At 48.3% G+C, this 72,089-nt stretch overlaps 1 protein-coding gene across 1 annotated transcript; it reads left to right on the top strand.

The window, feature by feature from the left end:
* The first annotated feature begins 21,467 nt into the window (after positions 1 to 21,467).
* LOC135571161 (receptor expression-enhancing protein 3) lies at positions 21,468 to 66,146 on the top strand. The gene is made up of 6 exons (XM_065016951.1): positions 21,468 to 22,025; positions 48,338 to 48,410; positions 52,024 to 52,100; positions 60,188 to 60,308; positions 60,670 to 60,783; positions 66,141 to 66,146. The coding sequence occupies exons 1-6, from the start codon at positions 21,994 to 21,996 to the stop codon at positions 66,144 to 66,146; spliced, it is 423 nt and encodes a 140-aa protein (XP_064873023.1). The 5' UTR covers positions 21,468 to 21,993.
* The last annotated feature ends 5,943 nt before the right edge of the window (positions 66,147 to 72,089 follow it).

Raw genomic sequence — 72,089 nt, 5'->3', positions numbered from 1 at the left:
CCTTATGGCTCTGAGGCTGTCTTATGGCTCTGAGGCTGTCTTATGGCTCTGAGGCTGCCTTATGGCTCTCCCCCTGAGGCTGCCTTGTGGCTCTGAGGCTGCCTTATGGCTCTGAGGCTGCCTTATGGCTCTGAGGCTGCCTTATGGCCCTGAGGCTGCCTTATGGCTCTCCCCCTGAGGCTGCCTTACGGCTCTCCCCCTGAGGCTGCCTTATGGCCCTGAGGCTGCCTTATGGCTCTGAGGCTGCCTTATGGCTCTGAGGCTGCCTTATGGCTCTGAGGCTGCCGAGGCTGCCTTATGGCTCTGAGGCTGCCTTATGGCTGTCCCCCTGAGGCTGCCTTATGGCTGTCCCCCTGAGGCTGCCTTATGGCTCTCCCCCTGAGGCTGCCTTATGGCTGTCCCCCTGAGGCTGCCTTATGGCTCTGAGGCTGCCTTATGGCTCTCCCCCTGAGGCTGCCTTATGGCTCTCCCCCTGAGGCTGCCTTATGGCTCTCCCCCTGAGGCTGCCTTATGGCTTTGAGGCTGCCTTATGGCTGTCCCCCTGAGGCTGCCTTATGGCCCTGAGGCTGCCTTATGGCTCCCCCCCTGAGGCTGCCTTATGGCCCTGAGGTTGCCTTATGGCCCTGAGGCTGCCTTATGGCTCTGAGGCTGCCTTATGGCTCTGAGGCTGCCTTATGGCTCTGAGGCTGCCGAGGCTGCCTTACGGCTCTGAGGCTGCCTTATGGCTGTCCCCCTGAGGCTGCCTTATGGCTGTCCCCCTGAGGCTGCCTTATGGCTGTCCCCCTGAGGCTGCCTTATGGCTCTGAGGCTGCCTTATGGCTCTCCCCCTGAGGCTGCCTTATGGCTGTCCCCCTGAGGCTGCCTTATGGCTCTGAGGCTGCCTTATGGCTCTCCCCCTGAGGCTGCCTTATGGCTCTCCCCCTGAGGCTGCCTTATGGCTCTCCCCCTGAGGCTGCCTTATGGCTCTGAGGCTGCCTTATGGCTGTCCCCCTGAGGCTGCCTTATGGCCCTGAGGCTGCCTTATGGCTCTGAGGCTGCCTTATGGCTCTCCCCCTGAGGCTGCCTTATGGCTCTGAGGCTGCCTTATGGCTCTCCCCCTGAGGCTGCCTTATGGCTCTGAGGCTGCCTTATGGCTCTCCCCTGAGGCTGCCTTATGGCTCTCCCCCCTGAGGCTACCTTATGGCTCTCCCCTGAGGCTGCCTTATGGCTCTCCCCCTGAGGCTCTCCCCCTGAGGCTGTCCCCCTGAGGCTGTCTTATGGCTCTGAGGCTGCCTTATGGCTCTCCCCCTGAGGCTGCCTTATGGCTCTGAGGCTGCCTTATGGCTCTGAGGCTGCCTTATGGCCCTGAGGCTGCCTTATGGCTCCCCCTTGCCTTATGGCCCTGAGGTTGCCTTATGGCCCTGAGGCTGCCTTATGGCTCTGAGGCTGCCTTATGGCTCTGAGGCTGCCTTATGGCTCTGAGGCTGCCGAGGCTGCCTTATGGCTCTGAGGCTGCCTTATGGCTGTCCCCCTGAGGCTGCCTTATGGCTGTCCCCCTGAGGCTGCCTTATGGCTGTCCCCCTGAGGCTGCCTTATGGCTCTGAGGCTGCCTTATGGCTCTCCCCCTGAGGCTGCCTTATGGCTGTCCCCCTGAGGCTGCCTTATGGCTCTGAGGCTGCCTTATGGCTCTCCCCCTGAGGCTGCCTTATGGCTCTCCCCCTGAGGCTGCCTTATGGCTCTCCCCCTGAGGCTGCCTTATGGCTCTGAGGCTGCCTTATGGCTGTCCCCCTGAGGCTGCCTTATGGCCCTGAGGCTGCCTTATGGCTCTGAGGCTGCCTTATGGCTCTCCCCCTGAGGCTGCCTTATGGCTCTGAGGCTGCCTTATGGCTCTCCCCCTGAGGCTGCCTTATGGCTCTCCCCCTGAGGCTGTCTTATGGCTCTCCCCCTGAGGCTGTCTTATGGCTCTCCCCCTGAGGCTGCCTTATGGCTCTCCCCCTGAGGCTGCCTTATGGCTCTCCCCCTGAGGCTGCCTTATGGCTCTCCCCCTGAGGCTGCCTTATGGCTCTGAGGCTGCCTTATGGCCCTGAGGCTGCCTTATGGCCCTGAGGCTGCCTTATGGCTCTGAGGCTGCCTTATGGCCCTGAGGCAGCCTTATGGCTCTCCCCCTGAGGCTGCCTTATGGCTCTGAGGCTGCCTTATGGCTCTGAGGCTGCCTTATGGCTCTCCCCCTGAGGCTGCCTTATGGCTCTGAGGCTGCCTTATGGCTCTCCCCCTGAGGCTGCCTTATGGCTCTGAGGCTGCCTTATGGCTCTGAGGCTGCCTTATGGCTCTGAGGCTGCCTTATGGCCCTGAGGCTGCCTTATGGCTCCCCCCCTGAGGCTGCCTTATGGCCCTGAGGTTGCCTTATGGCCCTGAGGCTGCCTTATGGCTCTGAGGCTGCCTTATGGCTCTGAGGCTGCCTTATGGCTCTGAGGCTGCCGAGGCTGCCTTATGGCTCTGAGGCTGCCTTATGGCTGTCCCCCTGAGGCTGCCTTATGGCTGTCCCCCTGAGGCTGCCTTATGGCTGTCCCCCTGAGGCTGCCTTATGGCTCTGAGGCTGCCTTATGGCTCTCCCCCTGAGGCTGCCTTATGGCTGTCCCCCTGAGGCTGCCTTATGGCTCTGAGGCTGCCTTATGGCTCTCCCCCTGAGGCTGCCTTATGGCTCTCCCCCTGAGGCTGCCTTATGGCTCTCCCCCTGAGGCTGCCTTATGGCTCTGAGGCTGCCTTATGGCTGTCCCCCTGAGGCTGCCTTATGGCCCTGAGGCTGCCTTATGGCTCTGAGGCTGCCTTATGGCTCTGAGGCTGCCTTATGGCTCTGAGGCTGCCTTATGGCTCTCCCCTGAGGCTGCCTTATGGCTCTCCCCCTGAGGCTGCCTTATGGCTCTCCCCCTGAGGCTGCCTTATGGCTCTCCCCCTGAGGCTGCCTTATGGCTCTGAGGCTGCCTTATGGCTCTGAGGCTGCCTTATGGCTCTGAGGCTGCCTTATGGCCCTGAGGCTGCCTTATGGCTCTGAGGCTGCCTTATGGCCCTGAGGCTGCCTTATGGCTCTCCCCTGAGGCTGCCTTATGGCTCTGAGGCTGCCTTATGGCTCTGAGGCTGCCTTATGGCTCCCCCCTGAGGCTGCCTTATGGCTCTGAGGCTGCCTTATGGCTCTCCCCTGAGGCTGCCTTATGGCTCTGAGGCTGCCTTATGGCTCTCCCCCTGAGGCTGCCTTATGGCTCTGAGGCTGCCTTATGGCTCTCCCCCTGAGGCTGCCTTATGGCTCTCCCCTGAGGCTGTCTTATGGCTCTGAGGCTGTCTTATGGCTCTCCCCCTGAGGCTGCCTTATGGCTCTCCCCCTGAGGCTGCCTTATGGCTCTCCCCCTGAGGCTGCCTTATGGCTCTCCCCCTGAGGCTGCCTTATGGCTCTGAGGCTGCCTTATGGCCCTGAGGCTGCCTTATGGCCCTGAGGCTGCCTTATGGCTCTGAGGCTGCCTTATGGCCCTGAGGCAGCCTTATGGCTCTCCCCCTGAGGCTGCCTTATGGCTCTGAGGCTGCCTTATGGCTCTGAGGCTGCCTTATGGCTCTCCCCCTGAGGCTGCCTTATGGCTCTGAGGCTGCCTTATGGCTCTCCCCCTGAGGCTGCCTTATGGCTCTGAGGCTGCCTTATGGCTCTGAGGCTGCCTTATGGCTCTGAGGCTGCCTTATGGCCCTGAGGCTGCCTTATGGCTCCCCCCCTGAGGCTGCCTTATGGCCCTGAGGTTGCCTTATGGCCCTGAGGCTGCCTTATGGCTCTGAGGCTGCCTTATGGCTCTGAGGCTGCCTTATGGCTGTCCCCCTGAGGCTGCCTTATGGCTCTGAGGCTGCCTTATGGCTCTCCCCCTGAGGCTGCCTTATGGCTGTCCCCCTGAGGCTGCCTTATGGCTCTGAGGCTGCCTTGGCTCTCCCCCCTGAGGCTGCCTTATGGCTCTCCCCTGAGGCTGCCTTATGGCTCTCCCCTGAGGCTGCCTTATGGCTCTGAGGCTGCCTTATGGCTGTCCCCCTGAGGCTGCCTTATGGCCCTGAGGCTGCCTTATGGCTCTGAGGCTGCCTTATGGCTCTCCCCCTGAGGCTGCCTTATGGCTCTGAGGCTGCCTTATGGCTCTCCCCCTGAGGCTGCCTTATGGCTCTCCCCCTGAGGCTGCCTTATGGCTCTCCCCCTGAGGCTGCCTTATGGCTCTCCCCCTGAGGCTGCCTTATGGCTCTGAGGCTGCCTTATGGCTCTGAGGCTGCCTTATGGCTCTGAGGCTGCCTTATGGCTCTGAGGCTGCCTTATGGCCCTGAGGCTGCCTTATGGCTCTGAGGCTGCCTTATGGCCCTGAGGCAGCCTTATGGCTCTCCCCCTGAGGCTGCCTTATGGCTCTGAGGCTGCCTTATGGCTCTGAGGCTGCCTTATGGCTCTCCCCCTGAGGCTGCCTTATGGCTCTGAGGCTGCCTTATGGCTCTCCCCCTGAGGCTGCCTTATGGCTCTGAGGCTGCCTTATGGCTCTCCCCCTGAGGCTGCCTTATGGCTCTGAGGCTGCCTTATGGCTCTCCCCCTGAGGCTGCCTTATGGCTCTCCCCCTGAGGCTGTCTTATGGCTCTCCCCCTGAGGTTGTCTTATGGCTCTCCCCCTGAGGCTGCCTTATGGCTCTCCCCCTGAGGCTGCCTTATGGCTCTCCCCCTGAGGCTGCCTTATGGCTCTCCCCCTGAGGCTGCCTTATGGCTCTGAGGCTGCCTTATGGCCCTGAGGCTGCCTTATGGCCCTGAGGCTGCCTTATGGCTCTGAGGCTGCCTTATGGCCCTGAGGCAGCCTTATGGCTCTCCCCCTGAGGCTGCCTTATGGCTCTGAGTCTGCCTTATGGCTCTGAGGCTGCGTTATGGCTCTCCCCCTGAGGCTGCCTTATGGCTCTGAGGCTGCCTTATGGCTCTCCCCCTGAGGCTGCCTTATGGCTCTGAGGCTGCCTTATGGCTCTGAGGCTGCCTTATGGCTCTGAGGCTGCCTTATGGCCCTGAGGCTGCCTTATGGCTCCCCCCCTGAGGCTGCCTTATGGCCCTGAGGTTGCCTTATGGCCCTGAGGCTGCCTTATGGCTCTGAGGCTGCCTTATGGCTCTGAGGCTGCCTTATGGCTCTGAGGCTGCCGAGGCTGCCTTATGGCTCTGAGGCTGCCTTATGGCTGTCCCCCTGAGGCTGCCTTATGGCTGTCCCCCTGAGGCTGCCTTATGGCTGTCCCCCTGAGGCTGCCTTATGGCTCTGAGGCTGCCTTATGGCTCTCCCCCTGAGGCTGCCTTATGGCTGTCCCCCTGAGGCTGCCTTATGGCTCTGAGGCTGCCTTATGGCTCTCCCCCTGAGGCTGCCTTATGGCTCTCCCCTGAGGCTGCCTTATGGCTCTGAGGCTGCCTTATGGCTCTGAGGCTGCCTTATGGCTGTCCCCCTGAGGCTGCCTTATGGCCCTGAGGCTGCCTTATGGCTCTGAGGCTGCCTTATGGCTCTCCCCCTGAGGCTGCCTTATGGCTCTGAGGCTGCCTTATGGCTCTCCCCCTGAGGCTGCCTTATGGCTCTCCCCCTGAGGCTGCCTTATGGCTCTCCCCCTGAGGCTGCCTTATGGCTCTGAGGCTGCCTTATGGCTCTGAGGCTGCCTTATGGCTCTGAGGCTGCCTTATGGCCCTGAGGCTGCCTTATGGCTCTGAGGCTGCCTTATGGCCCTGAGGCAGCCTTATGGCTCTCCCCCTGAGGCTGCCTTATGGCTCTGAGGCTGCCTTATGGCTCTGAGGCTGCCTTATGGCTCTCCCCCTGAGGCTGCCTTATGGCTCTGAGGCTGCCTTATGGCTCTCCCCCTGAGGCTGCCTTATGGCTCTGAGGCTGCCTTATGGCTCTGAGGCTGCCTTATGGCCCTGAGGCTGCCTTATGGCTTTCCCCTTGAGGCTGCCTTATGGCTCTGAGGCTGCCTTATGGCTCTGAGGCTGCCTTATGGCTCTGAGGCTGTCTTATGGCTCTGAGGCTGTCTTATGGCTCTGAGGCTGCCTTATGGCTCTCCCCCTGAGGCTGCCTTGTGGCTCTGAGGCTGCCTTATGGCTCTGAGGCTGCCTTATGGCTCTGAGGCTGCCTTATGGCCCTGAGGCTGCCTTATGGCTCTCCCCCTGAGGCTGCCTTACGGCTCTCCCCCTGAGGCTGCCTTATGGCCCTGAGGCTGCCTTATGGCTCTGAGGCTGCCTTATGGCTCTGAGGCTGCCTTATGGCTCTGAGGCTGCCGAGGCTGCCTTATGGCTCTGAGGCTGCCTTATGGCTGTCCCCCTGAGGCTGCCTTATGGCTGTCCCCCTGAGGCTGCCTTATGGCTGTCCCCCTGAGGCTGCCTTATGGCTCTGAGGCTGCCTTATGGCTCTCCCCCTGAGGCTGCCTTATGGCTGTCCCCCTGAGGCTGCCTTATGGCCCTGAGGCTGCCTTATGGCTCTCCCCCTGAGGCTGCCTTATGGCTCTCCCCCTGAGGCTGCCTTATGGCTCTCCCCCTGAGGCTGCCTTATGGCTCTGAGGCTGCCTTATGGCTGTCCCCCTGAGGCTGCCTTATGGCCCTGAGGCTGCCTTATGGCTCCCCCCCTGAGGCTGCCTTATGGCCCTGAGGTTGCCTTATGGCCCTGAGGCTGCCTTATGGCTCTGAGGCTGCCTTATGGCTCTGAGGCTGCCTTATGGCTCTGAGGCTGCCGAGGCTGCCTTACGGCTCTGAGGCTGCCTTATGGCTGTCCCCCTGCGGCTGCCTTATGGCTGTCCCCCTGAGGCTGCCTTATGGCTGTCCCCCTGAGGCTGCCTTATGGCTCTGAGGCTGCCTTATGGCTCTCCCCCTGAGGCTGCCTTATGGCTGTCCCCCTGAGGCTGCCTTATGGCTCTGAGGCTGCCTTATGGCTCTCCCCCTGAGGCTGCCTTATGGCTCTCCCCCTGAGGCTGCCTTATGGCTCTCCCCCTGAGGCTGCCTTATGGCTCTGAGGCTGCCTTATGGCTGTCCCCTGAGGCTGCCTTATGGCCCTGAGGCTGCCTTATGGCTCTGAGGCTGCCTTATGGCTCTCCCCCTGAGGCTGCCTTATGGCTCTGAGGCTGCCTTATGGCTCTCCCCCTGAGGCTGCCTTATGGCTCTGAGGCTGCCTTATGGCTCTCCCCCTGAGGCTGCCTTACGGCTCTCCCCCTGAGGCTGCCTTATGGCTCTCCCCTGAGGCTGCCTTATGGCTCTCCCCTGAGGCTCTCCCCCTGAGGCTGTCCCCCTGAGGCTGTCTTATGGCTCTGAGGCTGCCTTATGGCTCTCCCCCTGAGGCTGCCTTATGGCTCTGAGGCTGCCTTATGGCTCTGAGGCTGCCTTATGGCTCTGAGGCTGCCTTATGGCCCTGAGGCTGCCTTATGGCTCCCCCCCTGAGGCTGCCTTATGGCCCTGAGGTTGCCTTATGGCCCTGAGGCTGCCTTATGGCTCTGAGGCTGCCTTATGGCTCTGAGGCTGCCGAGGCTGCCTTATGGCTCTGAGGCTGCCTTATGGCTGTCCCCCTGAGGCTGCCTTATGGCTGTCCCCCTGAGGCTGCCTTATGGCTCTGAGGCTGCCTTATGGCTCTCCCCCTGAGGCTGCCTTATGGCTGTCCCCCTGAGGCTGCCTTATGGCTCTGAGGCTGCCTTATGGCTCTCCCCTGAGGCTGCCTTATGGCTCTCCCCTGAGGCTGCCTTATGGCTCTCCCCTGAGGCTGCCTTATGGCTCTGAGGCTGCCTTATGGCTGTCCCCCTGAGGCTGCCTTATGGCCCTGAGGCTGCCTTATGGCTCTGAGGCTGCCTTATGGCTCTCCCCCTGAGGCTGCCTTATGGCTCTGAGGCTGCCGTATGGCTCTCCCCCTGAGGCTGCCTTATGGCTCTGAGGCTGCCTTATGGCTCTCCCCTGAGGCTGCCTTACGGCTCTCCCCTGAGGCTGCCTTATGGCTCTCCCCCTGAGGCTGCCTTATGGCTCTCCCCCTGAGGCTCTCCCCCTGAGGCTGTCCCCCTGAGGCTGTCTTATGGCTCTGAGGCTGCCTTATGGCTCTCCCCCTGAGGCTGCCTTATGGCTCTGAGGCTGCCTTATGGCTCTGAGGCTGCCTTATGGCTCTGAGGCTGCCTTATGGCCCTGAGGCTGCCTTATGGCTCCCCCCCTGAGGCTGCCTTATGGCCCTGAGGTTGCCTTATGGCCCTGAGGCTGCCTTATGGCTCTGAGGCTGCCTTATGGCTCTGAGGCTGCCTTATGGCTCTGAGGCTGCCGAGGCTGCCTTATGGCTCTGAGGCTGCCTTATGGCTGTCCCCCTGAGGCTGCCTTATGGCTGTCCCCCTGAGGCTGCCTTATGGCTGTCCCCCTGAGGCTGCCTTATGGCTCTGAGGCTGCCTTATGGCTCTCCCCCTGAGGCTGCCTTATGGCTGTCCCCCTGAGGCTGCCTTATGGCTCTGAGGCTGCCTTATGGCTCTCCCCCTGAGGCTGCCTTATGGCTCTCCCCCTGAGGCTGCCTTATGGCTCTCCCCTGAGGCTGCCTTATGGCTCTGAGGCTGCCTTATGGCTGTCCCCCTGAGGCTGCCTTATGGCCCTGAGGCTGCCTTATGGCTCTGAGGCTGCCTTATGGCTCTCCCCCTGAGGCTGCCTTATGGCTCTGAGGCTGCCTTATGGCTCTCCCCCTGAGGCTGCCTTATGGCTCTCCCCCTGAGGCTGTCTTATGGCTCTCCCCCTGAGGCTGTCTTATGGCTCTCCCCCTGAGGCTGCCTTATGGCTCTCCCCTGAGGCTGCCTTATGGCTCTCCCCTGAGGCTGCCTTATGGCTCTCCCCCTGAGGCTGCCTTATGGCTCTGAGGCTGCCTTATGGCTCTGAGGCTGCCTTATGGCTCTGAGGCTGCCTTATGGCCCTGAGGCTGCCTTATGGCCCTGAGGCTGCCTTATGGCTCTGAGGCTGCCTTATGGCCCTGAGGCAGCCTTATGGCTCTCCCCCTGAGGCTGCCTTATGGCTCTGAGGCTGCCTTATGGCTCTGAGGCTGCCTTATGGCTCTCCCCCTGAGGCTGCCTTATGGCTCTGAGGCTGCCTTATGGCTCTCCCCCTGAGGCTGCCTTATGGCTCTGAGGCTGCCTTATGGCTCTGAGGCTGCCTTATGGCTCTGAGGCTGCCTTATGGCCCTGAGGCTGCCTTATGGCTCTCCCCCTGAGGCTGCCTTATGGCTCTGAGGCTGCCTTATGGCTCTGAGGCTGCCTTATGGCTCTCCCCCTGAGGCTGCCTTGTGGCTCTGAGGCTGCCTTATGGCTCTGAGGCTGCCTTATGGCCCTGAGGCTGCCTTATGGCTCTCCCCCTGAGGCTGCCTTACGGCTCTCCCCCTGAGGCTGCCTTATGGCCCTGAGGCTGCCTTATGGCTCTGAGGCTGCCTTATGGCTCTGAGGCTGCCTTATGGCTCTGAGGCTGCCGAGGCTGCCTTATGGCTCTGAGGCTGCCTTATGGCTGTCCCCCTGAGGCTGCCTTATGGCTGTCCCCCTGAGGCTGCCTTATGGCTGTCCCCCTGAGGCTGCCTTATGGCTCTGAGGCTGCCTTATGGCTCTCCCCCTGAGGCTGCCTTATGGCTGTCCCCCTGAGGCTGCCTTATGGCTCTGAGGCTGCCTTATGGCTCTCCCCCTGAGGCTGCCTTACGGCTCTCCCCCTGAGGCTGCCTTATGGCTCTCCCACTGAGGCTGCCTTATGGCTCTCCCCCTGAGGCTCTCCCCCTGAGGCTGTCCCCCTGAGGCTGCCTTATGGCTCTCCCCCTGAGGCTGCCTTATGGCTCTCCCCCTGAGGCTGCTTTATGGCTCTCCCCCTGAGGCTGCCTTATGGCTCTCCCCCTGAGGCTGCCTTATGGCTCTCCCCCTGAGGCTGCCTTATGGCTCTCCCCCTGAGGCTGCCTTATGGCTCTCCCCCTGAGGCTGCCTTATGGCTCTCCCCCTGAGGCTGCCTTATGGCTCTCCCCCTGAGGCTCTCCCCCTGAGGCTGTCCCCCTGAGGCTGCCTTGTGGCTCTCCCCCTGAGGCTGCCTTATGGCTCTCCCCCTGAGGCTGCCTTATGGCTCTCCCCCTGAGGCTGCCTTATGGCTGTGCTGCCTTGTGGCTGTGCTGCCTTACGGCTCTCCCCCTGAGGCTGCCTTGTGGCTGTGCTGCCTTGTGGCTGTGCTGCCTTGTGGCTGTGCTGCCTTATGGCTCTCCCCCTGAGGCTGCCTTATGGCTGTGCTGCCTTGTAGCTGTGCTGCCTTACGGCTCTCCCCCTGAGGCTGCCTAATGTCTGTGCTGCCTTGTGGCTGTGCTGCCTTGTGGCTGTGCTGCCTTGTGGCTGTGCTGCCTTATGGCTCTCCCCCTGAGGCTGCCTTATGGCTGTGCTGCCTTGTGGCTGTAGTGCCTTATGGCTCTCCCCCTGAGGCTGCCTTATGGCTGTGCTGCCTTGTGGCTGTGCTGCCTTACAGCTCTCCCCCTGAGGCTGCCTTATGGCTGTGCTGCCTTGTGGCTGTGCTGCCTTATGGCTGTGCTGCCTTACAGCTCTCCCCCTGAGGCTGCCTTATGCCTTGTGGCTGTGCTGCCTTGTGGCTGTGCTGCCTTGTGGCTGTGCTGTGCTGCCTTGTGGATGTGCTGCCTTATGGCTGTGCTGCCTTATGGCTGTGTTGCCTTATGGCTGTGCTGCCTTATGGTTGTGCTGTGCTGCCTTATGGCTGTGCTGCCTTATGGCTGTGCTGCCTTGTGGCTGTGCTGTGCTGCCTTATGGCTGTGCTGCTTTATGGCTGTGCTGCCTTGTGGCTGTGCTGCCTTATGGCTGTGCTGCCTTGTGGCTGTGCTGCGTTATGGCTGTGCTGTGCTGCCTTATGGCTGTGCTGCCTTATGGTTGTGCTGTGCTGCCTTATGGCTGTGCTGCCTTGTGGCTGTGCTGCCTTATGGCTGTGCTGCCTTATGGCTGTGCTGTGCTGCCTTATGGCTGTGCTGCCTTATGGCTGTGCTGTGCTGCCTTATGGCTGTGCTGTGCTGCCTTATGGCTATGCTGCCTTATGGCTGTGCTGCCTTATGGCTGTTCTGTGCTGCCTTATGGCCCTGCTGCCGTATGGCTGTTCTGTGCTGCCTTATGGCTGTGCTGTGATGCCTTATGGCTGTGTTGTGCTGCCTTATGGCTGTGCTCTGCTGCCTTATGGCTGTGCTCTGCTGCCTTATGGCTGTGCTGCCTTATGCCTGTGTTGTGCTGCCTTATGGCTGTGCTGCCTTATGGCTGTGCTGCCTGCCTTATGGCTGTGCTGCCTTATGGCTGTGCTGTGCTGCCTTATGGCTGTGCTGTGCTGCCTTCTGGCTGTGCTGCCTTATGACTGTGCTGTGCTGCCTTATGGCTATGCTGCCTTATGGCTGTGCTGCCTTATGGCTGTTCTGTGCTGCCTTATGGCCCTGCTGCCGTATGGCTGTTCTGTGCTGCCTTATGGCTGTGCTGTGATGCCTTATGGCTGTGCTTGTGCTGCCTTATGGCTGTGCTGCCTTATGGCTGTGCTCTGCTGCCTTATGGCTGTGCTGCCTTATGCCTGTGTTGTGCTGCCTTATGGCTGTGCTGCCTTATGGCTGTGCTGCCTTATGGCTGTGCTGCCTTATGGCTGTGCTGTGCTGCCTTATGGCTGTGCTGTGCTGCCTTATGGCTGTGCTGCCTTATGGCTGTGCTGCCTTATGGCTGTTCTGTGCTGCCTTATGGCTGTTCTGTGCTGCCTTATGGCTGTGCTGTGCTGCCTTATGGCTGTTCTGTGCTGCCTTATGGCTGTGCTGTGCTGCCTTATGGCTGTTCTGTGCTGCCTTATGGCTGTTCTGTGCTGCCTTATGGCTGTGCTGTGCTGCCTTATGGCTGTGCTGTGCTGCCTTATGGCTGTGTTGTGCTGCCTTATGGCTGTTCTGTGCTGCCTTATGGCTCTGCTGCCTTATGGCTGTGCTGCCTTATGGCTGTGTTGTGCTGCCTTATGGCTGTGCTGCCTTATGCCTGTGTTGTGCTGCCTTATGGCTGTGCTGCCTTATGGCTGTGCTGTGCTGCCTTATGGCTGTGCTGCCTTATGGCTGTCCTATGCTGCCTTATGGCTGTGCTGTGCTGCTTTATGGCTGTGCTGCCTTATGGCTGTGCTGTGCTGCCTTATGGCTGTGCTGCCTTATGGCTGTTCTGTGCTGCCTTATGGCTGTGCTCCCTTGTGGCTGTGCTGCCTTATGGCTGTGCTGCCTTATGGCTGTGCTGTGCTGCCTTATGGCTGTGCTGTGCTGCCTTATGGCTGTGCTGCCTTATGGCTGTTCTGTGCTGCCTTATGACTATGCTGCCTTATGGCTGTGCTGTGCTGCCTTATGACTGTGCTGTGCTGCCTTATGACTGTGCTGTGCTGCCTTATGACTGTGCTGCCTTATGGCTGTGCTGTGCTGCCTTATGGCTGTGCTGTGCTGCCTTATGGCTGTGCTGCCTTATGGCTGTGCTGCCTTATGGCTGTTCTGTGCTGCCTTATGGCTGTTCTGTGCTGCCTTATGGCTGTGCTGTGCTGCCTTATGGCTGTTCTGTGCTGCCTTATGGCTGTGCTGTGCTGCCTTATGGCTGTTCTGTGCTGCCTTATGGCTGTTCTGTGCTGCCTTATGGCTGTGCTGTGCTGCCTTATGGCTGTGCTGTGCTGCCTTATGGCTGTGTTGTGCTGCCTTATGGCTGTTCTGTGCTGCCTTATGGCTCTGCTGCCTTATGGCTGTGCTGCCTTATGGCTGTGTTGTGCTGCCTTATGGCTGTGCTGCCTTATGCCTGTGTTGTGCTGCCTTATGGCTGTGCTGCCTTATGGCTGTGCTGTGCTGCCTTATGGCTGTGCTGCCTTATGGCTGTCCTATGCTGCCTTATGGCTGTGCTGTGCTGCTTTATGGCTGTGCTGCCTTATGGCTGTGCTGTGCTGCCTTATGGCTGTGCTGCCTTATGGCTGTTCTGTGCTGCCTTATGGCTGTGCTCCCTTGTGGCTGTGCTGCCTTATGGCTGTGCTGCCTTATGGCTGTGCTGTGCTGCCTTATGGCTGTGCTGTGCTGCCTTATGGCTGTGCTGCCTTATGGCTGTTCTGTGCTGCCTTATGACTATGCTGCCTTATGGCTGTGCTGTGCTGCCTTATGACTGTGCTGTGCTGCCTTATGACTGTGCTGTGCTGCCTTATGACTGTGCTGCCTTATGGCTGTGCTGTGCTGCCTTATGGCTGTGCTGCCTTATGGCTGTGCTGTGCTGCCTTATGGCTGTGCTGCCTTATGGCTGTGCTGTGCTGCCTTATGACTGTGCTGCCTTATGGTTGTGCTGTGCTGCCTTATGGCTGTGCTGCCTTATGGCTGTGCTGTGCTGCCTTATGGCTGTGCTGCCTTATGGCTGTTCTGTGCTGCCTTATGGCTGTGCTGTGCTGCCTTATGGCTGTGCTGCCTTATGGCTGTTCTGTGCTGCCTTATGACTGTGCTGCCTTATGACTATGCTGCCTTATGGCTGTTCTGTGCTGCCTTATGGCTATGCTGCCTTATGGCTGTGCTGTGCTGCCTTATGACTGTGTTGTGCTGCCTTATGACTGTTCTGTGCTGCCTTATGGCTGTTCTGTGCTGCCTTATGGCTGTGTTGTGCTGCCTTATGGCTGTTCTGTGCTGCCTTATGGCTGTTCTGTGCTGCCTTATGGCTGTTCTGTGCTGCCTTATGACTGTGCTGCCTTATGGCTGTGCTGTGCTGCCTTATGGCTGTTCTGTGCTGCCTTATGGCTGTTCTGTGCTGCCTTATGGCTGTGCTGCCTTATGGCTGTGCTGTGCTGCCTTATGGCTGTGCTGTGCTGCGTTATGGCTGTGCTGCCTGTATTATAAAGGAGAAGGTGTCTCGCTGTATGTAAAGCCTGTCCACTGGAGCCAATCAGCCTTGTGTTACCTTCGGGTCAGGGCAGTAGACGGAGAAACATATCTCAGCTGCTGATAGAATTACATGTCACCTGAGACGACTGTTAAACAGTGCTGCTTGGCCAAACGGAACCCTATTCCCTACATAGTGCACTACTCTATGGGCCCTGGTTAAACGTTGTGCACTATATAGGGAATAGGGTGCCTTTTGGGACCTAGATACACTCTCCTCCTGAAAACAGTCTAACCAGCTGAGATGTACCCAAGCAGAGCAGGCAATTCCACCAGTCTAATGTTCAGCCACTTGAACACCAATGACTGCAATCAGAAATGGCATCGCACCCTTTCAGTGGCATCGTGCTTTCAGTCAGAAGCAAAATCACTACATTATTTCTGAAATTGCTTCTTCGTGCATTAATCAAATCCTCGCATGTAGCGTACAGAGAAAAATGCAATTGTCTGACTTAAGAGGAATGTCATTCTATCCTTATCCGTTATTGTAAAGAAGCACATTTTGAACAGCCTTGTAATGTTGACATTGTGTAGCAACATCTTCGCTGGCAGTTCATGGAGAGGTTAAGCCTTGTCTCTTCAATGCACCAATGTGGCATCTGTGTTCAGTTTCGCTTGTGAGACCAGGGATCCCGTGGGGGAATCTCTCCAGCCTCCTGGCGTGTTCGTGAATAACATTCAGTATTATCTACGGTGAGACCAGGGATCCCGTGGGGAATCTCTCCAGCCTCCTGGCGTGTTCGTGAATAACATTCAGTATTATCTACGGTGAGACCAGGGATCCCGTGGGGAATCTCTCAGCCTCCTGGCGTGTTCGTGAATAACATTCAGTATTATCTACGGTGAGACCAGGGATCCCGTGGGGAATCTCTCCAGCCTCCTGGCGTGTTCGTGAATAACATTCAGTATTATCTACGGTGAGACCAGGGATCCCGTGGGGGAATCTCTCCAGCCTCCTGGCGTGTTCGTGAATAACATTCAGTATTATCTACGGTGAGACCAGGGATCCCGTGGGGAATCTCTCCAGCCTCCTGGCGTGTTCGTGAATAACATTCAGTATTATCTACGGTGAGACCAGGGATCCCGTGGGAATCTCTCAGCCTCCTGGCGTGTTCATGAATAACATTCAGTATTATCTACGGTGAGACCAGGGATCCCGTGGGGAATCTCTCCAGCCTCCTGGCGTGTTCATGAATAACATTCAGTATTATCTACAGTGAGACCAGGGATCCCGTGGGGGAATCTCTCCAGCCTCCTGGCGTGTTCGTGAATAACATTCAGTATTATCTACGGTGAGACCAGGGATCCCGTGGGGGAATCTCTCCAGCCTCCTGGCGTGTTCGTGAATAACATTCAGTATTATCTACGGTGAGACCAGGGATCCCGTGGGGAATCTCTCCAGCCTCCTGGCGTGTTCATGAATAACATTCAGTATTATCTACAGTGAGACCAGGGATCCCGTGGGGGAATCTCTCCAGCCTCCTGGCGTGTTCGTGAATAACATTCAGTATTATCTTGTGAGACCAGGGATCCCGTGGGGGAATCTCTCCAGCCTCTGGCGTGTTCGTCAATAACATTCAGTATTATCTACGGTGAGACCAGGGATCCCGTGGGGAATCTCTCCAGCCTCCTGGCGTGTTCATGAATAACATTCAGTATTATCTACAGTGAGACCTGGGATCCCGTGGGGGAATCTCTCCAGCCTCCTGGCGTGTTCATGAATAACATTCAGTATTATCTACAGTGAGACCAGGGATCCCGTGGGGGAATCTCTCCAGCCTCCTGGCGTGTTCTGAATAACATTCAGTATTATCTAATGGAGAGACCAGGGATCCCGTGGGGGAATCTCTCCAGCCTCCTGGCGTGTTCGTGAATAACATTCAGTATTATCTACTGTGGCAAGAAAACCCTTTGGGTTTATGCATAAATTAGTCATAAAATGTAGATCTGATCTTCATCTAAGTCACAACAACAGACAAACACCGTGCGATTGAACTAATAACACACCAATTATTTTTGTCTATATTGAATACAACATTTAAACATTCACAGTGTAGGTTGGGAAAAGTACGTGAACCCCACAAGGCTAATGACTTCTCCAAAAGCTATTTGGAGTCAGGAGTCAGCTAACCTGGAGTCCAATCAATGAGACGAGATTGGAGATGTTGGTTAGAGCTGCCCTGCCCTATAAAAAAACACTCACAAAATGTTAGTTTGCTATTCACAAGAAGCATTGCCTGATGTGAACCACGCCTCGAACAAAAGAGATCTCAGAAGACCTAAGATTAAGAATGGTTGACTTGCATAAAGCTGGAAAGGGTTACAAAAGTATCTCTAAAAGCCTTGATGTTGTCTAGAAATGGTCTAGAAATGGAGAAAGTCCAGCTCTGTTGCTACTCTCCCTAGGAGTGGCCGTAAGTGAAAGATGTCTGCCAGAGTACAGCGCAGAATGCTCAATGAGGTTAAGAAGAATCCTACTGTGTCAGTTAAAGACTTGCATGCTAACATCTCTGTTGACGAGTCTACGATACGTAAAACACTAAACAAGAACAGTGTTCATGGGAGGACGGAAGAAGCCACTGCTGTCCAAATTAAAATGTTGCTGCAAGTCTGAAATTTGCAAAAGTGCACCTGGATGTTCCACAGCGCTACTGGCAAAATATTCTGTGGACAGATGGAACTACAGTTGTTTGGAAGGAACACACAACACTATGTGTGGAGAAAAAAAGGCACAGCACACCAACATCAAAACCTCATCCCAACTGTAAAGTCTGGTGGAGGAAGCTCATGGTTTGGTGCAGCTTTGCTGCCTCAGGACCTGGAAGGCTTTCTGTTTGTAGAAAAGGAAATTTTTTATTAGGACATTTTGCAGGAGAATGAAATCTTCCGTAATTGAATCTCAACAGAGTTTGATGATGCAACAGGACAACGACCCAAAACGAGAATTAAATCAACAACAGAATTGCTTCAACAGAAGAAAATAGGCCTTTGTGGATTGAGATGCTGTGGCATGACATCGAGAGAGCGGTTCAAGAGGACATCTCAAGGATATTGCTGAACTGAAACAGGTTTGTAAAGAGGAATTTTACAGGTTTGTAAAGAGGAATTTTACAGGTTTGTAAAGAGGAATTTTACAGGTTTGTAAAGAGGAATTTTACAGGTTTGTAAAGAGGAATTTTACAGGTTTGTAAAGAGGAATTTTACAGGTTTGTAAAGAGGAATTTTACAGGTTTGTAAAGAGGAATTTTACAGGTTTGTAAAGAGGAATTTTACAGGTTTGTAAAGAGGAATTTTACAGGTTTGTAAAGAGGAATTTTCCTAAATTCTTCCCGACCGTTGTGCAGGTCTGATCCGCAACTACAGAAAACGTTTGGTTGAGGTTATTGCTGCCAAATGAGTTATTAAATCCAAGGGTTCACATACTTGTTCCCACCCTGCACAGTGAATGTTTACATGGTAGGTTCAATAAAGACGTGAAAACGTATAATTGTTTGTGTGTTATTAGTTTAAACAGGCTGTGTTTGCCTATTGTTGTGACTTAGATCAAATCAAATTCATTTATAAAGCCCTTCTTACATCAGCTGATATCTCAAAGTGCTGTACAGAAATCCAGCCCAAATCCCCAAACAGCAAGCAATGCAGGTGTAGAAGCACGGTGGCTAGGAAAAACTCCCTAGAAAGGACAAAACCTAGGAAGAAACCTAGAGAGGAACCAGGCTATGTGGGGTGGCCAGTCCTCTTCTGGCTGTGCCGGGTGGAGATTATAACAGAACATGGCCAAGATGTTCAAATGTTCATAAATGACCAGCATGGTCAAATAATAATAATCACAGTAGTTGCCGATTGAGCAACAAGTCAGCATCTCAGGAGTAAATGTCAGTTGGCTTTTCATAGCCGATCATTAAGAGTATATATACCGCTCCTGCTGTTTCTAGAGAGTTGAAAACAGCAGGTCTAGGACAGGTAGCACGTCCGGTGAACAGGTCAGGGTTCCATAGCCTCAGGCAGAACAGTTGAAACTGGAGCAGCAGCATGACCAGGTGGACTGGGGACAGCCAGAAGTCATCATGCCAGGTAGTCCTGGGGCATGGTCCTAGGGCTCAGGTCCTCCGAGAGAGAGAAAGAAAGAAATAGAGAATTAGAGAGAGCATACTTAAATTCACATAGGACACCGGATAAGACAGGAGAAGTCCTCCAGATATAACAGACTGACCCTAGCCCCCCGACACATAAACTACTGCAGCATAAATACTGGAGGCTGAGACAGGAGGGGTCAGGAGACACTGTGGCTCCATCCGATGATACCCCCGGACAGGGCCAAACAGGCAGGATATAACCCCACCCACTTTGCCAAAGCACAGCCCCCACACCACTAGAGGGATATCTTCAACCACCAACTTACCATCCTGAGACAAGGCCGAGTATAGCCCACAAAGATCTCCGCCATGGCACGAACCCAAGGTGGGGTGCCGACCCAGACAGGAAGATCACGTCAGTGACTCAACCCACTCAAGTGATGCACCCCTCCTAGGGATGGCATGGAAGAGCACCAGTAAGCCAGTGACTCAGCCCCTGTAATAGGGTTAGAGGTAGACAATCCCAGTGGATGGAGATCAGATGAAATTTGATGACCAATTAATGCAGAAATCCAGGTATTACCAAAAGGTTCACATACGTTTTCTTGCCACTGTGTGGATGGAGTCCACAGTTCAATCCACAGATTCTATCAGATGCCAGATGCCAGATGCATTCTACATGATATGACATGAGGATATAGTGAATATACTGTGATGAACACTGTGCCACTGAATTTAGTCTGTTTAGTCCTGCTAATGTTGCTATATCATCGTGGGCCGTTAGACTGCCTACATTCTTGGACATTACCATTTACTAAATAGAAAGACATCTATATTTTCCGACAAGGGGCTATCACGATACAAGTTAGCAGGCCACTACTGTGTATTAGTAGTAGAGCATTGTGAGCTAATGTATAGCTCACTAAAGACCTTGGAAGAAAGCCCATTTGGGTTAATACAATGGTCTCTTATTACATTAGTCCTCTGCAGTGCATTTGGAGAACGTCTCCTGTAGCTGGGGTTGATTGGATTAGATCATGTGCAACGGGATGGTATGCTGGGGTTTACTTCACTGTAGAGTGGAGTGGACATTTATATGTTTTCTCTCTTTAATAAAATAGGTGAAATACACTGTGGGGCTTTCCCCTGTTCACAGACTAAATGCACTGCATGGGACGGGAGGCTCCCAGTGGTCTGCTTTTTCTCTGATCTCCCATCTGTAGACCAGAACACAATAGTACAGTTCATCAGAAACACTTTGTTTTTGTGATTGTAGTAATCACCATGTTAACGATCTACTCTACTGCGTATATCATAATATAATTTAAACCCTATGATACGGATCAATATCTCAAATGGTTTTGTTGTTGGACTTTGTACGGTGTTGTATAAGAGATAATACTTTATAGCACAGGGCATGAAATGAATCAATATATATATATAACTAGGCAAGTCAGTTAAGAACAAATTCTTATTTACATTGACAGCCTACCCCGGCCAAACCCTAACACTCTCTGAAAATGAAAACTATGTGATGTGCTCCAGAGTAATTAATCAGATTACCGACCATTTCGAATCCCACCGTACCTTCTCCGCTATGCAATCTGGTTTCAGAGCTGGTCATGGGTGCACCTCAGCCACGCTCAAGGTCCTAAACGACATCATAACCGCCATCGATAAGACACATTACTGTGCAGCCGTATTCATTGATCTGGCCAAGGGTTTCGACTCTGTCAATCAAACCACATTATTTTTGGCAGACTCGACAGCCTTGGTTTCTCAAATGATTGCCTCTCCTGGTTTACCAACTACTTCTCTGATAGAGTTCAGTGTGTCAAATCGGAGGACCTGTTGTCCGGACCTCTGCCAGTCTCTATGGGGGTGACACAGGATTCTATTCTCGGGCTGACTCTCTTCTCTGTATACATCAATGATGTCGCTCTTGCTGCTGGTGATTCTCTGATCCACCTCTACGCAGACGACACCATTCTGTATACTTCTGGCCCCTCTTTGGACACTGTGTTAACTAACCTCCAGACGAGCTTCAATGCCATACAACTCTCCTTCCGTGGCCTCCAACTGCTCTTAAATGCAAGTAAAACTAAATGCATGCTCTTCAACCGATCGCTGCCAGCACCTGCCCGCCTGTCCAACATCACTACTGGACGGTTCTGACTTAGAATATGTGGACAACTACAAATACCTAGGTGTCTGGTTAGACTGTAAACTCTCCTTCCAGACTCACATTAAGCATCTCCAATCCAAAATTAAATCTAGAATCGGCTTCCTATATCGCAACAAAGCATCCTTCACTCATGCTGCCAAACATACCCTCGTAAAACTGACCATCCTACCGATCCTCGACTTCGGCGATGTCATCTATAAAATAGCCTCCAATACTCTACTCAACAAATTGGATGCAGTCTATCACAGTGCCATCCGTTTTGTCACCAAAGCCCCATACACTACCACCACTGCGACCTGTATGCTCTCATTGGCTGTTCCTCGCTTCATACTTGTCGCCAAACCCACTGGCTACAGGTCATCTACAAGTCTAGCTAGGTAAAGCCCCGCCTTATCTCAGCTCACTGGTCACCATAGCAGCACCCACTCATAGCACGCGCTCCAGCAGGTATATCTCACTGGTCACCCCCAAAGCCAATTCCTCCTTTGGTCGCCTTTCCTTCCAGTTTGCACAGTTCTCTGCTGCCAATGACTGGAACGAACTGCAAAAATCACTGAAGCTGGAGACTCACATCTTCCTCACTAGCTTTAAGCATCAGCTGTCAGAGCAGCTCACAGATCACTGCACCTGTGCATAGCCCATCTGTAAACAGCCCATCTACCTACCTCATCCCCATACTGTATTTATTTATTTATCTTGCTCTTTTGCACCCCATTATCTCACATTCATCTTCTGCACATCTACCATTCAAGTGTTTAATTGCTATATTGTAATTACTTCATCACCATGGCCTATTTATTGCCTTAACTCCCTTATCTTACCTCATTTGCACTCACTGTATATAAACTTTTTGTTTTATTTTTTCTATTTTTTTCTACTGTATTATTGACTGTATGTTTTGTTTATTCCATGTGTAACTCTGTGTTGTTCTATGTGTCGCACTGCTATGCTTTATCTTGGCCAGGTCGCAGTTGCAAATGAGAACTTGTTCTCAACTAGCTTACCTGGTTAAATAAAGGTGTTGTCTATTTTTAAATAAATCACTGCCAACCGTTGAGGTTATTATTTGACAGTACTTCCTTGCAACAACAGCGTATTTGTAAAGCAACAATACTATTCTCAACGCTTTTTACCGTGATTGGTTCATACTCGCCACGCATCGAATCTACACCAATCAGAGTTGAGTATGATATTTCATCGGTATTTCACATGGACCATCTTCACTAGCCAATAGTTATGCGGCATTGGTGTAAACAGGCACTTCTGTCCAATGAGATAAAGCAGGAGGAAGGTCTATCTGATCTCAGGTCGCCTGGTGTGGATCTCCTTCCTGCCTGCGGAGTACAGACAGAAGAGAGGTGAAGGAGTTGGACCCGAAGGAGAGTTTGACCCAAAGGAGAGTTTGACCCAAAGGAGAGTTGGACCCAAAGAAGAGTTGGACCCAAAGGAGAGTTGGACCCAAAGGAGAGTTGGACCCAAAGAAGAGTTGAACCCAAAGGAGAGTTGGACCCAAAGGAGAGTTGGACCCAAAGAAGAGTTGAACCCAAAGAAGAGTTGAACCCAAAGAGGAGTTGGACAAGCTTTAATAAAACATAATTTAAACATAGCTGGCTAAATCGTAACCTCTCGCTTTTAACTTAGATTTGTGAAACAACACGTTCGTTTTTTTTTTCTCCCAAAGTTCACGGACATGTTTGAGAAGATCGCTCGTAGTTATTAACTTGTTACCGGTGTTTACGGTGTCTACCATCACCACCCGGTGTACCCGTTTACCCCTCCAGTCCCTGGGCCCTGTCTCTCTCTTCTGCCTCTCAGCTAACCTCGATCTGGGAAAGATGGTGTCGTGGATGATCTCCAGAAGCGTTGTGTAAGTTAAAGACGAGAATTGTATATTGTATTTTGCTGAAATGATCATTATCAGACGAGTTGTTTTAAAGCTGTTTTCTGTAGCTAGCTGGAGAGCTAACCAAGTAGCTAGCTAACGCTAATTTTAGCACGGCACTTCAACTAACTTTTTTAATTAAGCAAAGCAATTTCGCTTATTGTAATGGTATTAATTTCGAAGTTATATTTGTAGTTCTGTAAAAACTTCAAAAAACAACAACAACCTCATATTGTCAACATTGGGAAGTATTACCTAATAGTTACCTTGCTAGCTAACGTTAGCTTGTTGTTTACGTTTTTGTCCCTGGAACTTAGTAACTAAGGATGTTTAGCTAGAGGCAGCTCAGTGAGTTATGCTCTCTGGAAACAAGTTAGTTGGTTAAATGAGTTAGTTAGCTAGTTAGTTAGTTAGTTAGTTAGCTAGTTAGTTAGTTAGTTAGTTAGTTAGCTAGTTAGTTAGCTTTGGAACCGAAATACTCCCCATCTGTGTGGACTGTGGTAGATTCAGTGGGCTGTTTAGGCCTGAAGTTTGTGGTTGAATGGAAACACGGAATGTGGTGCGTTTCGGACTAAAGTTGGTTTCAGATGTTTATTTGATAGCGAAGGACACATTTCACTTTACATCAAGTAGAGTTAATCGAGAGAATTCATTTGCCTTTGCATTTTGGTAAAGCCGGCTTTATCGTGGTAGGGTTATTTTCCGTCGCCGTCCTCCAGAATAATGCACACCTCAAGTAGCCCAACTAATACAGACTTCCAATGTTGTGTCCCATGACTACTAGTTAGCTTGCTGACCACACAAGTATGTGAGATCAGATGATGGATGAGTTTGTACATTTTAGAGAAAGAAAACGCCCAGTTTTTACTCTGATCTCCCCTCACAACTCATGGCCCAGTACAATTTCATAACTGTACTGTAGGCTACAGTACATGGAAGGGGGAGACTGCTTCAGGTGTGATTGGGAGAATAGACAGCACAGTATTTACAGTCTACTCTGTGTCCTGTTCTTCCACTGTAGCCTAGACTGGGCATGAGTCACTGGGAAAGGCATCCTGTCAATGCTTCAAAACAATCAGACAATTCATTTAAAATGAATGTATAAGTGAAAGCATTAGACAACATGTTCTGGTCTACAGGGCTAGTAGCCATATGCATTAGACAACATGTTCTGGTCTACAGGGCTAGTAGCCATATGCATTAGACAACATGTTCTAGTCTACAGGGCTAGTAGCCATATGCATTAGACAACATGTTCTAGTCTACAGGGCTAGTAGCCATATGCATTAGACAACATGTTCTGGTCTACAGGGCTAGTAGCCATATGCATTAGACAACATGTTCTAGTCTACAGGGCTAGTAGCCATATGCATTAGACAGCACATGTTCTGGTCTACAGGGCTAGTAGCCATATGCATTAGACAACATGTTCTAGTCTACAGGGCTAGTAGCCATATGCATTAGACAACATGTTCTGGTCTACAGGGCTAGTAGCCATATGCATTAGACAACATGTTCTGGTCTACAGGGCTAGTAGCCAAATGCATTAGATAACACATGTTCTGGTTTACAGGGCTAGCTAGTAGCCATATGCATTAGACAACATGTTCTGGTCTACAGGGCTAGTAGCCAAATGCATTAGATAGCACATGTTCTGGTCTACAGGGCTAGCTAGTAGCCATATGCATTAGACAACACATGTTCTGGTCTACAGGGCTAGCTAGTAGCCATATGCATTAGACAACATGTTCTAGTCTACAGGGCTAGTAGCCATATGCATTAGACAACATGTTCTGGTCTACAGGGCTAGTAGCCATATGCATTAGACAACATGTTCTGGTCTACAGGGCTAGTAGCCATATGCATTAGACAACATGTTCTGGTCTACAGGGCTAGTAGCCATATGCATTAGACAACATGTTCTGGTCTACAGGGCTAGTAGCCATATGCATTAGACAACATGTTCTAGTCTACAGGGCTAGTAGCCATATGCATTAGACAACATGTTCTGGTCTACAGGGCTAGTAGCCATATGCATTAGACAACATGTTCTAGTCTACAGGGCTAGTAGCCATATGCATTAGACAACATGTTCTAGTCTACAGGGCTAGTAGCCATATGCATTAGACAGCACATGTTCTGGTCTACAGGGCTAGTAGCCATATGCATTAGACAACATGTTCTAGTCTACAGGGCTAGTAGCCATATGCATTAGACAACATGTTCTGGTCTACAGGGCTAGCTAGTAGCCATATGCATTAGACAACATGTTCTGGTCTACAGGGCTAGTAGCCATATGCATTAGACAACATGTTCTGGTCTACAGGGCTAGCTAGTAGCCATATGCATTAGACAACATGTTCTAGTCTACAGGGCTAGCTAGTAGCCATATGCATTAGACAACATGTTCTAGTCTACAGGGCTAGCTAGTAGCCATATGCATTAGACAACATGTTCTGGTCTACAGGGCTAGTAGCCATATGCATTAGACAACATGTTCTGGTCTACAGGGCTAGTAGCCATATGCATTAGACAACATGTTCTAGTCTACAGGGCTAGTAGCCATATGCATTAGACAACATGTTCTGGTCTACAGGGCTAGTAGCCATATGCATTAGACAACATGTTCTGGTCTACAGGGCTAGTAGCCAAATGCATTAGATAACACATGTTCTGGTTTACAGGGCTAGCTAGTAGCCATATGCATTAGACAACATGTTCTGGTCTACAGGGCTAGTAGCCAAATGCATTAGATAGCACATGTTCTGGTCTACAGGGCTAGCTAGTAGCCATATGCATTAGACAACACATGTTCTGGTCTACAGGGCTAGCTAGTAGCCATATGCATTAGACAACATGTTCTAGTCTACAGGGCTAGTAGCCATATGCATTAGACAACATGTTCTGGTCTACAGGGCTAGTAGCCATATGCATTAGACAACATGTTCTGGTCTACAGGGCTAGTAGCCATATGCATTAGACAACATGTTCTGGTCTACAGGGCTAGTAGCCATATGCATTAGACAACATGTTCTGGTCTACAGGGCTAGTAGCCATATGCATTAGACAACATGTTCTAGTCTACAGGGCTAGTAGCCATATGCATTAGACAACATGTTCTGGTCTACAGGGCTAGTAGCCATATGCATTAGACAACATGTTCTAGTCTACAGGGCTAGTAGCCATATGCATTAGACAACATCTTCTGGTCTACAGGGCTAGTAGCCATATGCATTAGACAACATGTTCTAGTCTACAGGGCTAGTAGCCATATGCATTAGATAACATGTTCTGGTCTACAGGGCTAGTAGCCATATGCATTAGACAACATATTCTAGTCTACAGGGCTAGTAGCCATATGCATTAGACAACACATGTTCTGGTCTACAGGGCTAGTAGCCATATACATTAGACAACACATGTTCTGGTCTACAGGGCTAGTAGCCATATGCATTAGACAACATGTTCTAGTCTACAGGGCTAGTAGCCATATGCATTAGACAACATGTTCTAGTCTACAGGGCTAGTAGCCATATGCATTAGATAACACATGTTCTAGTCTACAGGGCTAGTAGCCATATGCATTAGACAACATGTTCTAGTCTACAGGGCTAGTAGCCATATGCATTAGACAACATGTTCTGGTCTACAGGGCTAGTAGCCATATGCATTAGACAACATGTTCTGGTCTACAGGGCTAGTAGCCATATGTATTAGACAACATGTTCTGGTCTACAGGGCTAGTAGCCATATGCATTAGACATGTTCTGGTCTACAGGGCTAGTAGCCATATGCATTAGACAACATGTTCTGGTCTACAGGGCTAGTAGCCATATGCATTAGACAACACATGTTTTGGTCTACAGGGCTAGTAGCCATATGCATTAGACAACATGTTCTGGTCTACAGGGCTAGTAGCCATATGCATTAGACAACATGTTCTGGTCTACAGGGCTAGTAGCCATATGCATTAGACAACATGTTCTGGTCTACAGGGCTAGTAGCCATATGCATTAGACAGCACATGTTCTGGTCTACAGGGCTAGCTAGTAGCCATATGCATTAGACAACACATGTTCTGGTCTACAGGGCTAGTAGCCATATGCATTAGACAACATGTTCTGGTCTACAGGGCTAGTAGCCATATGCATTAGACAACATGTTCTGGTCTACAGGGCTAGTAGCCATATGCATTAGACAACATGTTCTGGTCTACAGGGCTAGTAGCCATATGCATTAGACAACATGTTCTGGTCTACAGGGCTAGTAGCCATATGCATTAGACAACATGTTCTGGTCTACAGGGCTAGCTAGTAGCCATATGCATTAGACAACATGTTCTAGTCTACAGGGCTAGTAGCCATATGCATTAGACAACCTGTTCTGGTCTACAGGGCTAGTAGCCATATGCATTAGACAACATGTTCTAGTCTACAGGGCTAGTAGCCATATGCATTAGACAGCACATGTTCTGGTCTACAGGGCTAGTAGCCATATGCATTAGACAACATGTTCTAGTCTACAGGGCTAGTAGCCATATGCATTAGACAACATGTTCTGGTCTACAGGGCTAGCTAGTAGCCATATGCATTAGACAACATGTTCTGGTCTACAGGGCTAGTAGCCATATGCATTAGACAACATGTTCTGGTCTACAGGGCTAGCTAGTAGCCATATGCATTAGACAACATGTTCTGGTCTACAGGGCTAGTAGCCATATGCATTAGACAACATGTTCTGGTCTACAGGGCTAGCTAGTAGCCATATGCATTAGACATTAGACAACATGTTCTAGTCTACAGGGCTAGCTAGTAGCCATATGCATTAGACAACATGTTCTGGTCTACAGGGCTAGTAGCCATATGCATTAGACAACATGTTCTGGTCTACAGGGCTAGTAGCCATATGTATTAGACAACATGTTCTGGTCTACAGGGCTAGTAGCCATATGCATTAGACATGTTCTGGTCTACAGGGCTAGTAGCCATATGCATTAGACAACATGTTCTGGTCTACAGGGCTAGTAGCCATATGCATTAGACAACACATGTTCTGGTCTACAGGGCTAGTAGCCATATGCATTAGACAACATGTTCTGGTCTACAGGGCTAGTAGCCATATGCATTAGACAACATGTTCTGGTCTACAGGGCTAGTAGCCATATGCATTAGACAGCACATGTTCTGGTCTACAGGGCTAGCTAGTAGCCATATGCATTAGACAACACATGTTCTGGTCTACAGGGCTAGTAGCCATATGCATTAGACAACATGTTCTGGTCTACAGGGCTAGTAGCCATATGCATTAGACAACATGTTCTGGTCTACAGGGCTAGTAGCCATATGCATTAGACAACATGTTCTGGTCTACAGGGCTAGTAGCCATATGCATTAGACAACATGTTCTGGTCTACAGGGCTAGTAGCCATATGCATTAGACAACATGTTCTGGTCTACAGGGCTAGCTAGTAGCCATATGCATTAGACAACATGTTCTAGTCTACAGGGCTAGTAGCCATATGCATTAGACAACCTGTTCTGGTCTACAGGGCTAGTAGCCATATGCATTAGACAACATGTTCTAGTCTACAGGGCTAGTAGCCATATGCATTAGACAGCACATGTTCTGGTCTACAGGGCTAGTAGCCATATGCATTAGACAACATGTTCTAGTCTACAGGGCTAGTAGCCATATGCATTAGACAACATGTTCTGGTCTACAGGGCTAGCTAGTAGCCATATGCATTAGACAACATGTTCTGGTCTACAGGGCTAGTAGCCATATGCATTAGACAACATGTTCTGGTCTACAGGGCTAGCTAGTAGCCATATGCATTAGACAACATGTTCTAGTCTACAGGGCTAGCTAGTAGCCATATGCATTAGACAACATGTTCTGGTCTACAGGGCTAGTAGCCATATGCATTAGACAACATGTTCTGGTCTACAGGGCTAGTAGCCATATGCATTAGACAACATGTTCTAGTCTACAGGGCTAGTAGCCATATGCATTAGACAACATGTTCTGGTCTACAGGGCTAGTAGCCATATGCATTAGACAACATGTTCTGGTCTACAGGGCTAGTAGCCAAATGCATTAGATAACACATGTTCTGGTCTACAGGGCTAGCTAGTAGCCATATGCATTAGACAACATGTTCTGGTCTACAGGGCTAGTAGCCAAATGCATTAGATAGCACATGTTCTGGTCTACAGGGCTAGCTAGTAGCCATATGCATTAGACAACACATGTTCTGGTCTACAGGGCTAGCTAGTAGCCATATGCATTAGACAACATGTTCTAGTCTACAGGGCTAGTAGCCATATGCATTAGACAACATGTTCTGGTCTACAGGGCTAGTAGCCATATGCATTAGACAACATGTTCTGGTCTACAGGGCTAGTAGCCATATGCATTAGACAACATGTTCTGGTCTACAGGGCTAGTAGCCATATGCATTAGACAACATGTTCTGGTCTACAGGGCTAGTAGCCATATGCATTAGACAACATGTTCTAGTCTACAGGGCTAGTAGCCATATGCATTAGACAACATGTTCTGGTCTACAGGGCTAGTAGCCATATGCATTAGACAACATGTTCTAGTCTACAGGGCTAGTAGCCATATGCATTAGATAACACATGTTCTAGTCTACAGGGCTAGTAGCCATATGCATTAGACAACATGTTCTAGTCTACAGGGCTAGTAGCCATATGCATTAGACAACATGTTCTGGTCTACAGGGCTAGTAGCCATATGCATTAGACATGTTCTGGTCTACAGGGCTAGTAGCCATATGCATTAGATAACACATGTTCTGGTCTACAGGGCTAGTAGCCATATGCATTAGACAACATGTTCTGGTCTACAGGGCTAGTAGCCATATGCATTAGACAACATGTTCTGGTCTACAGGGCTAGTAGCCATATGTATTAGACAACATGTTCTGGTCTACAGGGCTAGTAGCCATATGCATTAGACATGTTCTGGTCTACAGGGCTAGTAGCCATATGCATTAGACAACATGTTCTGGTCTACAGGGCTAGTAGCCATATGCATTAGACAACATGTTCTGGTCTACAGGGCTAGTAGCCATATGCATTAGACAACATGTTCTGGTCTACAGGGCTAGTAGCCATATGCATTAGACAACATGTTCTGGTCTACAGGGCTAGTAGCCATATGCATTAGACAACATGTTCTAGTCTACAGGGCTAGTAGCCATATGCATTAGACAACATGTTCTGGTCTACAGGGCTAGTAGCCATATGCATTAGACAACATGTTCTAGTCTACAGGGCTAGTAGCCATATGCATTAGACAACATCTTCTGGTCTACAGGGCTAGTAGCCATATGCATTAGACAACATGTTCTAGTCTACAGGGCTAGTAGCCATATGCATTAGATAACATGTTCTGGTCTACAGGGCTAGTAGCCATATGCATTAGACAACATATTCTAGTCTACAGGGCTAGTAGCCATATGCATTAGACAACACATGTTCTGGTCTACAGGGCTAGTAGCCATATGCATTAGACAACACATGTTCTGGTCTACAGGGCTAGTAGCCATATGCATTAGACAACATGTTCTAGTCTACAGGGCTAGTAGCCATATGCATTAGACAACATGTTCTAGTCTACAGGGCTAGTAGCCATATGCATTAGATAACACATGTTCTAGTCTACAGGGCTAGTAGCCATATGCATTAGACAACATGTTCTAGTCTACAGGGCTAGTAGCCATATGCATTAGACAACATGTTCTGGTCTACAGGGCTAGTAGCCATATGCATTAGACAACATGTTCTGGTCTACAGGGCTAGTAGCCATATGTATTAGACAACATGTTCTGGTCTACAGGGCTAGTAGCCATATGCATTAGACATGTTCTGGTCTACAGGGCTAGTAGCCATATGCATTAGACAACATGTTCTGGTCTACAGGGCTAGTAGCCATATGCATTAGACAACATGTTTTGGTCTACAGGGCTAGTAGCCATATGCATTAGACAACATGTTTTGGTCTACAGGGCTAGTAGCCATATGCATTAGACAACATGTTCTGGTCTACAGGGCTAGTAGCCATATGCATTAGACAACATGTTCTGGTCTACAGGGCTAGTAGCCATATGCATTAGACAACATGTTCTGGTCTACAGGGCTAGTAGCCATATGCATTAGACAGCACATGTTCTGGTCTACAGGGCTAGCTAGTAGCCATATGCATTAGACAACACATGTTCTGGTCTACAGGGCTAGTAGCCATATGCATTAGACAACATGTTCTGGTCTACAGGGCTAGTAGCCATATGCATTAGACAACATGTTCTGGTCTACAGGGCTAGTAGCCATATGCATTAGACAACATGTTCTGGTCTACAGGGCTAGTAGCCATATGCATTAGACAACATGTTCTGGTCTACAGGGCTAGTAGCCATATGCATTAGACAACATGTTCTGGTCTACAGGGCTAGCTAGTAGCCATATGCATTAGACAACATGTTCTAGTCTACAGGGCTAGTAGCCATATGCATTAGACAACCTGTTCTGGTCTACAGGGCTAGTAGCCATATGCATTAGACAACATGTTCTAGTCTACAGGGCTAGTAGCCATATGCATTAGACAGCACATGTTCTGGTCTACAGGGCTAGTAGCCATATGCATTAGACAACATGTTCTAGTCTACAGGGCTAGTAGCCATATGCATTAGACAACATGTTCTGGTCTACAGGGCTAGCTAGTAGCCATATGCATTAGACAACATGTTCTGGTCTACAGGGCTAGTAGCCATATGCATTAGACAACATGTTCTGGTCTACAGGGCTAGCTAGTAGCCATATGCATTAGACAACATGTTCTGGTCTACAGGGCTAGTAGCCATATGCATTAGACAACATGTTCTGGTCTACAGGGCTAGCTAGTAGCCATATGCATTAGACAACATGTTCTAGTCTACAGGGCTAGCTAGTAGCCATATGCATTAGACAACATGTTCTGGTCTACAGGGCTAGTAGCCATATGCATTAGACAACATGTTCTGGTCTACAGGGCTAGTAGCCATATGTATTAGACAACATGTTCTGGTCTACAGGGCTAGTAGCCATATGCATTAGACATGTTCTGGTCTACAGGGCTAGTAGCCATATGCATTAGACAACATGTTCTGGTCTACAGGGCTAGTAGCCATATGCATTAGACAACACATGTTCTGGTCTACAGGGCTAGTAGCCATATGCATTAGACAACATGTTCTGGTCTACAGGGCTAGTAGCCATATGCATTAGACAACATGTTCTGGTCTACAGGGCTAGTAGCCATATGCATTAGACAGCACATGTTCTGGTCTACAGGGCTAGCTAGTAGCCATATGCATTAGACAACACATGTTCTGGTCTACAGGGCTAGTAGCCATATGCATTAGACAACATGTTCTGGTCTACAGGGCTAGTAGCCATATGCATTAGACAACATGTTCTGGTCTACAGGGCTAGTAGCCATATGCATTAGACAACATGTTCTGGTCTACAGGGCTAGTAGCCATATGCATTAGACAACATGTTCTGGTCTACAGGGCTAGTAGCCATATGCATTAGACAACATGTTCTGGTCTACAGGGCTAGCTAGTAGCCATATGCATTAGACAACATGTTCTAGTCTACAGGGCTAGTAGCCATATGCATTAGACAACCTGTTCTGGTCTACAGGGCTAGTAGCCATATGCATTAGACAACATGTTCTAGTCTACAGGGCTAGTAGCCATATGCATTAGACAGCACATGTTCTGGTCTACAGGGCTAGTAGCCATATGCATTAGACAACATGTTCTAGTCTACAGGGCTAGTAGCCATATGCATTAGACAACATGTTCTGGTCTACAGGGCTAGCTAGTAGCCATATGCATTAGACAACATGTTCTGGTCTACAGGGCTAGTAGCCATATGCATTAGACAACATGTTCTGGTCTACAGGGCTAGCTAGTAGCCATATGCATTAGACAACATGTTCTAGTCTACAGGGCTAGCTAGTAGCCATATGCATTAGACAACATGTTCTGGTCTACAGGGCTAGTAGCCATATGCATTAGACAACATGTTCTGGTCTACAGGGCTAGTAGCCATATGCATTAGACAACATGTTCTAGTCTACAGGGCTAGTAGCCATATGCATTAGACAACATGTTCTGGTCTACAGGGCTAGTAGCCATATGCATTAGACAACATGTTCTGGTCTACAGGGCTAGTAGCCAAATGCATTAGATAACACATGTTCTGGTCTACAGGGCTAGCTAGTAGCCATATGCATTAGACAACATGTTCTGGTCTACAGGGCTAGTAGCCAAATGCATTAGATAGCACATGTTCTGGTCTACAGGGCTAGCTAGTAGCCATATGCATTAGACAACACATGTTCTGGTCTACAGGGCTAGCTAGTAGCCATATGCATTAGACAACATGTTCTAGTCTACAGGGCTAGTAGCCATATGCATTAGACAACATGTTCTGGTCTACAGGGCTAGTAGCCATATGCATTAGACAACATGTTCTGGTCTACAGGGCTAGTAGCCATATGCATTAGACAACATGTTCTGGTCTACAGGGCTAGTAGCCATATGCATTAGACAACATGTTCTGGTCTACAGGGCTAGTAGCCATATGCATTAGACAACATGTTCTAGTCTACAGGGCTAGTAGCCATATGCATTAGACAACATGTTCTGGTCTACAGGGCTAGTAGCCATATGCATTAGACAACATGTTCTAGTCTACAGGGCTAGTAGCCATATGCATTAGATAACACATGTTCTAGTCTACAGGGCTAGTAGCCATATGCATTAGACAACATGTTCTAGTCTACAGGGCTAGTAGCCATATGCATTAGACAACATGTTCTGGTCTACAGGGCTAGTAGCCATATGCATTAGACATGTTCTGGTCTACAGGGCTAGTAGCCATATGCATTAGATAACACATGTTCTGGTCTACAGGGCTAGTAGCCATATGCATTAGACAACATGTTCTGGTCTACAGGGCTAGTAGCCATATGCATTAGACAACATGTTCTGGTCTACAGGGCTAGTAGCCATATGTATTAGACAACATGTTCTGGTCTACAGGGCTAGTAGCCATATGCATTAGACATGTTCTGGTCTACAGGGCTAGTAGCCATATGCATTAGACAACATGTTCTGGTCTACAGGGCTAGTAGCCATATGCATTAGACAACACATGTTCTGGTCTACAGGGCTAGTAGCCATATGCATTAGACAACATGTTCTGGTCTACAGGGCTAGTAGCCATATGCATTAGACAACATGTTCTGGTCTACAGGGCTAGTAGCCATATGCATTAGACAACATGTTCTGGTCTACAGGGCTAGTAGCCATATGCATTAGACAACATGTTCTGGTCTACAGGGCTAGTAGCCATATGCATTAGACAGCACATGTTCTGGTCTACAGGGCTAGCTAGTAGCCATATGCATTAGACAACACATGTTCTGGTCTACAGGGCTAGTAGCCATATGCATTAGACAACATGTTCTGGTCTACAGGGCTAGTAGCCATATGCATTAGACAACATGTTCTGGTCTACAGGGCTAGTAGCCATATGCATTAGACAACATGTTCTGGTCTACAGGGCTAGTAGCCATATGCATTAGACAACATGTTCTGGTCTACAGGGCTAGTAGCCATATGCATTAGACAACATGTTCTGGTCTACAGGGCTAGCTAGTAGCCATATGCATTAGACAACATGTTCTAGTCTACAGGGCTAGTAGCCATATGCATTAGACAACATGTTCTAGTCTACAGGGCTAGTAGCCATATGCATTAGACAACATGTTCTAGTCTACAGGGCTAGTAGCCATATGCATTAGATAACACATGTTCTAGTCTACAGGGCTAGTAGCCATATGCATTAGACAACATGTTCTAGTCTACAGGGCTAGTAGCCATATGCATTAGACATGTTCTGGTCTACAGGGCTAGTAGCCATATGCATTAGACAACACATGTTCTGGTCTACAGGGCTAGTAGCCATATGCATTAGACAACATGTTCTGGTCTACAGGGCTAGTAGCCATATGCATTAGACAACATGTTCTGGTCTACAGGGCTAGTAGCCATATGCATTAGACAACCTGTTCTGGTCTACAGGGCTAGTAGCCATATCTATTAGACAACATGTTCTAGTCTACAGGGCTAGTAGCCATATGCATTAGACAACCTGTTCTGGTCTACAGGGCTAGTAGCCATATGTATTAGACAACATGTTCTAGTCTACAGGGCTAGTAGCCATATGCATTAGACAACATGTTCTGGTCTACAGGGCTAGTAGCCATATGCATTAGACAACATGTTCTGGTCTACAGGGCTAGTAGCCATATGCATTAGACAACATGTTCTGGTCTACAGGGCTAGTAGCCATATGCATTAGACATGTTCTGGTCTACAGGGCTAGTAGCCATATGCATTAGACAACATGTTCTGGTCTACAGGGCTAGTAGCCATATGCATTAGACAACATGTTCTGGTCTACAGGGCTAGTAGCCATATGCATTAGACAACATGTTCTAGTCTACAGGGCTAGTAGCCATATGCATTAGACAACATGTTCTAGTCTACAGGGCTAGTAGCCATATGCATTAGACAACATGTTCTGGTCTACAGGGCTAGTAGCCATATGCATTAGACAACATGTTCTGGTCTACAGGGCTAGTAGCCATATGCATTAGACAACATGTTCTGGTCTACAGGGCTAGTAGCCATATGCATTAGACAACATGTTTTAGTCTACAGGGCTAGTAGCCATATGCATTAGACAACATGTTCTGGTCTACAGCGCTAGTAGCCATATGCATTAGACAACATGTTCTGGTCTACAGGGCTAGTAGCCATATGCATTAGACATGTTCTGGTCTACAGGGCTAGTAGCCATATGCATTAGACAACATGTTCTGGTCTACAGGGCTAGTAGCCATATGCATTAGACAACATGTTCTGGTCTACAGGGCTAGTAGCCATATGCATTAGACATGTTCTGGTCTACAGGGCTAGTAGCCATATGCATTAGACAACATGTTCTGGTCTACAGGGCTAGTAGCCATATGCATTAGACATGTTCTGGTCTACAGGGCTAGTAGCCATATGCATTAGACAACATGTTCTGGTCTACAGGGCTAGTAGCCATATGCATTAGACATGTTCTGGTCTACAGGGCTAGTAGCCATATTACGCTGCAGACAAGTTAACTTGGCAGTTACGGTCTGCCTGTATCCACGTTTTAGCGTTTCAAGTTCTACGTCTGAAGTCTTGAGGGCAGAACTAGGCTCCTGCACTGATTCTGACGTCGCTCTGGTTTCACCTAATCAAATGAACCTGATCATGTGGCTAATCGCATGATTTAATTCACCCATGACAAAAATAACTTTCAAATGTACTGGGGCGTGTGTTGTACAGCCTTCTTTAAGTGGTTATTCCAGTTATTTAAGCACGTTATGGTTTAGTGGATTATCTTGTGTCCCAAGTCACGGTGAACCTTTATAAGCATGTGTAAAACCAGTTTTTCCAGACTGCTGTGTGGCGTTGGCTGGGTCCTTTCCATAGGTTAGTCGTTATAAGGTGTGTTCATGATTGATTTGTTTTTGAGGCGTCGTGGAATAGGAATGTGAACTTAGTCATGTAACATACAATGAACTCGCTGTTTATGTGATCACATTGGTTTACATCTTTGGGAATGTTGGGGGGGGGGGGGGTCAATTTGACCCACTGAACAAAAAATATTAATCGCAAAATGCAACAATTTCAATGTTACAGTTTTTATATAAGGAAATCAATCAATTGAAATAAAGAAATTAGGCCTTAATTTATGGGTGTCACATGACTGGGAATACAGTCTGTTGGTCACAGATACACACTACATGACTGGGAATACAGTCTGTTGGTCACAAATATACACTACATGACTGGGAATACAGTCTGTTGGTCACAGATATACACTACATGACTGGGAATACAGTCTGTTGGTCACAGATATACACTACATGACTGGGAATACAGTCTGTTGGTCACAGATATACACTACATGACTGGGAATACAGTCTGTTGGTCACAGATATACACTACATGACTGGGAATACAGTCTGTTGGTCACAGATATACACTACATGACTGGGAATACAGCCTGTTGGTCACAGATATACACTACATGACTGGGAATACAGTCTGTTGGTCACAGATACACTACATGACTGGGAATACAGTCTGTTGGTCACAGATACACACTACATGACTGGGAATACAGTCTGTTGGTCACAGATACATGACTGGGAATACAGTCTGTTGGTCACAGATATACACTACATGACTGGGAATACAGTCTGTTGGTCACAGATACACACTACATGACTGGGAATACAGTCTGTTGGTCACAGATATACACTACATGACTGGGAATACAGTCTGTTGGTCACAGATACACTACATGACTGGGAATACAGTCTGTTGGTCACAGATATACACTACATGACTGGGAATACAGTCTGTTGGTCACAGATACACTACATGACTGGGAATACAGTCTGTTGGTCACAGATATACACTACACTGGGAATACAGTCTGGGTCACAATATACACTAGGGAATACAGTCTGTTGGTCACAGATATACACTACATGACTGGGAATACAGCCTGTTGGTCACAGATATACACTACATGACTGGGAATACAGTCTGTTGGTCACAGATATACACTACATGACTGGGAATACAGCCTGTTGGTCACAGATATACACTACATGACTGGGAATACAGTCTGTTGGTCACAGATACACTACATGACTGGGAATACAGTCTGTTGGTCACAGATACACACTACATGACTGGGAATACAGTCTGTTGGTCACAGATACATGACTGGGAATACAGTCTGTTGGTCACAGATATACACTACATGACTGGGAATACAGTCTGTTGGTCACAGATACACACTACATGACTGGGAATACAGTCTGTTGGTCACAGATATACACTACATGACTGGGAATACAGTCTGTTGGTCACAGATACACTACATGACTGGGAATACAGTCTGTTGGTCACAGATATACACTACATGACTGGGAATACAGTCTGTTGGTCACAGATACACTACATGACTGGGAATACAGTCTGTTGGTCACAGATACACTACATGACTGGGAATACAGTCTGTCGGTCACAGATATACACTACATGACTGGGAATACAGTCTGTTGGTCACAGATATACACTACATGACTGGGAATACAGCCTGTTGGTCACAGATATACACTACATGACTGGGAATACAGTCTGTTGGTCACAGATATACACTACATGACTGGGAATACAGCCTGTTGGTCACAGATATACACTACATGACTGGGAATACAGTCTGTTGGTCACAGATATACACTACATGACTGGGAATACAGTCTGTTGGTCACAGATACATGACTGGGAATACAGTCTGTTGGTCACAGATATACACTACATGACTGGGAATACAGTCTGTTGGTCACAGATACACTACATGACTGGGAATACAGTCTGTTGGTCACAGATATACACTACATGACTGGGAATACAGTCTGTTGGTCACAGATATACACTACATGACTGGGAATACAGCCTGTTGGTCACAGATATACACTACATGACTGGGAATACAGTCTGTCGGTCACAGATATACACTACATGACTGGGAATACAGTCTGTTGGTCACAGATACACTACATGACTGGGAATACAGTCTATTGGTCAGAGATACAGGGCCTTCGGAAGGTATTCAGACTCCTTGACTTTTCCACATTTTTATGTTACAGCCTTATTCTAAAATTACTTTTTTCCCACCCTCATCAATCTACACACACAACCAGTGTTTGCTTTGTCATTATGTGGTATTCAGAAATGGTTGTTAATTTCTATTTAAACTTATTTACGCATTACTTTGTTGAAGCACCTTTGGCAGCGACCTATAGCCTGGAGTCTTCTTGGGTACGACGCCACAAGCTTGGCACACCTTTATTTGGGGAGTTTCTCCAATTCTTCTCTGCAGATCCTAATAAGCATATGTTTTTACCTGATAATAGACTGCTAATGATAACAAAACAACTTCTAATACCGAGATAGTAACGTTAAGTAGTCTGGGTTAACTTAGCTGACCTTCAATACAGGGAATTCAGCCGAGTTCTCGGAGACATTTTTACAACTCACTGAAACACAATACCAAACATGACGATGATTGGCCTGCATTACGGGTTAGGGTTCGATGGAGTTGAGGTCAGGGCTCTGTGCAGGCCAGTCAAGTTCTTCCACACCAATCTTGATGATGATTGGCCTGCATTACGGGTTAGGGTTAGGGTTCGATAGAGTTGAGGTCAGGGCTCTGTGCAGGCCAGTCAAGTTCTTCCACACCAATCTTGATGATGATTGGCCTGCATTAGTAGCTGAAACCAGATGTGTATTTCTACAGGGGAAAGCCATCAGCCCTTTAGCCCTGTAGCTGAAACCAGATGTGTATTTCCACAGGGGAAAGCCATCAGCCCTTTACCCCTGTAGCAACAGATGTGTATTTCCACAGGGGAAAGCCATCAGCCCTCTACCCCTGTAGCTGAAACCAGATGTGTATTTCCACAGGGGAAAGCCATCAGCCCTTTAGCCCTGTAGCAACAGATGTGTATTTCCACAGGGGAAAGCCATCAGCCCTCTACCCCTGTAGCTGAAACCAGATGTGTATTTCCACAGGGGAAAGCCATCAGCCCTTTACCCCTGTAGCTGAAACCAGATGTGTATTTCCACAGGGGAAAGCCATCAGCCCTCTACCCCTGTAGCTGAAACCAGATGTGTATTTCCACAGGGGAAAGCCATCAGCCCTCTACCCCTGTAGCTGAAACCAGATGTGTATTTCCACAGGGGAAAGCCATCAGCCCTTTAGCCCTGTAGCAACAGATGTGTATTTCCACAGGGGAAAGCCATCAGCCCTTTAGCCCTGCCTGTAGCTGAAACCAGATGTGTATTTCTACAGGGGAAAGCCATCAGCCCTTTACCCCTGTAGCTGAAACCAGATGTGTATTTCCACAGGGGAAAGCCATCAGCCCTTTACCCCTGTAGCTGAAACCAGATGTGTATTTCCACAGGGGAAAGCCATCAGCCCTTTACCCCTGTAGCTGAAACCAGATGTGTATTTCCACAGGGGAAAGCCATCAGCCCTTTACCCCTGTAGCTGAAACCAGATGTGTATTTCCACAGGGGAAAGCCATCAGCCCTTTACCCCTGTAGCTGAAACCAGATGTGTATTTCCACAGGGGAAAGCCATCAGCCCTTTAGCACTGTAGCTGAAACCAGATGTGTATTTCCACAGGGGAAAGCCATCAGCCCTCTACCCCTGTAGCTGAAACCAGATGTGTATTTCCACAGGGGAAAGCCATCAGCCCTTTACCCCTGTAGCTGTAGCAACAGATGTGTATTTCCACAGGAGAAAGCCATCAGCCCTCTACCCCTGTAGCTGAAACCAGATGTGTATGTCCACAGGGGAAAGCCATCAGCCCTTTACCCCTGTAGCTGTAGCAACATATGTGTATTTCCACAGGAGAAAGCCATCAGCCCTCTACCCCTGTAGCTGTAGCAACAGATGTGTATTTCCACAGGAGAAAGCCATCAGCCCTCTACCCCTGTAGCTGAAACCAGATGTGTATTTCCACAGGGGAAAGCCATCAGCCCTTTACCCCTGTAGCTGAAACCAGATGTGTATTTCCACAGGGGAAAGCCATCAGCCCTCTACCCCTGTAGCTGAAACCAGATGTGTATTTCCACAGGGGAAAGCCATTAGCCCTTTACCCCTGTAGCTGAAACCAGATGTGTATTTCCACAGGGGAAAGCCATCAGCCCTTTACCCCTGTAGCTGAAACCAGATGTGTATTTCCACAGGGGAAAGCCATCAGCCCTTACCCCTGTAGCTGAAACCAGATGTATATTTCCACAGGGGAAAGCCATCAGCCCTTTAGCCCTGTAGCTGAAACCAGATGTGTATTTCCACAGGGGAAAGCCATCAGCCCTTTAGCACTGTAGCTGAAACCAGATGTGTATTTCCACAGGGGAAAGCCATCAGCCCTTTAGCCCTGTAGCAACATGTGTATTTCCACAGGGGAAAGCCATCAGCCCTTTACCCCTGTAGCTGAAACCAGATGTGTATTTCCACAGGGGAAAGCCATCAGCCCTTTAGCCCTGTAGCAACATGTGTATTTCCACAGGGGAAAGCCATCAGCCCTTTACCCCTGTAGCAACAGATGTGTATTTCCACAGGGGAAAGCCATCAGCCCTTTACCCCTGTAGCAACGGATGTGTATTTCCACAGGGGAAAGCCATCAGCCCTTTACCCCTGTAGCAACGGATGTGTATTTCCACAGGGGAAAGCCATCAGCCCTTTACCCCTGTAGCAACAGATGTGTATTTCCACAGGGGAAAGCCATCAGCCCTCTACCCCTGTAGCAACAGATGTGTATTTCCACAGGGGAAAGCCATCAGCCCTTTACCCCTGTAGCAACAGATGTGTATTTCCACAGGGGAAAGCCATCAGCCCTTTACCCCTGTAGCAACAGATGTGTATTTCCACAGGGGAAAGCCATCAGCCCTTTACCCCTGTAGCAACAGATGTGTATTTCCACAGGGGAAAGCCATCAGCCCTTTACCCCTGTAGCAACAGATGTGTATTTCCACAGGGGAAAGCCATCAGCCCTTTACCCCTGTAGCAACAGATGTGTATTTCCACAGGGGAAAGCCATCGGCCCTTTACCCCTGTAGCAACAGATGTGTATTTCCACAGGGGAAAGCCATCGGCCCTTTACCCCTGTAGCAACAGATGTGTATTTCCACAGGCGAAAGCCATCGGCCCTTTAGCCCTGTAGCAACAGATGTGTATTTCCACAGGGGAAAGCCATCGGCCCTTTAGCCCTGTAGCAACAGATGTGTATTTCCACAGGGGAAAGCCATCGGCCCTTTAGCCCTGTAGCAACAGATGTGTATTTCCACAGGGGAAAGCCATCGGCCCTTTAGCCCTGTAGCAACAGATGTGTATTTCCACAGGGGAAAGCCATCGGCCCTTTACCCCTGTAGCAACAGATGTGTATTTCCACAGGGGAAAGCCATCAGCCCTTTACCCCTGTAGCAACAGATGTGTATTTCCACAGGGAAAGCCATCGCCCTTTACCCTGTAGCAACAGATGTGTATTTCCACAGGGGAAAGCCATCAGCCCTTTACCCCTGTAGCAACAGATGTGTATTTCCACAGGGGAAAGCCATCAGCCCTCTACCCCTGTAGCAACAGATGTGTATTTCCACAGGGGAAAGCCATCAGCCCTTTACCCCTGTAGCAACAGATGTGTATTTCCACAGGGGAAAGCCATCAGCCCTTTACCCCTGTAGCAACAGATGTGTATTTCCACAGGGGAAAGCCATCAGCCCTTTACCCCTGTAGCAACAGATGTGTATTTCCACAGGGGAAAGCCATCAGCCCTTTACCCCTGTAGCAACAGATGTGTATTTCCACAGGGGAAAGCCATCAGCCCTCTACCCCTGTAGCAACAGATGTGTATTTCTACAGGGGAAAGCCATCAGCCCTCTACCCCTGTAGCAACAGATGTGTATTTCCACAGGGGAAAGCCATCAGCCCTCTACCCCTGTAGCAACAGATGTGTATTTCCACAGGGGAAAGCCATCAGCCCTTTACCCCTGTAGCTGAAACCAGATGTGTATTTCCACAGGGGAAAGCCATCAGCCCTCTACCCCTGTAGCTGACACCAGATGTGTATTTCCACAGGGGAAAGCCATCAGCCCTTACCCCTGTAGCTGAAACCAGATGTGTATTTCCACAGGGGAAAGCCATCAGCCCTTTAGCCCTGTAGCAACATGTGTATTTCCACAGGGGAAAGCCATCAGCCCTTACCCCTGTAGCTGAAACCAGATGTGTATTTCCACAGGGGAAAGCCATCAGCCCTCTACCCCTGTAGCTGACACCAGATGTGTATTTCCACAGGGGAAAGCCATCAGCCCTTACCCCTGTAGCTGAAACCAGATGTGTATTTCCACAGGGGAAAGCCATCAGCCCTCTACCCCTGTAGCTGACACCAGATGTGTATTTCCACAGGGGAAAGCCATCAGCCCTCTACCCCTGTAGCTGAAACCAGATGTGTATTTCCACAGGGGAAAGCCATCAGCCCTCTACCCCTGTAGCTGACACCAGATGTGTATTTCCACAGGGGAAAGCCATCAGCCCTTTACCCCTGTAGCAACAGATGTGTATTTCCACAGGGGAAAGCCATCAGCCCTTTACCCCTGTAGCTGAAACCAGATGTGTATTTCCACAGGGGAAAGCCATCAGCCCTCTACCCCTGTAGCTGACACCAGATGTGTATTTCCACAGGGGAAAGCCATCAGCCCTTACCCCTGTAGCTGAAACCAGATGTGTATTTCCACAGGGGAAAGCCATCAGCCCTTTAGCCCTGTAGCAACATGTGTATTTCCACAGGGGAAAGCCATCAGCCCTTACCCCTGTAGCTGAAACCAGATGTGTATTTCCACAGGGGAAAGCCATCAGCCCTCTACCCCTGTAGCTGACACCAGATGTGTATTTCCACAGGGGAAAGCCATCAGCCCTTACCCCTGTAGCTGAAACCAGATGTGTATTTCCACAGGGGAAAGCCATCAGCCCTCTACCCCTGTAGCTGACACCAGATGTGTATTTCCACAGGGGAAAGCCATCAGCCCTCTACCCCTGTAGCTGAAACCAGATGTGTATTTCCACAGGGGAAAGCCATCAGCCCTCTACCCCTGTAGCTGACACCAGATGTGTATTTCCACAGGGGAAAGCCATCAGCCCTTTACCCCTGTAGCAACAGATGTGTATTTCCACAGGGGAAAGCCATCAGCCCTTTACCCCTGTAGCTGAAACCAGATGTGTATTTCCACAGGGGAAAGCCATCAGCCCTCTACCCCTGTAGCTGAAACCAGATGTGTATTTCCACAGGGGAAAGCCATCAGCCCTCTACCCCTGTAGCTGACACCAGATGTGTATTTCCACAGGGGAAAGCCATCAGCTCTTTACCCCTGTAGCAACAGATGTGTATTTCCACAGGGGAAAGCCATCAGCCCTCTACCCCTGTAGCTGACACCAGATGTGTATTTCCACAGGGTAAAGCCATCAGCCCTTTAGCCCTGTGGCAACATGTGTATTTCCACAGGGGAAAGCCATCAGCCCTCTACCCCTGTAGCTGAAACCAGATGTGTATTTCCACAGGGGAAAGCCATCAGCCCTCTACCCCTGTAGCTGACACCAGATGTGTATTTCCACAGGGGAAAGCCATCAGCCCTTTACCCCTGTAGCAACAGATGTGTATTTCCACAGGGGAAAGCCATCAGCCCTCTACCCCTGTAGCTGACACCAGATGTGTATTTCCACAGGGGAAAGCCATCAGCCCTTTAGCCCTGTGGCAACATGTGTATTTCCACAGGGGAAAGCCATCAGCCCTCTACCTCTGTAGCTGTAGCAACAGATGTGTATTTCCACAGGGGAAAGCCATCAGCCCTCTACCCCTGTAGCTGAAACCAGATGTTGGAGTTGATCTCTGCCTGTATCCTTCCTTCCTCCGTCTTTATCCCAGTAACTACATCTGACTCTCTCTCCCAGTAACTCTACATCTGACTCTCTCTCCCAGTAACTCTACATCTGACTCTCTCTCCCAGTAACTCTACATCTGACTCTCTCTCCCAGTAACTCTACATCTGACTCTCTCTCCCAGTAACTCTACATCTGACTCTCTCTCCCAGTAACTCTACATCTGACTCTCTCTCCCAGTAACTCTACATCTCTGTCTCTCTCCCAGGCTTCATGCTAGGAGCCGTGAGCGAGCGGTGGGTGTACTGTCAGACATTACATTTTATTTTTGTTACCAGAACTGGTAAAGTTGATCTAAAACAGAATGTCAAGGCTTGTGTGTCATGTTTTCCTGCTGCATACTGCTAGAGAGGCCCCATTTCACACAATTGTTTCAAGAAGCCTCTCTGCAGGCTCTGTCTCCTTCATGGTCACGGTTTCTGGAGAAATATTCCTCCTCCCTTGTGTGAAGATACTCCAGCCTGCCCCGAGCGGGACTTGGTCTATTTCTGCAGGCCAACAATGATTTATGTTTTATTTGTGTTGTCCATCTGTAGGTGCTCTATAGACTAACTACTAACACTAGCGCTAACCGTACCCTTCTCCTAACCCTTAACATGAACCCTGACCTCTTAACCCTTAACATGAACCCTGACCTCTTAACCCTTAACATGAACCCTGACCTCTTAACCCTTAACATGAACCCTTAACATGAACCCTGACCTCTTAACCCTAAGCCTAAACTTAACCCTGACCTCTTAACCCTTATCCTAAGCCTAAACTTAACCCTGACCTCTTAACCCTTATCCTAAGCCTAAACTTAACCCTAGCCTTAATGTTAACCCTTACCCTAAACCTAAACTTAACCCTGACCTCTTAACCCTTATCCTTATCCTAATCTTAACCCTAGCCTTAACGTTAACCCTAACCTTAGTAAGTAATTGCTTATCAACAGGTAGTTTGTTGATAGTATGACCATCCTGTAAACATCTACAGATGGAAAATCCGGATTGTCCAAAATAAAGCGTGACCCAATGATTGTGTCCCAGAGACCTGATGGTGGGGTACCAGGACAACAACCCCCCCTTCAACATCAGCAAGACAAAGGAGCTGATGGTGCACTACAGGAAACGGAGGGCCGAGCCCCCATTCACATCGACGGGGCTGTAGTGGAGCTGATGGTGGACTACAGGAAACGGAGGGCCGAGCCACACCCCCCCATTCACATCGATGGGGCTGTAGTGGAGCTGATGGTGGACTACAGGAAACGGAGGGCCGAGCCACACCCCCCAGAGGGCCGAGCCACACCCCCCATTCACATCGACGGGGCTGTAGTGGAGCTGATGGTGGACTACAGGAAACGGAGGGCTGAGCCACACCCCCCCCATTCACATCGACGGGGCTGTAGTGGAGCGGGTCGAGAGTGTCCACATCAATAACAATCTATCGTGGTCCAAACACACCTACGCACCTACGTGAAGATGGCACCTTCAGATCCTCAAAGTTCTTCACCATTGAGAGCGTCTTGACTGACTGCTTGACATCCGACCACAAGGCACCACAGAGGGTAGTACGGCCCAGTACGTCCCTGGGGCCAAGCTTCCTGCCATCCAGGACCTCTATACCAGGGAGCGTCAGGGGAAGGCACCACAGAGGGTAGTACGGTCCAGTACGTCCCTGGGGCCAAGCTTCCTGCCATCCAGGACCTCTATACCAGGCGGTGTCAGGGGAAGGCACCACAGAGGGTAGTACGTCCCTGGGGCCAAGCTTCCTGCCATCCAGGACCTCTATACCAGGGAGCGTCAGAGGAAGGCCCAAAAGATTGTCAAAGACTCCAGCCACGCTTGTCATAGACTGTTCCCTATTTCTGCACTGCAAGTGAGTCTGGAACCAATAGGACCCTGCACAGCTTCTACCCCCGAGGGTGGCAGGTAGCCTAGCGGTTAAGTTTTGCCACGGTAACCGAAAGATCGCTGGTTCAAATCCCCGAGCTGGCAGTTAACTCAGAACAACAGCTCCCCGGGCGCCGACAACGTGGGTTTTTAAGGCCTTAACTCTGTGAGTCAGAGGGGTTAAATGCAGAAGACTCATTTCGGTTGAATGCGTTGTTGTACAACTGACAAGGTTTTACCTTCCCATTAGACTAGTTGGTGCAGGAAGCTATTTGAACTATTCAACTATCTGCATTTTCACTAACTTGTATGCCTCATCACATACGCTGCTACTCTGATCTGTCACTATATTCCTAGTTATATGTACATATCTACCTCAATTACTTGACACTCCCTGTCTATAGCCATGTTACTACCTGGTACTTCCTGTATGTAGCCGTGTTATTACCTGGTACTTCCTGTGTGTAGCCGTGTTATTACCTGGTACTTCCTGTGTGTAGCCATGTTACTACCTGGTACTTCCTGTATGTAGCCGTGTTATTACCTGGTACTCCCTGTATATAGCCATGTTATTACCTGGTACTTCCTGTATGTAGCCGTGTTATTACCTGGTACTTCCTGTATGTAGCCGTGTTATTACCTGGTACTTCCTGTATATAGCCATGTTATTACCTCCCTGTATATAGCCATGTTATTACCTGGTACTTCCTGTATATAGCCATGTTATTACCAGGTACTCCCTGTATATAGCCATGTTATTACCAGGTACTCCTGTATATAGCCATGTTATTACCTGGTACTCCTGTATATAGCCATGTTATTACCTGGTACTCCTGTATATAGCCATGTTATTACCTGGTACTCCCTGTATATAGCCATGTTATTACCTGGTACTCCCTGTATATAGCCATGTTATTACCTGGTACTCCCTGTATATAGCCATGTAAATGTAAATTACCTGGTACTCCCTGTATATAGCCATGTTATTACCTGGTACTTCCTGTATATAGCCACGTTATTACCTGGTATCCTGCAGGGCAGCTCCTGTTCAACGGAAGAACTAGATGAGGTGTGATAATATGCATATGCTTTATCATTACTGTAAATGGTGGACTAAGTCGTTGCTGTCCAGTAGGAAGGGATGTTGGCCTTTTCTTCCCAGTCTAAATCTATTTCTGTGGTGTGTCTACTGCCTGCTGTCTGTGTTGTGGGTGGCGCTAGATTAAGCTGATTTTTTAAGAACAGCAGCCAAATTGAAGGGAAAATGGCACCTATTAACTAAGCAGACCACCGTTTTAATTCAACAAGTAGCTGTTACAAATGGAAGGACTTTTACAAATTACACCCTTCCTTCCTTCCCTGTTGGAGGCTTAGAGAAAGGACTGTCTGACTACAGCCAACCACTGCTATTCTTGGAGACCCTGTATAGTCCTCTGCTGTTTCTATGGCAACAGCACAATAAACTCTGTCATGGAGGCGAGTGAGGTGGATCCCTGGACAGAGGCCATGAAACATAAAAAACGAACAGGAAGAGAATTTCACTCTTATACGCTCGTTGGCCAGTTTTTTTAGGTACACCCATCTAGTACTGGGTTGGATCCACCTTTGCCTCCAGAACACTGTGAATTCTTCAGGGAATCAATTTGCTACATTTTTATAAAGGGACCTTGAATAAAGAGAACCCTGGAATGAGTAGATTGAAGTAAGGGGGGGACATATATTTTCTTTTAATGCGGCTGTAACGAAGCAAAATGTGGAAAAAGTCAAGGGGCCTGAATATTTGTCACCTGCATTGTACGTACGTACATACACACACACACACACACGTACGTACGTACATACATGTATGTGACTCCTCACTGCAGCCCGGTCTCAGATCAGAGAGAATCCTATCGGGCCTATATATAACACACAGAGTACATCCCATATGGCAGCATTCCCTATATAGTGGACTACTTTTTGACGAGGGCTCAGGGGGCAGTGGACTACTTTTTGACAAGGGCTCATGGGGCAGTGGACTACTTTTTGACAAGGGCTCATGGGGCAGTGGACTACTTTTTGACAAGGGCTCATGGGGCAGTGGACTACTTTTTGACGAGGGCTCATGGGGCAGTGGACTACTTTTTGACGAGGGCTCATGGGATGTACTCTGTGTGAATAGGATGCCATTCGGTATACAACCATGTGTAGGCTTTACATCTGGTGTGGGTCATCCACTGGGGCGTGCCGGGTTGTGTTCTCTCCCTGAGAACCCCACTGAACCCAACCCCCCCCCATGTTGGATCAAATCTCTGTTGTGAAACAGTCACAGCTCCCCCACGTGTAGGGAATGGTAGTGCATCCTAACACCAGGCTACATAGAGGACTACAGGAAACTCAGGAGGCTGTTGTGAAACAGACACAGCTTCCCCCATGTGTAGGGAGTGGTAGTGCATCCTAACACCAGGCTACATAGAGGACTACAGGAAACTCAGGAGGCTGTTGTGAAACAGACACAGCTCCCCCACGTGTAGGGAGTGGTAGTGCATCCTAACACCAGGCTACATAGAGGACTACAGGAAACTCCGGAGTCTGGTTCAGTACAGCAGCTCTTAGCAGCCTGTGATTATGATGCTTTCGGTGTGTCTGGCTTGTTGTTGCTTTAGTGTAACTGAATGTGTCCTTTTTATATGTTCTCTCTTGGTGGTAAATGATTTGCCGCTGATAGTTTCATATTTCTCTGGTCTCTACACAGGCTCGTCTTCGGGACCCTGTATCCTGCATACTATTCCTACAAAGCAGTGAAAACAAAAAATGTCAAGGAATATGTAAGTACAAAAACCCTTATTTCAACATCATTGATTTCATCGTGTGTGTGTGTGTGTGTGTGTGTGGGGGGGGTTCCCCCGAGGGTGTGTCTTTTATGAGTTTGAAAAGCAGCCCATGTCTGGTCTGAAGGTATTGAGGACAAGTCCAGGCATGTGAATGGGAGTTAACTGCCTATGACTGGAACAAACACATTGACATGCCTATCTGTGGAGACGTGCAGCAGGGCACTGTGAAGGATGGGCTCCAAGCAGGTGCTTTACAGGAATGCTATATTGAGTGTGTGGGCCAACAGGTTTAGGAGAGGTTCTTTATGAGGATATCATCGGTCTCTCTCTCCTCCGTCTCTCCCTCCTCTCCTCCGTCTCTCTCTCCTCCTCCGTCTCTCCCTCCTCTCCTCCGTCTCTCCCTCCTCTCCTCCGTCTCTCTCTCTCCTCCGTCTCTCTCTCCTCTCCTCTCCTCCGTCTCTCTCTCCTTCGTCTCTCTCTCTCCTCCGTCTCTCTCTCCTTCGTCTCTCTCTCTCCTCCGTCTCTCTCCCTCCTCCGTCTCTCCTCTCCTCCGTCTCTCCCTCCTCCGTCTCTCCCTCCTCCGTCTCTCCCTCCTCCGTCTCTCCCTCCTCTCCTCCGTCTCTCCCTCCTCTCCTCCGTCTCTCCCTCCTCTCCTCCGTCTCTCCCTCCTTCGTCTCTCCCTCCTCTCCTCTCCTCCGTCTCTCTCCCTCCTCCGTCTCTCCCTCCTCCGTCTCTCCCTCCTCCGTCTCTCCCTCCTCCGTCTCTCTCTCCTCTCCTCCGTCTCTCTCTCCTCTCCTGTCTCTCCTCTCCTCAGCCCTTTCTCCTCTCCTCAGTCTCTCTCTCCTCTCCTCAGTCCTTTCTCCTCTCCCCTATCTCCTCTCCTCCGTCTCTCCCTCCTCTCCTCCGTCTCTCCCTCCTCTCCTCTGTCTCTCCTCTCCTCAGCCCTTTCTCCTCTCCTCAGTCTCTCTCTCCTCTCCTCAGTCCTTTCTCCTCTCCCCTATCTCCTCTCCTCCGTCTCTCCCTCCTCTCCTCCGTCTCTCCCTCCTCTCCTCTGTCTCTCCTCTCCTCAGCCCTTTCTCCTCTCCTCAGTCTCTCCCCTATCTCCTCTCCCCCGTCTCTCCTCTCCTCAGTCCTTTCTCCTCTCCATCCTCTCCTCAGTCCTTTCTCCTCTCCTCAGCCCTTTCTCCTCTCCTCCGTCTCTCCGTTACCTTCTATACCGGTATTTGAATGTTTGGTTTGTTAAATGTGATACACCTTGTGTAACGTCCATCTTTATAGTTTACTACACTACTTGAGTTCTCTCTCTCTCTCTCCTAGCCCCGCCCCCTGTCACTCAAGGAGCGCAACTGTTGTCTCTTGACCACGAGACGCACGCGTTCAGTCTGCATGGTTAATGCAGCACAAGCAACAATGATGCTTAGTTTCTTTTGCATGTTATAATAAAAATAACATTTTCAACAGCTGTATTTGAGAGAGAGAGAGAGAGAGAGAGACAGTCTACCTAACTGGTTTTAGCCTTAAGGCCTGCTGTGTGAACAAGGCTTTAGTTAGACATGAGGAATAATCTAGCCAGAACAAGTTGCCAAGCCCATGGCTTGTTGGCTAGGTATCTCCTCTCTGAGTCTGTCTAAGAGGGAGGAATGCTTGCTTTGGATGGTAGCCTGTAAGCCTGTAAGCCTGTAAGCCTGTAAGCCTGTAGCCTGTTGTCCTGTTAGCCTGTTGTCCTGTTAGCCTGTAGGCCAGCCTGTTAGCCTGTTGGTCTGTAGGCCGGCCTGTAGTCCTGTAGGCCGGCCTGTAGCCTGTTAGTCTGTAGCCTGTTAGTCTGCTAGTCTGTAGCCTGTTAGTCCTGTAGCCTGCTAGTCTGTAGCCTGGAGCCTGTTAGTCTGTAGTCCTGTAGCCTGCTAGTCTGTAGCCTGTTAGCCTGGAGCCTGTTAGTCTGTAGTCCTGTAGCCTGTTAGTCTGTAGTCCTGTACTGTGCTGCTCACACCTTATTGCAGAGTTCCCTGGTGCTTCTTTTTGGACATAACACTGTAAAACACCAGCCAATCAGCTCCAAGTGATTTTTAATTTAAGAAATCTGTTCCAAAGTATATATCTTTGTTGTTCCAACAGGTGTATGTCTAGCATGCTGTAACATGTAGGAAGTGTTGATTATCTCTCTCTCTCTCTGTTCCAACAGGTGTATGTCTAGCATACTGTAACATGTAGGAAGAGTTGATTATCTCTCTCTCTCTCTGTTCCAACAGGTGTATGTCTAGCATACTGTAACATGTAGGAAGAGTTGATTATCTCTCTCTCTCTGTTCCAACAGGTGTATGTCTAGCATACTGTAACATGTAGGAAGAGTTGATTATCTCTCTTTCTCTGTTCCAACAGGTGTATGTCTAGCATACTGTAACATGTAGGAAGAGTTGATTATCTCTCTCTCTGTTCCAACAGGTGTATGTCTAGCATACTGTAACATGTAGGAAGAGTTGATTATCTCTCTCTCTCTGTTCCAACAGGTGTATGTCTAGCATACTGTAACATGTAGGAAGAGTTGATTATCTCTTTCTCTGTTCCAACAGGTGTATGTCTAGCATACTGTAACATGTAGGAAGTGTTGATTATCTCTCTCTCTCTCTGTTCCAACAGGTGTATGTCTAGCATACTGTAACATGTAGGAAGTGTTGATTATCTCTCTCTCTCTGTTCCAACAGGTGTATGTCTAGCATACTGTAACATGTAGGAAGTGTTGATTATCTCTCTCTCTCTCTGTTCCAACAGGTGTATGTCTAGCATACTGTAACATGTAGGAAGAGTTGATTATCTCTTTCTCTGTTCCAACAGGTGTATGTCTAGCATACTGTAACATGTAGGAAGTGTTGATTATCTCTCTCTCTCTCTGTTCCAACAGGTGTATGTCTAGCATACTGTAACATGTAGGAAGTGTTGATTATCTCTCTCTCTCTCTGTTCCAACAGGTGTATGTCTAGCATACTGTAACATGTAGAAAGAGTTGATTATCTCTCTCTCTGTTCCAACAGGTGTATGTCTAGCATACTGTAACATGTAGGAAGAGTTGATTATCTCTCTCTCTCTGTTCCAACAGGTGTATGTCTAGCATACTGTAACATGTAGGAAGAGTTGATTATCTCTCTCTCTGTTCCAACAGGTGTATGTCTAGCATACTGTAACATGTAGGAAGAGTTGATTATCTCTCTCTCTGTTCCAACAGGTGTATGTCTAGCATACTGTAACATGTAGGAAGAGTTGATTATCTCTCTCTCTGTTCCAACAGGTGTATGTCTAGCATACTGTAACATGTAGGAAGAGTTGATTATCTCTCTCTCTCTGTTCCAACAGGTGTATGTCTAGCATACTGTAACATGTAGGAAGAGTTGATTATCTCTCTCTCTCTGTTCCAACAGGTGTATGTCTAGCATACTGTAACATGTAGAAAGAGTTGATTATCTCTCTCTCTCTGTTCCAACAGGTGTATGTCTAGCATACTGTAACATGTAGGAAGAGTTGATTATCTCTCTCTCTCTCTGTTCCAACAGGTGTATGTCTAGCATACTGTAACATGTAGAAAGAGTTGATTATCTCTCTCTCTCTGTTCCAACAGGTCCGTTGGATGATGTACTGGATTGTGTTTGCTCTCTACACCGTAGTGGAGACCATCACAGACCTCACTGTAGCCTGGTAAGACTGAATACAGACCTCACTGTAGCCTGGGGAGACTGAATACAGACCTCACTGTAGCCTGAATACAGACCTCACTGTAGCCTGGGGAGACTGAATACAGACCTCACTGTAGCCTGGGAGACTGAATACAGACCTCACTGTAGCCTGGTAAGACTGAATACAGACCTCACTGTAGCCTGAATACAGACCTCACTGTAGCCTGGGGAGACTGAATACAGACCCCACTGTAGCCTGGTAAGACTGAATACAGACCTCACTGTAGCCTGAATACAGACCTCACTGTAGCCTGGAGAGACTGAATACAGACCTCGCTGTAGCCTGGGGAGACTGAATACAGACCTCACTGGAGACTGAATACAGACCTCACTGTAGCCTGGGGAGACTGAATACAGACCTCACTGTAGACTGAATACAGACCTCACTGTAGCCTGGGGAGACTGAATACAGACCTCACTGTAGCCTGAATACAGACCTCTCTGTAGCCTGGTAAGACTGAATACAGACCTCACTGTAGCCTGGGGAGACTGAATACAGACCTCACTGTAGCCTGGGGAGACTGAATACAGACCTCACTGTAGCCTGGGGAGACTGAATACAGACCTCACTGTAGCCTGGGGAGACTGAATACAGACCCCACTGTAGCCTGGGGAGACTGAATACAGACCTCACTGTAGCCTGGGGAGACTGAATACAGACCCCACTGTAGCCTGGGGAGACTGAATACAGACCTCACTGTAGCCTGGGGAGACTGAATACAGACCCCACTGTAGCCTGGGGAGACTGAATACAGACCCCACTGTAGCCTGGTGAGACTGAATACAGACCTCACTGTAGCCTGGGGAGACTGAATACAGACCTCACTGTAGCCTGGGGAGACTGAATACAGACCTCACTGTAGCCTGGGGAGACTGAATACAGACCTCACTGTAGCCTGAATACAGACCTCACTGTAGCCTGGTGAGACTGAATACAGACCTCTCTGTAGCCTGGTAAGACTGAATACAGACCTCACTGTAGCCTGAATACAGACCTCACTGTAGCCTGGTGAGACTGAATACAGACCCCACTGTAGCCTGGTAAGACTGAATACAGACCTCACTGTAGCCTGAATACAGACCTCACTGTAGCCTGGTAAGACTGAATACAGACCTCACTATAGCCTGGGGAGACTGAATACAGACCTCACTGTAGCCTGGAGAGACTGAATACAGACCTCACTGTAGCCTGAATACAGACCTCACTGTAACCTGAATACAGACCTCACTGTAGCCTGAATACAGACCTCACTGTAGCCTGAATACAGACCTCTCTGTAGCCTGAATACAGACCTCACTGTAGCCTGAATACAGACCTCACTGTAGCCTGAATACAGACCTCACTGTAGCCTGAATACAGACCTCACTGTAGCCTGAATACAGACAGAAGCATCTACTTTATGCTTGTGCCAAACAAGCCAATCCCATTTAGTTTTCCGTGTTGTCTTTGATCAACACACTATGCCGACAACAATCCAGGCTTAATGAGATTTAATTAAGATTCAGTCTTATAAATTTGTTGTTCAGATTTAATGAGGAGCGTCATGTCGGCTGGTTAATAGGATTTAGGCAGTGTATGTTTGACTGGCAGAAAATGAATGGCAGTAACACAATGCCTTTCCCTAACGCTAACCCTTTCCCTAACGCTAACCCTTTCCCTAACGCTAACCCTTTCCCTAACGCTAACCCTTTCCCTAACGCTAACCCTTTCCCTAACGCTAACCCTTTCCCTAACGCTAACCCTTTCCCTAACGCTAACCCTTTCCCTAACGCTAACCCTTTCCCTAACGCTAACCCTTTCCCTAACGCTAACCCTTTCCCTAACGCTAACCCTTTCCCTAACGCTAACCCTTTCCCTAACGCTAACGCTAACCCTTTCCCTAACGCTAACGCTAACCCTTTCCCTAACGCTAACCCTTTCCCTGACGCTAACCCTTTCCCTAACGCTAACCCTTTCCCTGACGCTAACCCTTTCCCTGACGCTAACCCTTTCCCTGACGCTAACCCTTTCCCTGACGCTAACCCTTTCCCTGACGCTAACCCTTTCCCTGACGCTAAGCCTTTCCCTGACGCTAAGCCTTTCCCTGACGCTAAGCCTTTCCCTGACGCTAACCCTTTCCCTGACGCTAACCCTTTCCCTGACGCTAACCCTTTCCCTAACGCTAAACCTTTCCCTAACGCTAACCCTTTCCCTAACCGTAAACCAATGCCTTTCCCTAACGCTTACCTGAATCTATACCTAACCTTAATCTGACCCTCGTTCCTAACACTCACCTGTACTATGAGATATCTGGTCTCTCTCTCTAGGTTCCCCCTGTACTATGAGATATCTGGTCTCTCTCTCTAGGTTCCCCCTGTACTATGAGATATCTGGTCTCTCTCTCTATGTTCCCCCTGTACTATGAGATATCTGGTCTCTCTCTAGGTTCCCCCTGTACTATGAGATATCTGGTCTCTCTCTCTAGGTTCCCCCTGTACTATGAGATATCTGGTCTCTCTCTCTAGGTTCCCCCTGTACTATGAGATATCTGGTCTCTCTCTCTAGGTTCCCCCTGTACTATGAGATATCTGGTCTCTCTAGGTTAATACTGTAATGTGGTGTCTCTCTCTAGGTTCCCCCTGTACTATGAGATATCTGGTCTCTCTCTCTAGGTTCCCCCTGTACTATGAGATATCTGGTCTCTCTCTAGGTTCCCCTTGTACTATGAGATATCTGGTCTCTCTCTCTCTAGGTTCCCCCTGTACTATGAGATATCTGGTCTCTCTCTAGGTTCCCCCTGTACTATGAGATATCTGGTCTCTCTAGGTTCCCCCTGTACTATGAGATATCTGGTCTCTCTAGGTTCCCTTGTACTATGAGATATCTGGTCTCTCTCTAGGTTCCCCCTGTACTATGAGATATCTGGTCTCTCTAGGTTAATACTGTAATGTGGTGTCTCTCTCTAGGTTCCCCCTGTACTATGAGATATCTGGTCTCTCTCTAGGTTCCCCTTGTACTATGAGATATCTGGTCTCTCTCTAGGTTCCCCTTGTACTATGAGATATCTGGTCTCTCTCTCTAGGTTCCCCCTGTACTATGAGATATCTGGTCTCTCTCTCTAGGTTCCCCCTGTACTATGAGATATCTGGTCTCTCTCTAGGTTCCCCCTGTACTATGAGATATCTGGTCTCTAGGTTCCCCCTGTACTATGAGATATCTGGTCTCTCTCTAGGTTCCCCCTGTACTATGAGATATCTGGTCTCTAGGTTCCCCCTGTACTATGAGATATCTGGTCTCTCTCTAGGTTCCCCCTGTACTATGAGATATCTGGTCTCTAGGTTCCCCCTGTACTATGAGATATCTGGTCTCTCTCTAGGTTCCCCCTGTACTATGAGATATCTGGTCTCTCTCTAGGTTCCCCCTTGTACTATGAGATATCTGGTCTCTCTCTCTCTAGGTTCCCCTGTACTATGAGATATCTGGTCTCTCTCTAGGTTCCCCTGTACTATGAGATATCTGGTCTCTCTCTCTAGGTTCCCCTGTACTATGAGATATCTGGTCTCTCTCTAGGTTCCCCCTGTACTATGAGATATCTGGTCTCTCTCTCTAGGTTCCCCCTGTACTATGAGATATCTGGTCTCTCTAGGTTAATACTGTAATGTGGTGTCTCTCTCTAGGTTCCCCCTGTACTATGAGATATCTGGTCTCTCTCTATAGGTTCCCCCTGTACTATGAGATATCTGGTCTCTCTCTAGGTTCCCCCTGTACTATGAGATATCTGGTCTCTCTCTCTAGGTTCCCCCTGTTCTATGAGATATCTGGTCTCTCTCTCTAGGTTCCCCTTGTACTATGATATATCTGGTCTCTCTCTCTAGGTTCCCCCTGTACTATGAGATATCTGGTCTCTCTCTCTAGGTTCCCCCTGTACTATGAGATATCTGGTCTCTCTCTAGGTTCCCCCTGTACTATGAGATATCTGGTCTCTCTCTAGGTTCCCCCTGTACTATGAGATATCTGGTCTCTCGCTAGGTTAATACTGTAATGTGGTGTCTCTCTCTAGGTTCCCCCTGTACTATGAGATATCTGGTCTCTCTCTATAGGTTCCCCCTGTACTATGAGATATCTGGTCTCTCTCTAGGTTCCCCCTGTACTATGATATATCTGGTCTCTCTCTAGGTTCCCCCTGTACTATGATATATCTGGTCTCTCTCTCTAGGTTCCCCCTGTTCTATGAGATATCTGGTCTCTCTCTCTAGGTTCCCCCTGTACTATGAGATATCTGGTCTCTCTCTAGGTTCCCCCTGTACTATGAGATATCTGGTCTCTAGGTTCCCCCTGTACTATGAGATATCTGGTCTCTCTCTAGGTTCCCCCTGTACTATGAGATATCTGGTCTCTCTCTAGGTTCCCCCTGTACTATGAGATATCTGGTCTCTCTCTCTATGTTCCCCCTGTACTATGAGATATCTGGTCTCTCTCTAGGTTCCCCCTGTACTATGAGATATCTGGTCTCTCTCTCTAGGTTCCCCCTGTACTATGAGATATCTGGTCTCTCTCTCTAGGTTCCCCCTGTACTATGAGATATCTGGTCTCTCTCTCTAGGTTCCCCCTGTACTATGAGATATCTGGTCTCTCTAGGTTAATACTGTAATGTGGTGTCTCTCTCTAGGTTCCCCCTGTACTATGAGATATCTGGTCTCTCTCTATAGGTTCCCCCTGTACTATGAGATATCTGGTCTCTCTCTAGGTTCCCCCTGTACTATGAGATATCTGGTCTCTCTCTCTAGGTTCCCCTTGTACTATGAGATATCTGGTCTCTCTCTCTAGGTTCCCCCTGTACTATGAGATATCTGGTCTCTCGCTAGGTTAATACTGTAATGTGGTGTCTCTCTCTAGGTTCCCCCTGTACTATGAGATATCTGGTCTCTCTCTATAGGTTCCCCCTGTACTATGAGATATCTGGTCTCTCTCTAGGTTCCCCCTGTACTATGATATATCTGGTCTCTCTCTCTAGGTTCCCCCTGTTCTATGAGATATCTGGTCTCTCTCTCTAGTTTCCCCCTGTACTATGAGATATCTGGTCTCTCTCTCTCTAGGTTCCCCCTGTACTATGAGATATCTGGTCTCTCTCTCTAGGTTCCCCCTGTACTATGAGATATCTGGTCTCTCTCTAGGTTCCCCCTGTACTATGAGATATCTGGTCTCTCTCTCTAGGTTCCCCCTGTACTATGAGATATCTGGTCTCTCTCTCTATGTTCCCCCTGTACTATGAGATATCTGGTCTCTCTCTAGGTTCCCCCTGTACTATGAGATATCTGGTCTCTCTCTCTAGGTTCCCCCTGTACTATGAGATATCTGGTCTCTCTCTCTAGGTTCCCCCTGTACTATGAGATATCTGGTCTCTCTCTCTAGGTTCCCCCTGTACTATGAGATATCTGGTCTCTCTAGGTTAATACTGTAATGTGGTGTCTCTCTCTAGGTTCCCCCTGTACTATGAGATATCTGGTCTCTCTCTATAGGTTCCCCCTGTACTATGAGATATCTGGTCTTTCTCTAGGTTCCCCCTGTACTATGAGATATCTGGTCTCTCTCTCTAGGTTCCCCCTGTTCTATGAGATATCTGGTCTCTCTCTCTAGGTTCCCCTTGTACTATGAGCTATCTGGTCTCTCTCTCTAGGTTCCCCCTGTACTATGAGATATCTGGTCTCTCTCTCTAGGTTCCCCCTGTACTATGAGATATCTGGTCTCTCTCTAGGTTCCCCCTGTACTATGAGATATCTGGTCTCTCTCTAGGTTCCCCCTGTACTATGAGATATCTGGTCTCTCTCTATAGGTTCCCCCTGTACTATGAGATATCTGGTCTCTCTCTAGGTTCCCCCTGTACTATGATATATCTGGTCTCTCTCTCTAGGTTCCCCCTGTTCTATGAGATATCTGGTCTCTCTCTCTAGTTTCCCCCTGTACTATGAGATATCTGGTCTCTCTCTCTCTAGGTTCCCCCTGTACTATGAGATATCTGGTCTCTCTCTCTAGGTTCCCCCTGTACTATGAGATATCTGGTCTCTCTCTAGGTTCCCCTTGTACTATGAGATATCTGGTCTCTCTCTCTCTAGGTTCCCCCTGTACTATGAGATATCTGGTCTCTCTCTAGGTTCCCCCTGTACTATGAGATATCTGGTCTCTCTAGGTTCCCCCTGTACTATGAGATATCTGGTCTCTCTAGGTTCCCCTTGTACTATGAGATATCTGGTCTCTCTCTCTCTAGGTTCCCCCTGTACTATGAGATATCTGGTCTCTCTAGGTTAATACTGTAATGTGGTGTCTCTCTCTAGGTTCCCCCTGTACTATGAGATATCTGGTCTCTCTCTAGGTTCCCCTTGTACTATGAGATATCTGGTCTCTCTCTAGGTTCCCCTTGTACTATGAGATATCTGGTCTCTCTCTCTAGGTTCCCCCTGTACTATGAGATATCTGGTCTCTCTCTCTAGGTTCCCCCTGTACTATGAGATATCTGGTCTCTCTCTAGGTTCCCCCTGTACTATGAGATATCTGGTCTCTAGGTTCCCCCTGTACTATGAGATATCTGGTCTCTCTCTAGGTTCCCCCTGTACTATGAGATATCTGGTCTCTAGGTTCCCCCTGTACTATGAGATATCTGGTCTCTCTCTAGGTTCCCCCTGTACTATGAGATATCTGGTCTCTAGGTTCCCCCTGTACTATGAGATATCTGGTCTCTCTCTAGGTTCCCCCTGTACTATGAGATATCTGGTCTCTCTCTAGGTTCCCCTTGTACTATGAGATATCTGGTCTCTCTCTCTCTAGGTTCCCCCTGTACTATGAGATATCTGGTCTCTCTCTCTAGGTTCCCCCTGTACTATGAGATATCTGGTCTCTCTCTAGGTTCCCCCTGTACTATGAGATATCTGGTCTCTAGGTTCCCCCTGTACTATGAGATATCTGGTCTCTCTCTAGGTTCCCCCTGTACTATGAGATATCTGGTCTCTCTCTAGGTTCCCCTTGTACTATGAGATATCTGGTCTCTCTCTCTAGGTTCCCCCTGTACTATGAGATATCTGGTCTCTCTAGGTTAATACTGTAATGTGGTGTCTCTCTCTAGGTTCCCCCTGTTCTATGAGATATCTGGTCTCTCTCTCTCTAGGTTCCCCCTGTACTATGAGATATCTGGTCTCTCTCTCTAGGTTCCCCCTGTACTATGAGATATGTGGTCTCTCTCTCTAGGTTCCCCCTGTACTATGAGATATCTGGTCTCTCTAGGTTAATACTGTAATGTGGTGTCTCTCTCTAGGTTCCCCCTGTACTATGAGATATCTGGTCTCTCTAGGTTAATACTGTAATGTGGTGTCTCTCTCTAGGTTCCCCCTGTACTATGAGATATCTGGTCTCTCTCTCTAGGTTCCCCCTGTACTATGAGATATCTGGTCTCTCTCTAGGTTCCCCCTGTACTATGAGATATATGGTCTCTCTCTCTAGGTTCCCCCTGTACTATGAGATATCTGGTCTCTCTCTCTAGGTTTCCCCTGTACTATGAGATATCTGGTCTCTCTCTCTCTAGGTTCCCCCTGTACTATGAGATATCTGGTCTCTCTCTCTAGGTTCCCCCTGTACTATGAGATATCTGGTCTCTCTCTAGGTTCCCCTTGTACTATGAGATATCTGGTCTCTCTCTCTCTAGGTTCCCCCTGTACTATGAGATATCTGGTCTCTCTAGGTTAATACTGTAATGTGGTGTCTCTCTCTAGGTTCCCCCTGTACTATGAGATATCTGGTCTCTCTCTCTAGGTTCCCCCTGTACTATGAGATATCTGGTCTCTCTCTCTAGGTTCCCCCTGTACTATGAGATATCTGGTCTCTCTCTCTAGGTTCCCCCTGTACTATGAGATATCTGGTCTCTCTCTCTCTAGGTTCCCCCTGTACTATGAGATATCTGGTCTCTCTCTCTAGGTTCCCCCTGTACTATGAGATATCTGGTCTCTCTCTCTAGGTTCCCCCTGTACTATGAGATATCTGGTCTCTCTAGGTTAATACTGTAATGTGGTGTCTCTCTCTAGGTTCCCCCTGTACTATGAGATTAAGATAGCATTTGTTATCTGGTTGCTGTCTCCCTACACCAGAGGAGCTAGTCTCATCTACCGGAAGTGTCTCCATCCTCTACTGTCCTCGAGAGAGAGGGTAAGACTGACTGACTGAGCACTTTAAAACTGTGTGTATTGAATATGAAGCCCAGTCAACGTTTGAATCCTATTCTTTGTGTTTATTCCTTCTACTAAGAAAGCTGGCTGACACGTAAAATGATCTGCTGTCAGTTGATGACCAGATATTTAGCTTTTGTGTTGTCATGGGTTTTTTGACATGTTGTTTCATACTGTAGTTGTTATTCTGTGAACTGACTCTCTGTTTGTCTCTGTAACGGTTGTTGTCACCAGGAGATAGATGAGTACATTGTCCAGGGTTTTGACATGTTGTTTCATACTGTAGTTGTTATTCTGTGAACTGACTCTCTGTTTGTCTCTGTAACGGTTGTTGTCACCAGGAGATAGATGAGTACATTGTCCAGGCCAAGGAGCGTAGCTACGAGACCATGGTGACCTTCGGCAAGCAGGGCCTAAGTATAGCTGCTACTGCAGCTGTCTCCGCAGCTGTCAAGGCAAGTACTGCAAGTCCCCCCCCCCCACCCCCCACCACCCTCACCACCCCACCTCCACCACCCCCACCACCCTCACCACCCCACCTCCACCACCCCCACCACATTTACATTTACATTTAAGTCATTTAGCAGACGCTCTTATCCAGAGCGACTTACAAATTGGTGCATTCACCTTATGACCTCCAGTGGAACAGTAGTGCATCTAAATCTTTTCAGGGGAGGGGGTGAGAGGGATTACTTTATCCTATCCTAGGTATTCCTTAAAGAGGTGGGGTTTCAGGTGTCTCCGGAAGGTGGTGATTGACTCCGCTGTCCTGGCGTCGTGAGGGAGTTTGTTCCACCATTGGGGGGCCAGAGCAGCGAACAGTTTTGACTGGGCTGAGCGGGAACTGTACTTCCTCAGTGGTAGGGAGGCGAGCAGGCCAGAGGTGGATGAACGCAGTGCCCTTGTTTGGGTGTAGGGCCTGATCAGAGCCTGGAGGTACTGAGGTGCCGTTCCCCTCACAGCTCCGTAGGCAAGCACCATGGTCTTGTAGCGGATGCGAGCTTCAACTGGAAGCCAGTGGAGGGAGCGGAGGAGCGGGGTGACGTGAGAGAACTTGGGAAGGTTGAACACCAGACGGGCTGCGGCGTTCTGGATGAGTTGTAGGGGTTTAATGGCACAGGCAGGGAGCCCAGCCAACAGCGAGTTGCAGTAATCCAGACGGGAGATGACAAGTGCCTGGATTAGGACCTGCGCCGCTTCCTGTGTGAGGCAGGGTCGTACTCTGCGGATGTTGTAGAGCATGAACCTACAGGAACGGGCCACCGCCTTGATGTTAGTTGAGAACGACAGGGTGTTGTCCAGGATCACGCCAAGGTTCTTAGCGCTCTGGGAGGAGGACACAATGGAGTTGTCAACCGTGATGGCGAGATCATGGAACGGGCAGTCCTTCCCCGGGAGGAAGAGCAGCTCCGTCTTGCCGAGGTTCAGCTTGAGGTGGTGATCCGTCATCCACACGGATATGTCTGCCAGACATGCAGAGATGCGATTCGCCACCTGGTCATCAGAAGGGGGAAAGGAGAAGATTAATTGTGTGTCGTCTGCATAGCAATGATAGGAGAGACCATGTGAGGTTATGACAGAGCCAAGTGACTTGGTGTATAGCGAGAATAGGAGAGGGCCTAGAACAGAGCCCTGGGGGACACCAGTGGTGAGAGCACGTGGTGTGGAGACGGATTCTCGCCACGCCACCTGGTAGGAGCGACCTGTCAGGTAGGACGCAATCCAAGCGTGGGCCGCGCCGGAGATGCCCAACTCGGAGAGGGTGGAGAGGAGGATCTGATGGTTCACAGTATCGAAGGCAGCCGATAGGTCTAGAAGGATGAGAGCAGAGGAGAGAGAGTTAGCTTTAGCAGTGCGGAGCGCCTCCGTGATACAGAGAAGAGCAGTCTCAGTTGAATGACTAGTCTTGAAACCTGACTGATTTGGATCAAGAAGGTCATTCTGAGAGAGATAGCGGGAGAGCTGGCCAAGGACGGCACGTTCAAGAGTTTTGGAGAGAAAAGAAAGAAGGGATACTGGTCTGTAGTTGTTGACATCGGAGGGATCGAGTGTAGGTTTTTTCAGAAGGGGTGCAACTCTCGCTCTCTTGAAGACGGAAGGGACGTAGCCAGCGGTCAGGGATGAGTTGATGAGCGAGGTGAGGTAAGGGAGAAGGTCTCCGGAAATGGTCTGGAGAAGAGAGGAGGGGATAGGGTCAAGCGGGCAGGTTGTTGGGCGGCCGGCCGTCACAAGACGCGAGATTTCATCTGGAGAGAGAGGGGAGAAAGAGGTCAGAGCACAGGGTAGGGCAGTGTGAGCAGAACCAGCGGTGTCGTTTGACTTAGCAAACGAGGATTGGATGTCGTCGACCTTCTTTTCAAAATGGTTGACGAAGTCATCTGCAGAGAGGGAGGAGGGGGGGGGGAGGAGGATTCAGGAGGGAGGAGAAGGTTGCAAAGAGCTTCCTAGGGTTAGAGGCAGATGCTTGGAATTTAGAGTGGTAGAAAGTGGCTTTAGCAGCAGAGAGAGAAGAGGAAAATGTAGAGAGGAGGGAGTGAAAGGATGTCAGGTCAGCAGGGAGGCGAGTTTTCCTCCATTTCCGCTCGGCTGCCCGGAGCCCTGTTCTGTGAGCTCGCAATGAGTCGTCGAGCCACGGAGCGGGAGGGGAGGACCGAGCCGGCCTGGAGGATAGGGGACATAGAGAGTCAAAGGATGCAGAAAGGGAGGAGAGGAGGGTTGAGGAGGCAGAATCAGGAGATAGGTTGGAGAAGGTTTGAGCAGAGGGAAGAGATGATAGGATGGAAGAGGAGAGAGTAGCGGGGGAGAGAGAGCGAAGGTTGGGATGGCGCGATACCATCCGAGTAGGGGCAGTGTGGGAAGTGTTGGATGAGAGCGAGAGGGAAAAGGATACAAGGTAGTGGTCGGAGACTTGGAGGGGAGTTGCAACGAGGTTAGTGGAAGAACAGCATCTAGTAAAGATGAGGTCGAGCGTATTTCCTGCCTTGTGAGTAGGGGGAAGGTGAGAGGGTGAGGTCAAAAGAGGAGAGGAGTGGAAAGAAGGAGGCAGAGAGGAATGAGTCAAAGGTAGGCGTGGGGAGGTTAAAGTCGCCCAGAACTGTGAGAGGTGAGCCGTCCTCAGGAAAGGAGCTTATCAAGGCATCAAGCTCATTGATGAACTCTCCGAGGGAACCTGGAGGGCGATAAATGATAAGGATGTTAAGCTTGAAAGGGCTGGTAACTGTGACAGCATGGAATTCAAAGGAGGCGATAGACAGATGGGTAAGGGGAGAAAGAGAGAATGACCACTTGGGAGAGATGAGGATCCCGGTGCCACCACCCCGCTGACCAGAAGCTCTCGGGGTGTGCGAGAACACGTGGGCAGACGAAGAGAGAGCAGTAGGAGTAGCAGTGTTGTCTGTGGTGATCCATGTTTCCGTCAGTGCCAAGAAGTCGAGGGACTGGAGGGAGACATAGGCGGAGATGAACTCTGCCTTGTTGGCCGCAGATCGGCAGTTCCAGAGGCTACCGGAGACCTGGAACTCCACGTGGGTCGTGCGCGCTGGGACCACCAGATTAGGGTGGCGCGGCCACGCGGTGTGGAGCGTTTGTATGGTCTGTGCAGAGAGGAGAGAACAGGGATAGACAGACACATAGTTGACAGGCTACACAAGAGGCTACGCTAATGCAAAGGAGATTGGAATGACAAGTGGACTACACGTCACGAGTGTTCAGAAAGTTAAGCTTACGTAGCAAGAATCTTATTGACTAAAATGATTAAAATGATACAGTACTGCTGAAGTAGGCTAGCTGGCAGAGGCTGCGTTGTTGACTATGTAGGCTAGCTGGCATTGGCTGCGTTGTTGACACTACACTAATCAAGTCGTTCCGTTGAGTGTAATAGTTTCTACTGTGCTGCTATTCGGAGCTAGCTGGCTAGCTAGCAGTGTTGATTACGTTACGTTGCGTTAAAAGAACGACAATAGCTGGCTAGTTAACCTAGGAAATCGCTCTAGACTACACAATTATCTTTGATACAAAGACGGCTATGTAGCTAGCTATGTAGCTAGCTACGATCAAACAAATCAAGCCGTTGTACTGTAATGAAATGAAATGAAAAATGTGATACTACCTGTGGAGCGAAGCGAAATGCGACCGGATTGTTGAGTGCAGAAGTTCTGTTCGGTAGACGTTGGCTAGCTGTTGGCTAGCTAGCAGAGTCTCCTATGTTAAGGACGACATAAAACTACACACTCTAAACTACACAATTATCTTGGGTACGAAGACAGCAAAGACAACTATGTAGCTAGCTAACACTACACTAATCAAGTCGTTCAGTTGAGTGTAATAGTTGTGCTGCTAATCGGTAGACGGTGGACTAGCTAACGGTGGACGTTAGCTAGCTGGCTAGCTGCAGGGCAGTGTAGACTGCGTTAGGATGACGAAATACGATAATTACGCAATTATCTATGATACAAAGACGGCTATGTAGCTAGCTAAGCTAGCTAAGAAGAAATTGCTAAGATTAGACAAATCAAACCGTTGTACTATAATGAAATGTAATGAAATGTAATACTACCTGCGGACCGAGTGCAGATGCGACCGCTCGCTCCAACCCGGAAGTCGCTCTCACCACCATCACCACCCCACCTCCACCACCCCCACCCCCACCACCCTCACCACCCCACCTCCACCTCCACCACCACCCCACCTCCACCACCACCCCACCTCCACCACCACCCCACCTCAACCACCCCCCACCACCACCCTCACCACCACCACCACCACCACCCCACCACCACCACCCCACCACCACCACCCTCACCACCCTCACCACCACCCTCACCACCTCCACCACCACCCACACCACCCCCACCTCCACCACCCTCACCACCACCCCACCTCCACCACCCCACCTCCACCACCCCACCTCCACCCTCACCACCCCCACCACCACCCCACCTCCACCACCACCCACACCACCTCCACCACCCTCACCACCCTCACCACCCCCCACCACCACCCTCACCACCCTCACCACCCCCCACCACCACCCCCACCACCCTCACCACCCCACCTCCACCACCACCTCCACCACCCCCACCACCCTCACCACCCCACCTCCACCACCCCCACCACCACCCTCACCACCCCACCTCCACCACCCTCACCACCCCACCTCCACCACCCTGGTGGTTGTCCACCTAGCTGTCTGAATATACTAACTACTGTGATATGTGGTTGTCCCACCTGGCTATCTGAATATACTAACTACTGTGATATGTGGTTGTCCACCTAGCTATCTGATGATGAATATACTAACTACTGTGATATGTGGTTGTCCACCTAGCTATCTGAATATACTAACTACTGTGATATGTGGTGGTCTCACCTAGCTATCTGAATATACTAACTACTGAGATATGTGGTTGTCTCACCTAGCTATCTGAATATACTAACTACTGTGATATGTGGTTGTCCACCTAGCTATCTGAATATACTAACTACTGTGATATGTGGTTGTCCACCTAGCTATCTGAATATACTAACTACTGTGATATGTGGTTGTCTCACCTAGCTATCTGAATATACTGTGATATGTGGTTGTCCACCTAGCTATCTGAATATACTAACTACTGTGATATGTGGTTGTCTCACCTAGCTATCTGAATATACTGTGATATGTGGTTGTCCACCTAGCTATCTGAATATACTAACTACTGTGATATGTGGTTGTCCACCTAGCTATCTGAATATACTAACTACTGTGATATGTGGTTGTCTCACCTAGCTATCTGAATATACTAACTACTGTGATATGTGGTTGTCCACCTAGCACTGAATATACTAGCTATCTGAATATACTAACTACTGTGATATGTGGTTGTCTCACCTAGCTATACTAACTACTGTGATATGTGGTTGTCCCACCTAGCTATCTGAATATACTAACTACTGTGATATGTGGTTGTCCCACCTAGCTATCTGAATATACTAACTACTGTGATATGTGGTTGTCTCACCTAGCTATCTGAATATACTAACTACTGTGATATGTGGTTGTCCCACCTAGCTATCTGAATATACTAACTACTGTGATATGTGGTTGTCCACCTAGCTATCTGAATATACTAACTACTGTGATATGTGGTTGTCTCATTGTCTCACCTAGCTATCTGAATATAATAACTACTGTGATATGTGGTTGTCCACCTAGCTATCTGAATATACTAACTACTGTGATATGTGGTTGTCCCACCTAGCTATCTGAATATACTAACTACTGTGATATGTGGTTGTCCACCTAGCTATCTGAATATACTAACTACTGTGATATGTGGTTGTCCACCTAGCTATCTGAATATACTAACTACTGTGATATGTGGTTGTCCACCTAGCTATCTGAATATACTAACTACTGTGATATGTGGTTGTCCACCTAGCTATCTGAATATACTAACTACTGTGATATGTGGTTGTCCACCTAGCTATCTGAATATACTAACTACTGTGATATGTGGTTGTCCCACCTAGCTATCTGAATATACTAACTACTGTGATATGTGGTTGTCCCACCTAGCTATCTGAATATACTAACTACTGTGATATGTGGTTGTCCACCTAGCTATCTGAATATAATAACTACTGTGATATGTGGTTGTCCACCCAGCTATCTGAATATACTGTGATATGTGGTTGTCCACCTAGCTATCTGAATATAATAACTACTGTGATATGTGGTTGTCCACCCAGCTATCTGAATATACTGTGATATGTGGTTGTCCACCTAGCTATCTGAATATACTAACTACTGTGATATGTGGTTGTCCACCTAGCTATCTGAATATACTAACTACTGTGATATGTGGTTGTCCACCTAGCTATCTGAATATACTAACTACTGTGATATGTGGTTGTCCCACCTAGCTATCTGAATATACTAACTACTGTGATATGTGGTTGTCCCACCTAGCTATCTGAATATACTGTGATATGTGGTTGTCCACCTAGCTATCTGAATATACTGTGATATGTGGTTGTCCCACCTAGCTATCTGAATATACTAACTACTGTGATATGTGGTTGTCCACCTAGCTATCTGAATATACTGTGATATGTGGTTGTCCACCTAGCTATCTGAATATGAATATAATAACTACTGTGATATGTGGTTGTCCACCTAGCTATCTGAATATACTAACTACTGTGATATGTGGTTGTCTCACCTAGCTATCTGAATATACTAACTACTGTGATATGTGGTGGTCCCACCTAGCTATCTGAATATACTAACTACTGTGATATGTGGTTGTCCCACCTAGCTATCTGAATATACTGTGATATGTGGTTGTCCACCTAGCTATCTGAATATACTGTAATATGTGGTTGTCCACCTAGCTATCTGAATATACTGTGATATACCTGTGATATGTGGTTGTCTCACCTAGCTATCTGAATATACTAACTACTGTGATATGTGGTTGTCCACCTAGCTATCTGAATATACTAACTACTGTGATATGTGGTTGTCCACCTAGCTATCTGAATATACTAACTACTGTGATATGTGGTTGTCCCACCTAGCTATCTGAATATACTAACTACTGTGATATGTGGTTGTCTCACCTAGCTATCTGAATATACTAACTACTGTGATATGTGGTTGTCCACCTAGCTATCTGAATATACTAACTACTGTGATATGTGGTTGTCCACCTAGCTATCTGAATATACTAACTACTGTGATATGTGGTTGTCCACCTAGCTATCTGAATATACTAACTACTGTGATATGTGGTTGTCCACCTAGCTATCTGAATATACTAACTACTGTGATATGTGGTTGTCCCACCTAGCTATCTGAATATACTAACTACTGTGATATGTGGTTGTCCACCTAGCTATCTGAATATACTAATGTGGTTGTCCCACCTACTGAATATACTGATATGTGGTTGTCTCACCTAGCTATCTGAATACTAACTACTGTGATATGTGGTTGTCCACCTAGCTATCTGAATATACTAACTACTGTGATATGTGGTTGTCCACCTAGCTATCTGAATATACTAACTACTGTGATATGTGGTTGTCTCACCTAGCTATCTGAATATACTGTGATATGTGGTTGTCCACCTAGCTATCTGAATATACTAACTACTGTGATATGTGGTTGTCCACCTAGCTATCTGAATATACTAACTACTGTGATATGTGGTTGTCCACCTAGCTATCTGAATATACTAACTACTGTGATATGTGGTTGTCCCACCTAGCTATCTGAATATACTAACTACTGTGATATGTGGTTGTCCACCTAGCTATCTGAATATATTAACTACTGTGATATGTGGTTGTCCACCTAGCTATCTGAATATATTAACTACTGTGATATGTGGTTGTCCACCTAGCTATCTGAATATACTGTGATATGTGGTTGTCTCACCTAGCTATCTGAATATACTGTGATATGTGGTTGTCCCACCTAGCTATCTGAATATACTAACTACTGTGATATGTGGTTGTCCACCTAGCTATCTGAATATACTAACTACTGTGATATGTGGTTGTCCACCTAGCTATCTGAATATACTGTGATATGTGGTTGTCCCACCTAGCTATCTGAATATACTAACTACTGTGATATGTGGTTGTCCACCTAGCTATCTGAATATACTAACTACTGTGATATGTGGTTGTCCCACCTAGCTATCTGAATATACTAACTACTGTGATATGTGGTTGTCCCACCTAGCTATCTGAATATACTAACTACTGTGATATGTGGTTGTCCACCTAGCTATCTGAATATACTAACTACTGTGATATGTGGTTGTCCACCTAGCTATCTGAATATACTAACTACTGTGATATGTGGTTGTCCACCTAGCTATCTGAATATACTAACTACTGTGATATGTGGTTGTCCACCTAGCTATCTGAATATACTAACTACTGTGATATGTGGTTGTCCACCTAGCTATCTGAATATACTAACTACTGTGATATGTGGTTGTCCCACCTAGCTATCTGAATATACTAACTACTGTGATATGTGGTTGTCCACCTAGCTATCTGAATATACTAACTACTGTGATATGTGGTTGTCCCACCTAGCTATCTGAATATACTGTGATATGTGGTTGTCTCACCTAGCTATCTGAATATACTAACTACTGTGATATGTGGTTGTCCACCTAGCTATCTGAATATACTAACTACTGTGATATGTGGTTGTCCCACCTAGCTATCTGAATATACTAACTACTGTGATATGTGGTTGTCCACCTAGCTATCTGAATATACTAACTACTGTGATATGTGGTTGTCCACCTAGCTATCTGAATATACTAACTACTGTGATATGTGGTTGTCCACCTAGCTATCTGAATATACTAACTACTGTGATATGTGGTTGTCCACCTAGCTATCTGAATATACTGTGATATGTGGTTGTCCACCTAGCTATCTGAATATACTAACTACTGTGATATGTGGTTGTCCACCTAGCTATCTGAATATACTAACTACTGTGATATGTGGTTGTCTCACCTAGCTATCTGAATATACTAACTACTGTGATATGTGGTTGTCCACCTAGCTATCTGAATATACTGTGATATGTGGTTGTCTCACCTAGCTATCTGAATATACTAACTACTGTGATATGTGGTTGTCCCACCTAGCTATCTGAATATACTGTGATATGTGGTTGTCCACCTAGCTATCTGAATATACTGTGATATGTGGTTGTCCACCTAGCTATCTGAATATACTAACTACTGTGATATGTGGTTGTCCCACCTAGCTATCTGAATATACTAACTACTGTGATATGTGGTTGTCCCACCTAGCTATCTGAATATACTAACTACTGTGATATGTGGTTGTCCCACCTAGCTATCTGAATATACTAACTACTGTGATATGTGGTTGTCCCACCTAGCTATCTGAATATACTAACTACTGTGATATGTGGTTGTCCCACCTAGCTATCTGAATATACTGTGATATGTGGTTGTCCACCTAGCTATCTGAATATACTGTAATATGTGGTTGTCCACCTAGCTATCTGAATATACTGTGATATGTGGTTGTCCCACCTAGCTATCTGAATATACTAACTACTGTGATATGTGGTTGTCTCACCTAGCTATCTGAATATACTAACTACTGTGATATGTGGTTGTCCCACCTAGCTATCTGAATATACTGTGATATGTGGTTGTCCACCTAGCTATCTGAATATACTAACTACTGTGATATGTGGTTGTCCCACCTAGCTATCTGAATATACTAACTACTGTGATATGTGGTTGTCTCACCTAGCTATCTGAATATACTAACTACTGTGATATGTGGTTGTCCCACCTAGCTATCTGAATATACTAACTACTGTGATATGTGGTTGTCCACCTAGCTATCTGAATATACTAACTACTGTGATATGTGGTTGTCCACCTAGCTATCTGAATATACTGTGATATGTGGTTGTCCACCTAGCTATCTGAATATAATAACTACTGTGATATGTGGTTGTCCCACCTAGCTATCTGAATATACTAACTACTGTGATATGTGGTTGTCCACCTAGCTATCTGAATATACTGTGATATGTGGTTGTCCCACCTAGCTATCTGAATATACTGAATGTGATATGTTGTCTCACCTAGCTATCTGAATATACTGTGATATGTGGTTGTCCCACCTAGCTATCTGAATATACTAACTACTGTGATATGTGGTTGTCCACCTAGCTATCTGAATATACTAACTACTGTGATATGTGGTTGTCTCACCTAGCTATCTGAATATACTGTGATATGTGGTTGTCCACCTAGCTATCTGAATATACTAACTACTGTGATATGTGGTTGTCCACCTAGCTATCTGAATATACTAACTACTGTGATATGTGGTTGTCTCATCTAGCTATCTGAATATACTAACTACTGTGATATGTGGTTGTCCCACCTGGCTATCTGAATATACTAACTACTGTGATATGTGGTTGTCCACCTAGCTATCTGAATATATTAACTACTGTGATATGTGGTTGTCCACCTAGCTATCTGAATATATTAACTACTGTGATATGTGGTTGTCCACCTAGCTATCTGAATATACTGTGATATGTGGTTGTCTCACCTAGCTATCTGAATATACTGTGATATGTGGTTGTCCCACCTAGCTATCTGAATATACTAACTACTGTGATATGTGGTTGTCCACCTAGCTATCTGAATATACTAACTACTGTGATATGTGGTTGTCCACCTAGCTATCTGAATATACTAACTACTGTGATATGTGGTTGTCCACCTAGCTATCTGAATATACTAACTACTGTGATATGTGGTTGTCCACCTAGCTATCTGAATATACTAACTACTGTGATATGTGGTTGTCCACCTAGCTATCTGAATATACTAACTACTGTGATATGTGGTTGTCCCACCTAGCTATCTGAATATACTAACTACTGTGATATGTGGTTGTCCCACCTAGCTATCTGAATATACTAACTACTGTGATATGTGGTTGTCTCACCTAGCTATCTGAATATACTAACTACTGTGATATGTGGTTGTCCACCTAGCTATCTGAATATACTAACTACTGTGATATGTGGTTGTCCACCTAGCTATCTGAATATACTAACTACTGTGATATGTGGTTGTCCACCTAGCTATCTGAATATACTAACTACTGTGATATGTGGTTGTCCACCTAGCTATCTGAATATACTAACTACTGTGATATGTGGTTGTCCACCTAGCTATCT

Source organism: Oncorhynchus nerka, unplaced genomic scaffold (assembly GCF_034236695.1).
Source record: "Oncorhynchus nerka isolate Pitt River unplaced genomic scaffold, Oner_Uvic_2.0 unplaced_scaffold_720, whole genome shotgun sequence".
NCBI classification, from domain to species: Eukaryota; Metazoa; Chordata; class Actinopteri; order Salmoniformes; family Salmonidae; genus Oncorhynchus; species Oncorhynchus nerka.
The sequence above is the reverse complement of the archived record's forward strand: the minus strand, read 5'-3'. Positions and strand labels throughout refer to the sequence as shown.

Excerpts from the sequence above, each read along its gene's own strand:
- LOC135571161 (XM_065016951.1), top strand. The coding sequence starts at position 21,994 with ATGGTGTCGTGGATGATCTCCAGAAGCGTTGT. Across the intron at positions 48,411-52,023 it reads CAAAAAATGTCAAGGAATAT|GTCCGTTGGATGATGTACTG; the intron begins GTAAGTACAAAA and ends CTGTTCCAACAG. Across the intron at positions 60,309-60,669 it reads TACTGTCCTCGAGAGAGAGG|GAGATAGATGAGTACATTGT; the intron begins GTAAGACTGACT and ends TGTTGTCACCAG.